This window comes from Grampus griseus (assembly GCF_964374135.1).
Source record: "Grampus griseus genome assembly, chromosome: 17".
NCBI classification, from domain to species: Eukaryota; Metazoa; Chordata; class Mammalia; order Artiodactyla; family Delphinidae; genus Grampus; species Grampus griseus.
In genome coordinates, this window is record NC_139011.1 from 42,168,336 (window position 1) to 42,240,424 (window position 72,089).

Below are 72,089 nucleotides of genomic sequence, written 5' to 3' on the forward strand. Positions count from 1 at the left end.
TTGCGGAGCACAGGCTCCGGACGCTCAGGCTCAGCGGCCATGGCTCACGGGCCCAGCCGCTCCGCGGCATGTGGGATCCTCCCGGACCGGGGCGCGAACCCCTGTCCCCTGCATCGGCAGGCGGACTCCCAACCACTGCGCCACCAGGGAAGCCCTCTGTGTTTTTAATTATGTTGAGTGTCGTTCTTGCTAGTGGAATGAATAAATTGGTAAATTTGGTTCAAAAAAGCACATCAGTATGGCTCTTGAAACTAGTAAGCTTACAAGCAGCTAGGAAAATGACAATAAGAAGAAATGATATTTTTAACTGCTCAGAGATTATTTAGATAATTTATTGGAGGAGATATGGGAAGACTTAAAAATGCTTCTTAAATATGTATCAGTAAAAGCTAAGATGAAGCTTAAAGTGCAGTATCACTTAATATTGAACTGCTTCTCAATCTAGGCTGGGATGGTCGTGGTAGATAAGAGGCTATCACAATAGTAAACACAGGCTTTGTATTTCGATTGTAAAATTAATGGATTGATAATGAATAGTTAATTTACTCCGTAATCTTCGGTTTAATATATTTTTTAACTTTAAAAAGTTTATTACAGAAAGCTGGCTTCTACTTCTTGGGAGCCATTTTTGCATATCTGTTCCCAACTCTGCCTTCAGTGACATGTTGATAACTTAAATTGGCCGTGGTAGGAGTATTCACACCATGGAAATTGGTAAATGCAGAAAATCAGGGCATTTTCCATCCCAGAGAGCCAACTACCAGCACACCACCAATTTCAAACAGGTAAGAGAATAGTGTACTAAATCCTCATACACCCATCACCCAGCTCCAGTAATTACCTCATAGCCAGTTTTGTTTCCTCTCCTAGATGTATCAGGTACAGTGGCATACTGGTTCTCTAGTTTAATACCCAGTGGCATTTTAATTATCTTAAAGCCAAACATTTTTGACTCGAGGTATTCTGAAAAATATAGATCATGCCTAGAAAGTAAACTTAATCCCAAGAGATAGGTAAGAATCATTGTGTTAGGAGCACACACTTACCACTTACTGAAAATACTGTCAAGAGCATTGGCTCTTGGTCCATATATCACCTATTAAGCAGTGACCCTATCACCTCCATCTTTGTATTAAATGTAAGCTAATATTTACTGAGCTGTAATAGATACTGTGTATTTATGATCTTTAATTACATGTGAATTAACTATATCATTTAGTTCCAATAACCCTAATAAACCTATTTTGGAGATAAGAAATGGAAGCCTATAGCCTGTCTTTTTATAAGGAAGCTAAAAGAGGCTTTTACATTTTTAAATAGGGTTACATAAGTACCTATGTAATAGCCTTGATTTTGTCTCTCAGCTCACAAATTGTAAAAATCTTTACTGTGTAACCCTTTAAGGAGTTTGCCAACCTATGTCTGGTCTAAAATTTAATTTTACATCGAAAGTATTTTGTATATTCCTTTTGTCCTTAGAATATTTTTTTTGAAGTATCCAAAGCATACATTTTATATCAGAATTATTTGCTGATTGCTTTATATATCAGGCACTATTTTAACTTTATAAATAGGGCAACTGATGCTCAAGAGAAGTGAATTGCTATCATAAGCAGCAAGAGCAATACTAGAACTGTGTTTTTTTTCTCCCAGCTACAAATACCAAGATTAAATACTGAGAAAATAAAAATGCAATGATATCCTCAGTTTTTTAAGAATATCAAATTATTTAGGATTTTAAAATGTTTTGAATATTTTACTTAAAAACTAAGTAAATTTATCACTTAGGGCTATTTTCATGAAGCAGTGCTTTGTTAAGAACAGAACCATGAATAACAAAGTCAAAAAAGCTTTCTGGAAAGTTTTATTTTTCTGTTATCCTTTTGTGGTAATCCCAAATGATCATTTCCTAATTTTTATATGCCTGACTGGGATCTATGAAATAACAAGTACAATTCCCCATCCAAAGAAGAAAAGCATCAGACATACTGAAAGGCTCTGATTAAATTGTTTTATATTTTCAGGAACAAGAGTGACTGTACATTCTTTTATTGATTAGATGGTAATTTGGTAAAAGTTTTACAGAATTTTTACTGATTTATGGTTTTCCATGATGTTTTTTAGGGCAACATTCCACCAAATCATAGCTTTGCAAAAGATGTAGTGCCATATATAGCACTTTAGTATGACAGTGGCTTCGTTTTAAAACCAGAATCAAGCTGAATGTAGCTTTCTAAAGCTAAAATTTATGCTTTATGTATAGTTGTAAAACACCAATATCCTAGTGTCCTATTATTGTTAAGAGTGACTATAATACTCTCGTTGAAAAGTAAATTTATATATTGAATGATGAAACTTCAGGTTGTAGTAGAAGTGAAAAAAAAGTAAAAAAAGAAAACTTGGCTTTTTGATTAAAGCTTTATGGAACAGAATTTGTATTTCATCAGAATGACAACCTAGGACCCTTTTCTGGTATTGAAAGCATGGTGTCTTAACCTAAAGGAAGCAAGTGGAATTGTTAGATTTTTTTGTTGTTGTTGTTATCTATTTAACTAGTGTAACCTCAACTAGGTATAATGCATTAATATGAAATACTTCTGAAATACATAATCTTTTTTAAAAAATGGAACTTATACAAAAAGATCACATGCTGCTAGACAGAATGTTGAAATGACTGGTGTGTAATATTTTTTAAAACTTTATTTTTGGTCAGCATAAATTTCCTTTAATAATTTCTCCATTTCCAGTAGGATTTCATTTCATTTCAAGCCAGTATAAAGTTTTACAGTTTTAGTCATTCTGGATTCCAAGTCATTTAAGATGAAAATGGAAATGCAAAGTTTACTTAAGAAATTTAATTTTCTTCTTCTGTAACATCTAAGTCTTCATCCTCTTCATCATCTTCTATTTGTTGATCCTTTCTTAGTCGACAGGTGGATACCTGTTAAAAGTTAAAACATTTTAAATAATACTAACTAAAAACTATTTTTACATGCTTGGTATCTTTTTTTTTTTTTTTTTTTTTTTGCGGTACGCGGGCCTCTCACTGTTGAGGCCTCTCCCGTTGCAGAGCACAGGCTCCGGACGCGCAGGCTCAGCGGCCATGGCTCACGGGCCCAGCCGTTCCGCGGCATGTGAGATCTTCCCGGACCGGGGCACATACCTGTGTCCCCTGCATCGGCAGGCGGACTCTCAACCACTGCGCCACCAGGGAAGCCCTTGGTATCTTTTTAATACGCCCTGATAGAGAAGTACACGTAGAACAAATATTTCAGAAAAATGTCCATAAGTAGTAATTTTTAGTAATGAAAATTCCCTATGAATTATTGTATCTTAAGGTTTGAAAACAGACGCAAAATTTTTTCATTCATATTATTTTTTGAAGAAAAATGTGAAATTAGCCATTTGATTCCAGTTGGGTACCAGTACTTCAATAACCGACTTTCAGAGAAAAGTATAGTCTCTGTATATTATAAATGTCAAAAAATATTTTAAGTTAAACAGTTCTTAGGTCACAAAAACAGGTATCTGAATGAAACTCATTAAAGGGATGGCAAAAACACAAGGATATTTCAACTAGGCAACTGAAATATTAAACTTTAAAAATAGTGTGATTTAAATGTAACGAGTTGAGAATCTGAATTCACTACTTCGCTTTAAGTCCTGACTGTTGCCACTTGGATCATCCTGCTTCAAACTTTTCTGAGGGTGATTATACCCAGGGGACATCTGGCAATGTCTGGAGACACTGTTGATTGTCAAAACTGGGGTGTGTGTTGGTGTGTTACTGGCATCTTGTGGGTAGAGGCTAGGGATGCTGCTCAACATCTGTACAATGCACAGGACAGTACCCTTGCCTCCCTCCCCCCCCTCCAAATTATCTGGCTCAAAGTTAATAGTGCTGAGGTTGAGAAACCCTGGGATTATGTATTCTAAAGTGCTACACAGATCTTGGCTAACTTAGGTGATATTATTAGCTCTAAAAGGTCAAAACTCTGCATACTATAATACTATAGTACTATAATACTAATACTATAATACTAGATTTATGGAATTTATGTGCAAGGCACTTAGTACTGGAATAATAAAAATATAATTTGATTAAGGGGAGAGATGCATAAATAAAAAGCAGTAAATAAATGCTTAGAGGAGAATCAAATGTAAACAGAAGGTACTGGGTCACACTTACCTGAAAGTTATATTTTGAAAATATTTTGCTAAATTTTGAATTCTGAAGGCTAGATATGAAAAAGGCCATAGCTTTCTAAATCAGGAGTTGGCAAGCTATAGCCCAGTTTGTGGCGTTTCTGTAAATAAAGTTTTATTACAACTACTGATTTGTTCATGTATTGTTTATGGCTGCTCTTGGTTGGGGCAGAGACCATATGGCCCACAAAACCTGCTATTTTCTGTGTGGCCCTTTAGAGAAAAAGGTGGTTGACCCCTCCCTGTTCTAGATACCAGGTACTTCAGGCTTTCTGGATATAGAAGAAAAGAAAATTGATTCTTTACCCTAAAGATATGTGCTTCTGGATCTATGATAATGTTCAACAAAAGCCCTTTTTAGGTATCATTTCCAGTAAGCTGTGATAGTGGGATTTAAATCCTAAATAGTTTGATTTCAGAATCTGTGCTCTTCCTGCTATACCAGAGAACAAATGTAGATCAGCATTTTCCTGTCCCTTCCACCTCTGCTCCCAAGTGTTCTGCTTCAGAGAGTAATATCTTACAGATGATAAAAGAATTAAGAGCCGAACCTAGTGCAGTCTTATGTTATTTTACATAAGAGGGTAAGAGAGGGTAAGTTATTCGAAGTCCTGTGACTTAAGGGAAACATTTTTAGTACTGAACAATTCCAAAGGCAGTAGCTCACATTCCTTTAAATTATGGTTTCTAGCTCACCTGTCCTGTTCCAGATACGCACTTAGCTGACAGTGATCTCTGAAGAGGTGACTTTGAATTTGCTCTTACGATATCTAAACGGGATGAATAATCTGGTGGATACAGAGAATTTCGGAAAACCTGTTGCAATGATAAAACATTATAAAGTGATACTAAACAATGGAAATCTAGAAAATCATGTTAAGTTCCCTTTAGTTTATCATGTTAAGTTCCCCCTTAGCTTAGAATTTTTTTAAGCAACTCCCCTCCCCACACTGGGGACAAAGTTTATTTATTGTAAATTTAAAACAAAAATCAAAAAAATAAAATAAATATTTTAAGTTGGAAAGATGTAAGCTAAAAAATTCTATTGAACCACCTAAGATGATGACGGGCCCTGAAACAATCACTTAAGAGCTTTTGCTGGTGAAACATGGGAAGTTCCTACATTCAAAGAGTATGCAAGCCAGTGGGAAGACTAAGTCACAACTTTGATTCTTTCTGTTCTGCTTATCCTCAACTCTTTATCAGTTTAAATTCACTGATGGCTTTCATAGTACATCACAGAAGAGTAAATGGAGCCACTCTAATTTATGGATTCCAATCTCACTAGGATCTGGAATGCCATTGCTTGGCAGTAGTTCCAAATCTTACTGTGGTCTTAAGCTTCCCTACCTGTAGCTTTTCCACCATTTCTGTAACAAAGAAGGCAAGTCTGTCAGATGGGAATTTCTTCATATTCCCTCTTTTTTTCCTCAACTCTTCACCCTATCCTTTTCCTTTTTTTTTTTTTTTTTTGTGGTACACGGGCCTCTCACTGTTGTGGCCTCTCCCGTTGCGGAGCACAGGCTCTGGATGCGCAGGCTCAGCGGCCATTGCTCACGGGCCCAGCCGCTCCGCAGCATGTGGGATCTTCCCGGACCAGGGCATGGACCCGCGTCCCCTGCATTGGCAGGTGAACTCTCAACCACTGCGCCACCAGGGAAGCCCCCTTTTCCTTTTTTAAAGCAAATGTCATTCTGATTCTCTCCAAGGTGCATTTTCCCCTTAGCGAAACTTCAACAAACAAAAGCTCTCTTTCTCCAGTTTTCCTCCCCCACAAACGAGATCCGTTAAAAAAAAAATTACTTCAAGGTATAACTTTACTTTTTAAAAATCTTCTCAAACATTCTACTTCATTTGTCAACAAACTACAGTTAGGCTTTCCCCTTCCACTGAAATTGGTCTTGCTGTCAGTTACCAAAGTTGTCTTTTTGTCTTCAGCTGACCTTGTCCTGAAACTTCTTTTCCATGCATGCCATCACGAAACTCTGCATGTGCTAGCTGCTCTATTTCTTCACATCCCTTTTTCTACTGCATATACCTGAAATATTTTTAAAGGGTTTCCCTTAGCCCACGTTACCTTTTTTGACAACTTTCTCTGACTAGAAAACTTTGGCTCCTGACTACTGAGAGTCTAAATGCCTTAGGTGACATTCAAGGCTTACAATCACCCACACCTACCCATTATACTTCACTTTTAGCATATATACCTATATGCAGAACATGTAATACTACTGTGACTTTGCAGTGCTGGTTCCTCAGCCTGGAATTTCAGCGCACTTACTCATCCTTCAGGAGCCAAGTCAAATGCCATCTTTTTTCTGCTCTCCCCTGTTCTCTAGTCAGTAGCTCCTATTGTTTATACCCTCAGTACAGCTTTTATCTCACTGTTTTGTAATTACATGTCTGTTTCCACAACTAGTTTTAAGTTCCTCTAGAGCAAGAAGCCTTGTTTTATCTTTGCAGTTCCTTCCAGCTTAAGACAGTAGCCTGGTAAATGAATGATGTTAACATGAACTTAATCTGGGTGTTTTGAGAAAAAACGACCCAAACTAGGGGATGTCTCTACACATTTCTTTAAACCTTAAAGAAGTGCAGGACACAAAAGGAATCAAGGGATGAAACAACGCAAGAGGTATGACTTGGTTTAAGGGCAATTCAGGCATGCTAATAATTAGGTTATTGAACAGTTTACTGAGGACCCAATTATATTTTGGTGCCAGACATGGAACCTGGCATCCTGGTATGATATCAAAACTGGACGACTCAATCCACTGGTATTTGGAAGAAATATATTTTTGTTAGAACGACATTCCTTTTTAAGCTTTTCTAGCAAAGATAAAAGTGGGAAGTGGAAGATAATTTACAACCCTTGGGGTAAAAGTCTAAACCAGTTGAATATTAGTCTCCTACTGCAAAACAACAGATTTACAGGAATATTAATTTATTGGCAATAATGCATTTTCCAATATGGTCCAAGATCTCTTCTAGGAGTGAGTCTCAAGATCTGAAATATGCTCTGAACTGAATGTACAGAGGTGATCTTTTGAAGGGGAATATGGGCCTGACAATACTTTTTATGTGAAGAACAAATCAGGTAAGATGGTTTCTGATAACTAGATTCAAATAATTAGCTGCTGCCTGAGTAAGTCAGGACTGCTATCTAAGAAGAACAGCAAATTATTTCTCTGTTCCTCTCTGCATATTTTCTCTACTTGTTTCCAAGAAACTTGTATTTAAAGGGTCCTTCCTCATCTTGGTAGCTGTTTGATGTAATTTTACTTCAACTTGTCCCACACAACTTTCCCCAGACTGCTCTCTTCTCCTTTCCACAGTTTCTGTATGGCATTGTAGTGATAGCTTAGGCCTATAGTTCATGACATCTCAGGACCTTTGTATGCCTATCTGAGCTCTCTGCCTGAAAGCTGTTGCCACGTATCCTACTTATCCCTCAAACTTCTGATTAAGAAATCATTCTTTCTCTAGACTATTTAGAATCCTCCATCACATACACTTAAAGCACACTATATTTTTTCTTTGTATATTTTTTTCTTCTTCACATTATAAAACGTAAATAGTTACACAGTATATTTTTTAAATGTCTGAACTCCTTTTAAGTTTCTGCTTTTTTGACAACTTGGACCAATTCGTATAATGCTAAATCCTTGGCACTTAGAATGGTGTCTGGCATATAACAGGTGCTCAATAAACAGTTGATGAATGTACTTTTTATGAGGTAAGCACTATAAGTATCTCCATTTTACAGATGAGGAAGCTGAAGCATGAAAAAGTTAACTTGCTCAATACTGCCCCAATAGAAAAAATGGGGAAGTTCATACTCAAAAACACATCTACCACACAGCCCTGAGATCTTGAATTTTTTTTAATGAATCCTACAACCTAGCTAGCTAGCTGATGAAGAACAGTGGTAAGAGAAGTGGTAAAGGAAGTGGTGTGACAAAAAAGATATCTAGGACCTCTGGAATGAGAAGGAAAATCTTGGGGTCCAAAGGGCTTGAAGGAACTTTTAGTGACTTTAGTGACAAGTGTATTGGGTCAAGCGTATTAGAAAAAGGAGAATGAAAATACTTGTAAAGGAAACTTAAGTCTTGTAGGAAAAGCGAGGGATCAATTTTGAACCTGCCACTCAATATAGTGTTGTTTCTTGTAGGAAATGGTTCATGTCACTCATCAAGAACCACGCTTCTGGCAGTATAGATAGGATAAAAACACAATGTCTATAGTCAAACTTCTGGGTTTGGTTCCCAGCTTTGTTACTTACTAGCTATGGGATCCTCTGGGAGGTTCCTTAACCTCACCATGCCTCAGTTTTCTCATCCACAGAAGTAAAGATAATACTTTTATTAAAGTTGATGGTAGCGTTAAAATAATACAATGAAAATGCATAGATCAGTAGCTGGTTCAAAGTAATCACTATATAAACATTTGCTACTTTTACAAATTACAGATAAAAGCTTGATCTATTTTTTAAAAAAATAGGATATAAAAAGGAGTAAGAATTTAGAAACCTTAGCTTTAGTATTTGGAGGGAATAGACACTTAAGAAGCCATCTATTAACAAACAGTAATAGAAATATGATCATGTATGCTTAACTGAGGTAAAACTGAGAGCAGATTTTGGCACTGGAAAATGTATATACACATACTAAAACACGTACTTTTCTTCATTTTGGCCAAGCTATAATCTGGTTTTACTGAATTCAAGTTTCTTGGAACCAGCAGAGTAGTGGAAAGTGAAGGCCCAGGGGATCTCTTTATAGATACTTCAGTTAAAAAAAAAATGGAATCTTCAAAATTATGAAATGACAGACACTCTCAAATTCTATCACTTATTAATACAAAATTCTGGTTATATCTTGAGAGTACGTGGCCTTTTTCACTTCTACTGTAGACAGAGTATATCTCGAATATTTTATCTATTTCAGCAAAAATACTTTGCCTTTTTTTCCCCTTTTGGAAGGTAAGATTGTAGGACATTAACTCTACAGGTGAGCTGGTTGAAACCAGGCTTTGATATTTAATTGCTCTAATGTTAGCTGGCCAGTAAGATTTATTTGCATTTAACTTATCAGTACAAAGCAAACCTACATTTATTTCATAGCTTACTGATTAAGTCCCACAAAACTAGTTAGAAGCCAGATTCTGCTATTTACTAGCTAAGTGGCCAAGGGCAAGTTAAGTTACTTAAAACCTCTACACCTGTTTCTTTAGTTGTAAAACGAGAATGATAGCAGTACCTACATCAAAGGAGTGAGTGAGAAAATGCCTGTAAAGCTTTGGGTGTTGTGGCATAAACACTCAAATGTTAGCTCAAATCAATAAATGCTATTTTTAGCACATGTAAGTGACATATCACTAGTCAAAATGATACATTATTTCATGTAATGGCTTTATTTCTATGTTTTACTAGATATTAATCCTTGGAACTCTACCATGGTTAATTTGAACAGTTAAAAAATAAATAGAGATAAATAGAAAGTCATACAGGTTCAGCTATTTGGAACTGCATACAATAACATCTAAACCATGTAGTGTTCTAATTTAAGATATTTTTACCCAAACTAATGCTTTCTTTTAAACATTTCCATATCAATAGAAGAACTGAGCTTAGATGGACGTAGTCTTACCTCTAAATCTTCTTCTTCATCAATCTTTTGTATATTTTGGTAGGCAGCAGTGTAGACCTCTAAAGCTTTGCCATGAAATAACATTTCGATAGTGATAAATTCTGAAAATATAGTCTAAAAACACAAGGATTTGAATTTAAACAATCATATAAACTGCTTCATGAATTTAGTAAATTTATTCCTTACTATATAGTCTTGGCATTTTATGAGATACAGAGGTGTCTGTTTTTCCACAGGGCAGATGAAGTACAAAAGATAACTGGAATAAAAATAGTTGCAAAGCCCTTCTGCAGCAAAACTTTCAAATTACACAAAATATTTCCTATCTTATTATTTACTTCCCTTTTTTAGTCAGTTCTTCTATTAGATATTTATGATTTTAAAAAAGATTTGACTAAAATGTATGTCATTATGTACTCTGTTGCTCAGTGCCTATAAGTATTAGCTAAAGCAGTTTAGTACTGAAGCTGTTTTTTGTTAGCAACTCCAACTGATGTTTAAAAGAATGTTTTTTAGGCAAGAATTCTATCCCATCATATTTATATGATACTTGTATTCTCTAACCACAAAGGGATTACTTGGTAATAATGATATTCCTACTACTGATAATAGCACCGTACATTTGCATAGAGCTTTCCAGTTTACAAATATATGACTTGTCCAGTGTTGCTCACAGCTATAATGTTAAGACTTAGATCTGACTCTTCAAAGTTATAGCTCTTACTCATTGTACTGTGCTGTTCTCGCTGGAATCAATCATTTCCTTTAAAAATAAACTACAGGTAAACTCTATGAGCATGATGATGACAACTTACAGTAGGGAAGGTCATGAGCAAAGAGAAATGAATAAAGATGTGCATGTTGATCTAAGCAGAGGTGAGATAATCGGTGGGTAGGGAAAGTATACAAGCCAGACAAGTTTTCAATAAAATAGGATCTATCCTTTTGTTATCTTATCCCTTATCAAAATAAAAAATCAGAGCATTAATGTAAAGAGAAGTGGGCAGAATAAGAATAGGATAGAAAATACTCAAGCATTGTCCTTTCAGGGGCAATATAGATGAGATGGGTTAGGCTAGAAGGCAATAGTCAAATACTCATTTTCCTTCATTTCTGTTCTCCTGTGTTAACCACCCAGATAGGAGTGGTCCTGCACCTTGCGAAGTAGCCATACAGATATCCCTTAGTGTCCTGTGATTTTTTTTTTCCCCCTCTCCATCTCCATTCTTAAGGATTAGAAAAATATTTAAGGGAGAACTAACAGGCTTCTGATTGCTACTCAGTGGAAATAGATCTGTAGTTGAAAGTAACCCTTCTGAGCTGCCAAGCACATATGTAGGGCTAAATACAAAGATTGGGCTCTGGGATAAATGACTTATAACTATAACTGACAATGACCTTTACTGTCACTTCATATAGGTCACAAAGTGCTCTGGTATACTGGACTGGCAACTGACTAATAAACAGCATTATGCCAAGGTGCAACTTTGGATTCCACACCAAGAATCTCCAGATAGGAATACCTTAGAGGTAGAATGGCTTTTGACTAGGGCTGGTACTTCTCTTGTCAGTCTTCCTAAGATAGTTGACTAGCTAGAAAGTAAGGGGTTAAGCTTAAATCGCTCAAGTAAATTGGGTATTACTCCTATTTTTAAATAGTTCTACAAATGAACATTCTAAATCTTTAAGAGACTGGCACACTATTTAATAACTAATGAAATCCAAACATTTACAGCCTTATTACACCTAAATCTGTAGGTTTAGGCTTAATTCAAGTCTATTCCACTGTGGTAACTGAGGAATATGGAAAAAATTCAAAATAATTTAAAATATTTTTTGAATATTTGAATATAGTTATTAAATCCCTGATGCCAAAATCTCTGAATGTGATGTCATCTCTGAACTAACAATTTCTTAATAATAGCATTTTATAGGAGTTATATTCCCCTTAGCTCATAAGTAAGCCCTGAAAATATGTTGATATGTCTGTCACTGAAGAATGATACATTATTTTGGTTTATCCATATCCTCTGATAAAAGAATCTATTACACTCTCATTTGAAAAGACAGAGCTCAACATTGAGTCTGTTAGTATTCTGCAGTCTCAAAATTTAATTTCACTTAGTGATAGAAAACATTTTAAGAAGTAGCTTTAATTAGTAAATGGCTATTATTTACTACTTGGAACAATGAGTGAAAAATCACTCAAGTTTTGTGATACTTTGGTTTAATCCTTTATGGTTTGACCTTTTACTTCTTGACAGAACATATACTATATATCTATTTAAGGTGGGAATGGCCCTGTTAACTCTTCTGTCAAAAACAGTGATGGAGAATCAGTGGCATTGCTAAGGCAGTATTCCAGACTTGGAATTTTTGACCCAAGAACCATGAAGCCTTAAGATTATCAGAGAGGACAGTTATATCCCTGAGTATAGTAAGGAGGAAAAACTACCAGTTATACTTTTTCTTTCTAGCTATTGATAGAATTTCATGAAACATGGGAAAATGGGCAGAAAGGAGGAGGATAATAGCAAGGAAGAATCAGATGACAACTGGTATAAGAAAGAACATAAAAACACTGTGTTTTTAAAATAAAATAATTTCAGTGAGTCACCAGAAAGGTGGTGGAACTTTGAAAGATCCATTCATATTTAGAAAAAATTTTCCTCAAATAAACATAGCTTTCAATGATCTCATGTAATCTGCTAATCTGGAATGGGTCAGTATGGTCAGGGACAGAGGCATTCACACATTACTTTTTTTTCCTCATTTTCAATTTTATTTTGTGTGACTAGAAGGCCATTTGGGTACGTACTTAATTTTTATTGGTGGGGGTGGTGGGGGAGCTAATATGAAATTCTCTACCCATTGGCAAGTATTCTGCAAAGCAGGTAGCCTAGTAGTTTAAAATAGGGGCTCTGGATTAAGATAAACCTGGGTTCAAATCAAGATGGAAACAAATCAGCTGTGTAATATTAAACACTTTGTTCTTTTCTCCTTAATTTCAACATCTTAGGTTTTGCCTTAAGGATTAAATGTAATCCAGGAAAAGGTACAGTATGGTAACTGGCTTAGAGTAAGTGCTCAGCACAAGTGTGCTGTTTTTATTGTCCAAGGAGTAAACCAGCTAAATTAGAAAATGTTCCTTATCATAACATTAAAGCCTCCATCTGGTTTAATTAGAAAGCAGGATATTTAACAAAGAAGTCATAAAAGGTCTTGTTAATAATTTTGGCAAATGGGAAATGACAGCTCTCCGGAGTAGAGGCTATTTAATAAATGATGTCAGGAGAATTTTCTATCCATTTGAGAATAATAAAGTTAGACATCTACCTCATACCATAGGCAAAATACAACTGCATAAAATAAAATATTTAAAATATTAAAAAATCATACAAATACTAGAAAATATGAGCAAATAATTATATAATCTTGGGGATGAAAACTCCTTTCTAAGCATGACACCAAGGCAGAAATCAAAAAGGAGAAGATCAATAGATCTGGCAGCAAAAATAAGACTTTAAGGTGGTAAAAACATACCATAAGCAACAAAATGGGAAAATATATTTGCAACAGATCTTCTCTTTAATATAATGGGTTAATATTCTCAATATAAAGAATTTTTACAAATTAATAAGAAAAATGCCAACACTCAATAAAAATATAGGCTAAGGTCAAATGTGAGTAATTTACTAAAGAAAAATGTGTCATTAAATATATGAAAAAATACTCTGCCTCAACAGTAGTAACTGTAGCAAATTAAGATGATACTGATTTTTCACCTATTAGATTATTTTATTATTAAAAATACTACTACTCGTCATTGTTACATTGGTGTGCTCATGTAAGGTTCTGCAGAAATGTTAACTAGTTAAAGCTTTGTGGACAGAAGTTAAAAACAGCTATCCAAATTGAAAGTGTGTATGCTCTTTTGAATGAGAATGCCACTTCTAGTAATTTATCCCAAGAGAATAACTGGACCAGAAAAAAGGCTGATGTTTAATGATGCAATGAGATCTGTAATTGCAAAAATAATCTAGATGTCCATCAATGAGGGCTGTTTAAATAAACTGATATATCCATATAGCAAAATACCATATGATGGTGCCATTATGGACAATATGGATCTTTGTTTCCTCAGCACAAATATATCCATGATATATTAAATTTTAAAAAGATGCTACATATAGTGTGGCCCCATTTAAATAAAACTGTATAGTGGTAATAATATTACCTTTCTCATAGGACACTGTGAGGAGGAAATGAGTTAATCCATATAAAATGCTTAGAATGTGTGACATAGTTAATGTCTAAGAAATATTTGTTGTTATTATTCTTATTAGTATATTTCTTGAGTATATTTCATAGAAAGAAAGTCTGGAAGGATATAAACCGAAACGGCTTATTTCTGAGCAGTGGAATTATTACATTTTTCTCAATTTTATGAAAAAAAGTCATGGTGATTTCATATTTATTTATAAGAAAAATAAAGTTACTAAAAATTAAGTTTTGAAGCTATTTCTTGCTCACGTCAGCGACTTTACCAGTACTGAATTCCTGTCCCTATCTGTTCCAGGAGTGACCCCTGGTCAAGATCGTTTTCATAGGTCAGAAATTCCCTTGACACCATATAACTGATGACTTTTTCCATTACGTGGGAAACAAATAGGATTGTGACTTTTCTTCCACATTCTATACAACTAAGTTCATACCAGCTTTTCCCAGAAAGACAGATCCTTTGCAAGGTTCCTATCAAAAGTCTTTTCCTAAAAATTGTGCTACCTTACTAATTAACACTGCTGCTAAAATTCAGATGGACTTGTCAATTAAACCCCACCTCAAACACAGTTAATACAGTTATGAGCAGTGCTCACTACTGCCAATCATTTCTACCCCCAGGGAGGTTAAAGAAAGACCCAGAAGCTCTGCCTCCATCTGAAGCAGTAGCCTGATAACAGGTACAATAAGAATGTTCTTTAAAAAAAAAAATGTTTTGTGTCTGATTCTCCCAAAACATGAGCGGGATCAACAGTTTTGACTTTTCCAAGAATTTATCTCACAAACAGAGGTGTTTGTCAGACATGGTAAAATCAACATGGCAATATCTGAATATTGTTTTTGTTAGAAATAAGGGGGTGGTAAAGTAACCCTTCTGATTGATTTTCGAGGCTTTTGGGTACAGGATCTGTGCATCCCTCTTTATCATAAAACATCTCAAATGAGGGCTAACTTGGAAAAGGAACAATTTGACAGTAAGGAGGAAAGACATACAGAACAGAGATTCATAACCTTAACAGACTCTGGTATTAATCTCTGGAACTCATATTTCTGGGAGTTTGCTAGAGTCACGGGGGCCTGTATTAAAAGTGTACACTTTCACAGATGACATGATCTTGTACGTAGAAAATCTTGAGGAATCTGCAAAAAACTATCAGACCTAATAAATGAGTTTTGCAAGGTTGCAAGATATAAGATCAATGCACAAAAATCAACGGTATTTCTGTGCACTTGCAATGAACTGAAATGAAATCAAGTAAACAAAATTCCATTTACAGTAGCATCAATAATCATAAAATACTTTGGAAAAAGTTAAAGAAAAGTACAAAACCTACACTTTGAAACTTATAAACATTGTTAAAAGAAATTAAGGATGATTCAAATAAATGGAAAACCAGCCCACGTTCATGGATTGGAAGAATTAATCTTAAGATGGCAGTACTCCTCAAATTGACCTACAGATTTGATGCAATCCCTGTCAGCATCCCAGATGACTTATAGAAACTGACAAGCTGATTCAAAAAGTCATACCGAATTACAACAGATCCAGAATAGCGAAAACAATCTTAAAAAGGAACAAAATAGAACTCACACACCCTGATTTTAAAAGTTACTACAAAGCACTGTTAATTAATCAGGACAGTGTGCTACTGGCATAAGGATAGACATAGATCAATAAGAATGGGAGTTCAGAAACAAAACCACATCAACTGATTTTCAACAAGAGTGCCTAGACTTCAATGAGAAAAGAACAGTCTCTTCAATAAATGGTGCTGGAACAACTGGATAGTCAGTCACATGCAAAAGAATGGGGTTTAACACCTTCAGTTCACATGATACACAAAAATTAAATGCATAAAAGACTTAACAATGAAAACTATAAACGTGTTAGAAGAAAACATAGGGATAAATCTTTATAATCTCAGATTTGGCGATGGATCCTTAGATATGACACTAAAAGCACAAGCAACAAAAGAAAAAGATAAACTGGACTTCATCAAAATTAAAAAGCTTTGTGCTTCAAGGGACACCATCAAGATAGTGAAAAGAACTCACAGAATGGAAGAAAATAACTGCAAAACATATCTGATAAGGGATCTGTATCCAGAATATATAAAGAACTCTTAAAATGCAATAAAAAGAGATAACCCAATTAAAAGATCTGAATAGACACTTTTTTCAAAAAAGATACACAAATGGCCATAAGCATCAGCAGGAAAATGCAAATCAAAACCACAATAAGGTACCACTCTACACCCACTAGGACAGCTATAATGAAAAAGTCTGATGAACAACAAGTATTGGTGAGGATGCAGAGAAATTGGAACCCTCATATACTACTGGTGGGAAAATACAATGGCACAGCCACTTTGGAAAACAGTCCGGCAGTTTCTCACATAATTAAAGACAGAGTTACCATATGAACCAGCCATTCAACAGGTTATATGGTTGAACTGAACTGAAATGTCCAAGAGAAATGAAAATATGTCTATACAAAAACTTGTCCATGAATGTTTATATCATTAATCATAATAGCCAAAAGGTAGAAACAATCCGAAAGTCCATCAACTGATGAAAAGATAAACATAATGTGCTTAATATCCATACAATGGAATATTATTCCACCATAAAAAGGAATGAGATACTGATACATACTACACTATGGCTAAACCCTGAAAGCATGCTAAGTGAAAGAAGCCAGTTACAAAAGCCATGTATTTTATGATTCCATTCATATGAAATGTATGTTCAGAATAGCCAAATCCGAAGAGACATGAGATTAGTGATGGTTGCTTAGGCTGGGGGTGAGGGCTGGGGGAGCAGGAAGGTAAAAGTTAAAGTGTACTAGGCCTCACTTTGAGATGATAAAAATGTTCTAAAATTGAGTGATGATGGTTGTACATATCTATACACACTAAAAACCACTGAGCTGTACATTTTAAATAGGAGAATTGTACGGTATATGAATTCTCTCTCCATTTTTAAAAAAGTAGGTTTTTTCCTGTCTTCTTTTTTTGTGACCACCACAAGACTTCCCTCTTCCAGGGTCATGATGTAGCAGGCCAAGAGAGAAGCTTGGAAGCCCTTTTCTTCTCTGTGCACCATCCACTGTGCAGTCCCTTACTCCATGTCCTACTGCTTCAGGAAATCCCAGGTCGTAGGAATTGTAATTGGGAATTCTGCACTCACTGTCTCTGCCCGTTTTGTAACTGGTGATGCTCATGGGATTAAAATCACCTGTAGAGTTGGCCAGCATGCAGATGGAACACTGAAGTGAGCCTAAAGATCAGAGACGCAGATTGCCATGTGTAAAAGAGAAGTTTTTAGGCATGAAGAACAGTGGTAAAGTGAGGAATCAGGCTCCCAAGTCACTAAAGAAGCCCTTACTTAGGTGGCAATGAATCAGACATACCTCACAAGTCTCCAATCTCATTTTTCAGATTAAAGCCAATTATTTTAATCGTCCTTCCCTTCTCCCTCAATTTGAGAGAGGATGTCAGCAGTTGTAAAATGTAATGCCCTGCCCACACTCTTCTATGTCGGTAAAAGGGTTTGTCTCAGGGCAGCTCCTGAGGTGCTCTTCCTGAGTAGCAATCTACACAGCAGAGTGCAGAGTGAATGGAAAGGCTTAATTTTTTTTTTTTTTTTTTTTAATCTTCAGGACCAAAGTAGAGACGTTTGAGCCTGGCTATCAGAAAAATCAAAGTTCTGAAATCCTATGAAACTATGATAGGAAATTTAAAAAAAATAAAAGGGCAAATGAATGTTGTTTCATGGACTGGAGAGAGAAATGATACAATTAAGTGGCAGATAATGCCTATTTTATTGATAAGAACGTAACTTTTGAAGGCAGGATATTTTCTTTGTTAATAAGTTATTAAAATGACAAAAAATACTCTTCTTTAAAAGCTGTTCCAGGAAAATTTGCAGTGAGCCAAAAGGCATCCTTAGATGACTTGTTTTAAAGGCCATAACGTGATCATAAGTAATCCTCCGAATCTTTCCAAGATGCCTATGAGAAAGTCACTGAAGACCTTCTCAAGTCCATGATCCTGAATGTCTACTGATGTGTTATAATAAGTCAATTCTTGTGACACCATACCATGGTGGATGCAAGTTTATGTGGTTAGCTACTCTTAATTATTTGATAATACGTAGGTATTAGAAACCTATAAGCTATAAAAATTAGTGATAGTGTATCATAATGGAAAGCACAGATTTTTAAAATACATAATTGGTTTATGGTTCAGACTTTTGGCTATGATACTTCAGAAAGGTTACTTTATATCTCTGCTTAATTTTTTTTTTTTTACATAATATATGATAACACCACCTCACTTTCATGGGGTTGCTGTAAAGATTAAAAGATAATTTATGTAAAGTGCCTGGAGCCGTACCTGATACATAAAAACATAATAAATGTCATTTTTCTGTGATTAACACTATTTGTAATAACATTTGAATATCTGGCCTTTGGTTGGGAATGGAGCCCCTTTAAATACCATTGTTTCCATAAGAAAATAATATTTGATATGTTTCTGTTTACATCTTTTTCACCCAGACTATTTATGGACTAAAAAAATCAGTACTTTAAATTTGTCATAAATTTAAATAAAAAATAAGGTTAGAAAACATATTTTGAACCTTAACAGTTACTTTGTTACCTTTATATCCTTTATCTTCTGCTTTTCAAAGCTGTCAATAGTCTCCTCCAGATGGCGAGTTGTTCGAGCAGCATCCATTGTGGCCCTTTGTAATTCAGTTTCTGCCTACAAAAGTGTCCCCGCCAAAGTACAGGAAAAACTCACGTCAGAATCCATTCGACTGAGTCTTTTTGTAAACGCTACCACTATGGTACTGGCTTTTTGCCATAACAGCGTCAATCATTCAAAGTATATTTTACCACATAAAGTAAAACGATCTATACGATAAGCACATGCAGAGTAAAGAACTTTAAATCTTTCAGGTGACATGATTCATGATCTCAAACAAAAGAAAACAAAAATTCCTTCCCTTTCTGCATACAAAATCATTTTATTTCTATATCACCCTTGGATGATTTACTGTAGAACAATTTTCTATATTTTCTACTGCTTTCACATATTTCACTGTCTCTGCCATTTATCATACTCTCCTTTTCTCCTCACTATCTCTCTCCCCTTTAACCCTTTCTCCCCCCAAATACGTAAGTATTTTCAATCTTCTAGTTCTCCAAATGCATGAAATGTTTCTACTTCTGTAATATCCTAATCAGGTAGAGTAGGATATACACTACAAATATTTATTTCAGCATGGATTTTCTATTTGTATATTCTTCTTATAAGCTAACAATATTACACTATTACTTAGTTAATGCTTATTACAAAAAATATATACCAGCAACTAATAAATTAGATGGAAAATCTAATACTTTCCTTCAAAGTACTCATACTATCTAGATCCATGTTGTACAATCAATACGGTGGCCACTAGCAACATGTAGCTATTTACATTTAAATTAATTAAAATCAAATGTAAATTAAAAAACTGGTTTCTCTAGTTGCCATTTCAAGAGCTCAATAGCCATACATATAGCTAGTGGCTACAGTGCTGTAAAGTGCAGAACATTTCCAATCTAATCATGTATTTCTCTTTAAAAAAATCATCTCTTCCTTTAAGGACAACAGTTTGCCCCAAAATATTTAAAATTTTTTGTTAAACAATAACATATTTTTAAAAACATGGCCCAATTTTCTGATTAAACTCTTTCTAATAATGTTGTTTCCTATGTTAGTATTATGTTTACTCAAAAGTATCACATATCATCATCTTAATATTTACTCCATAGGAAAAATTTGCAGTTGTGAATCAAAGTTTTGTGAAACATAATATTATGACATTTAAGCCTTTGCTTTCTTTTTCAAGAAAATGTATAAATTGAAATAAGTAAAAAGGTTTACTATAGGGGTCCATCTCTTCACACATCACTTTATTACCCACCTGTGACTGAAATTTTTCATAAAGGAAAAAAATACATTTCAAATAGAACAATTTCTTCCAATAAATTAAAATCATATGCTATTATAGAATTATATCTTCTTGCAATTAGATTATACATTAATCATAACTTTATATTGATTATATACTTACAACTAGGTTAATTCAGATATACAATTTCAAGAAACTAAGCATTTAAAACTTATTTATATATATCTCTGTGTGTGTATATTTGCTATATAGGGTATAAAGTTTTCTTTAAATCCATGCAAACTTTTATGCTTTTAATCATAACCTGTAATCAAAAACAATTCTCTTTATTACTGATTTTCAGATTTTTAAAAATATAACTATCACAGGATTTATTACGAAAAAATTTCTAACAGTTATGATGCATGTTAACCTTTTACTAATGAGAATATTCAAGCAGACTATTTTTCTAATACTGTTCAGTACATGTGACTTGTGAAATTCTTTACCGTGACTACTTACTTTTGACTTAACGTCTTTTCCCTCCCCGTTTATTGACAGTTTCATTTTAAAATCTGGAAGGGTAGGTAGAGTTGGCTAAATTAGCAAAGAGCAGGGAAGCAGAAGCCACCTTCCACCACACTCCAGCAACTATGATTCATTTCCTAGTCTCAAATCCTTTTACTCGGGCATAGCCACGTGCCCAAATTCGCACAGCTATTTTTAGCAAAGTGGATACAGATTTCTGTTTCTTCCTTTTGTTGAAAATTCTTCAAAATCCTATAACATACCAATTTGGGTAGGGGATACTTTTGATTAAAATACTGTGATACAACTTTATGAATAAGGATATCAGTATATTTAATGAAATTAGTCATGAGTGCAAAATGGCTTATAAAAGAGTGAGCCAGATTGGTGTTTTTCTGTTGCAAGAAGCTTTTTCAGAAGCCACCAGGGGCCTTAGGGGGCCCAGGCAGAACACTGGGATTCTTCTTTACCCCATCCTCTTATACCAGAACTACTCTTTTATTTTATATACTGAACTTTAGAGTACTTCTTTTGAAGATCAGATGAATTTTAAGGGTCTATCCTGGTAAATATTCTACGATGCTATGATAGAATATCTGTGTATTTATAGTGGATGCATTTACATGTAGACTGTCCTTTATTTTCTGGTTTCAGGTTGTCAAAATCCACTGGAGTCCTACACCTTTCCCACTGAGTGTGGCAATTCATCTACAGCCATAATCTATTCAGTTGCTGCTTTATCTCCCCCTGTGTGAACTCCTGACCTGCTCTGTCTATGGTATAAGACAGCCTCCTCCACAGCAGTGTTTACAGCAAAGTACCAAAGTCAGAGGCGTCTGTCTTAGGAAGACATTTATTTCCACATCGAGTGTCCACAGCAATACCCCTGAATCAATCTTAACCACCTCCTCAAGATTCCAGATGTGACATTTTTTCTGCCCTTATGTACTCTCCCCTCCTCCGAACAAAGCAGCAAAATTTTGACCTCTGGCTTGATTCTTAAAAACTGGTGATATTCCCTAGTCTCTGCCTTAGTCCATAGTTGTCAGTCAGATTTTCCAGCATACTGTAGTTTGTCTGACTTGCTTGAAACCCAGACTCTATAATCTCCAGTTTGTAGATCCCAGACATGTGGCTGCCCATTTTTATTACAAGGTTGGGCGTATGTATCTTTGGTCCAAAGGAAGGAGGACCAGGCTGTTGGTGCAGTCCAAAATCACTAATCAAGGGATTCCCCTCAGAAATGGAGGTGTTCTGGAACCTCAAATGTCCCCAAAGAGTCAATCCTCATGTGGTTTCTGGCAAAGGTGGGCTGTAAAAAACCTTAAGGAAGTAGGGAGGAGACACAAGGAATGGGAAAAAGAGGCAGCGGGATAAGTTAGTACTTTATATACAACTGCACCTATCCCAGTTGCTGGCAATTAGCCAGATGCTATTTTCTTTATTTAGTTAATTTATTTATCTATTTATTTATTTATTTATGGCTGCATTGGGTCTTCGTTGCTGCATGTGGGCTTTCTCTAGTTACGGTGAGCAGGGGCTACTCTTCCTTGTGGTGCACCAGCTTCTCATTGCAGTGGCTTCTCTTGTTGCAGAACATGGGCTCTAGGTGCGCGGGCTTCAGTAGTTGTGGCTCATGGGCTCTATAGCGCAGGCTCAGTAGTTGTGGTGCACGGGCTTAGTTGCTCCGCAGCATGTGGGATCTTCCCTCACCAGGGATCGAACCCGTGTCCCATGCACTGGCAGGCGGATTCTTAACCACTGCACCACCAGGGAAGTCCCTGTTTAGTTTTGAACAAGGCACATTCTAGTTTAACAAATAATCATTCTGAACAGAAGAACCTTGTTACAGTAGACACTCCTATTTAGATCTGTGTCCAGCTGTGGACCTCAATTATACTCTTGAATCTCCTGAGGGTCTTTGGCTGGAAGTCATATTGTTTCACATAGCTGTTGTTTTTTAAGATGAAGGGAATTTTACCAGGAAAAAAATTATTGTTCCTTCCTTTTCTCAAATGCAGGCCTGAGAAGGCATTGATATATTAAGATTAATGATAGATCTTTAAGTTTATAATTAATATTTAGTCATCATTTATGTAAAAAAATCTTAGAATTTTGTATTCTTCATAAAAACATCTACACTTATGAGTGTTTTATATTTTGAATATCTTGTGGAAAACAACATAAGACTGAATTAAGTTGTGTATTCTCTTTAAAATTAGCTAATTTCCATAGTGAGAATTTGTAAATGCATGTGTTTCTTTTCAAACTTTACATTCATATTCTTTGCACATTTAAAGTAGAAATGCATAATTTCCATATATATTTACTTCTGTACTGCATACCTTACAAAATATCTTTTTAAAGACCCAAATTCAAAGGATACAATAACATGTCGATCAGATGGGTTTCTCTGACGTGTTCTTTCTAACTGAGTTAACTGTTTAGCTTCTCGATTCCTTGCTGTTAATGTTGCTTTGAGGTCATCCTGCAAACAGGCATTTTTTTTTTTGTTAATAAAAATCTCTTATTTAAGTAGTAAAATATACACTTCTCTGTTTTAAGAAGGGAAGAACACTCCCTATTTGATCCAGGCATCACTACCACAGGAATTATTACTATTGCATAATCAGTGTGTGTCTTTTTGTGTGAGACTGTGTGCATGTGTGTAGTTTAATATCCTCTCAAATAATGACACAATTTCAATGCAAAACTATATATATATTTATATATATGTATATACACACACATAAAATTTTGATTGTGGTGGTAGTTACAGATGTATACACACTTATTAAAACTCAGTGTACATTTAAAACAAGAGCATTTTACTGCATGTAAATTATACCTCAATAAAGTTGATTTAAAAAATAGAACTTTGGGAATGTAATGTATACCCTGGTGACTAGAATTAATAATACTGTACTGCATTTTGAAAGTTGCTAGGAGACTAGATCTTAAAAGTTCTCATCACAAGAAAAAAAAATTTGTAACTATGTATCATGACAGATGTTAACTAAACTTACTGTGGCCATTTCATATTATACACAAACATCAAATCGTTATGTTGTACACTTGAAACTAATATATGTCAATTATACCTCAAAAAAATTTAAAAAAAACTCTGTCACATTCATTTTTAGTTTACATGTTATCGCCTGCTTTAAAACAAAAATATAAACAAATTCATTTAGTAAAATAATTTCTGTCCACATGTTCTTCATGAATATAAATATTAAATATTTTAAAGTTTCCATAATAAACAAAACTGCTACAGTAGTATATAAAAATACTTCCTTATTCTCAAAGTTCTAAGAATGCTTCAGAGTGTGTAAAAAGAATGACTAAACACTACTCTGTACCTTTTATTAAAAGGACAGTTATTGGAAACCTCATATGTTTTGCCAGAATACCTAATAATAGTAGAAAAAATGAATTTACTTACTCGTTTCATTTTTACAATGGTTCCATAAGCTTTCAAAGGTTCAACTACTTTGGCTTCAAGTCTTTCAACCTATTGAAAATTATTATAAAATATAACTGAAAAGAAACATAGACATATCAAAATTTAAATTCTGAAATAAAACGTGTGCTGTCAAACCTGAACATAATTACTACACCGATTAATATTTGAAATTTTAAAAATTAAAATGTCAGTTACCTTTATAAATAAAAGAATAACCACCAGAAATTGATAAGACTCAGAACCTAAACTCAAATACATTAAAAACTGTTAAGCTGTGCAGTAGCAATAAAAGCTTTTGGTACGTTTTAAGACACCTCAAGTTTTATTGCAGCTACCACTTTCAGTGTGTTTAATACTTGGATGGATACTTTACATACATTATATCCGAAATGTAAAAGCCCAACCTTCCAGATAAGAAAATCAAAGCTGAAAAATATAGCATATTGGAAACATTTAAAACAACACAATCCCCAAAAGCAAAAAAGCCTACAGACCACTTAGAGAACAAGATAGTGTTTCTGAGCTGTTATACTGTATGGTGGATCTCTCTTTTATTTAAAATTAAACAGTTTTTCTTAAACATTACAATATTTATCAGATTTTGAGTAATTTCTCCTTTTACTAATAGCACTAGTGGAAGGCACTAAAGAAACAGATTTTTTTTTAAGGCAAGTATATAACTATAGCATAAGAAAAATAACTCCTGGACATTAAAATTTTCTTTTTCAGGATAGCTAATACAAGATGACATGTGTTTAATTGTTTAAAATGAACATGTATTACTTTTGTAGCAGGAAAAAGGCTTTTTTTTTGATGATACAGGTTTATATAATCAGTGAGTGTATATCACTTCATATTCATTTTTGTTTAGTTTCTATAAACAGAATGTATATGAATGTTTCACTTAAAAAATTTTAGGAAAATGGAGAAGATCAAGTTCTCATTGAGCATTTAAATATTAGGAATCCTAAAATCAAATCCATGAATACTCAGGATTATTTATTCCATTTCAAATAATCCATACACTGATTATTCAGTGTAAAGATTAGCCAAGTCTTTTTTTCTGTTCTCCTTTTTGTAGCCTACCTTTTGTTCATTGTTCTTTAGCACCTCCACCATTTGGTAAGCAAGTGAAATAAAAAAAACAAATGTAAATCAATTCAGTTTGCTATTTGGTAAATAGCATAAAGGTTGTCTAGAAAGTGGCACTGAAATTATTGGCTAACGTAGGGTTCTAGTATTATCTGTGAGTATAAACTACTTTTGAAACATTAAGTTCCCAGTTACACATAACTGAGAGTTGCTTATTACAGAATAAATATCATATGACAAGAACGAAACATTTTCCCCCAAAGTAGCCCCAAAAGTAATTACTACTCAAATTTCTGTATGATTAGCAGTTATAGGTTCAAAGATCATTATCTTCTTTTTGATTCTGAGGTTTTTTTGATAATTGAAATTTCTGTTTTAGGCTTTTAAAAAGGAAGAAAAGCACTGATGAGAAAAGTACGAAAGAAGCAATGCAGCTCTAATTGGGCAACTTCTGACAAGTTAAAAGTTAAAGTGAAAATTTCTGACCTGTATCTTGAATCCTGAAGTAAATATAAGTGAAAGTACTGATGAGGTATTAAAGTAAATGGGCTTTAACAATTTAAACAATTACAACACCACCTTCTTCCCTCCCCCCACCCCAAAGCAAAAAAACCCAAACAAACCCACAAAAAAAACAAAAAACTCCACAAAATTTCACTACCGGTTTGTATGCATAATACCATGGTGACTAGAATTAATAATACTGTACTCCCCCTCCGCCCCCCCCACCGCCTTTCAATGAAACATTGGTCAACTTTCCAGAGCATGGAAGCAGCAACAAAAATCTTTTGTTCATTTACTACTTATTCACTCACATTACCACTTCCAACATCTTCCATCTCCATATATACTTTAAAATATACCTACCTGCACACAAGACACAAATCATGCTCCTTTTCTTGCCCTGGGGTACTATGTTTACTACGCCCTGCAAATAGCCACCCCATGGCCAAAAGTTGGCAAGTAATTTGGGGAAATTCAGTACTTCAAGACACCCTAGAGTTTAGTTTGAAAACGGTAAAATCACAGGAAGCGTCCCTTTAATAGACTTACACAATGTTACCGACATGAAAAGGTACGTATATCATCAAGAGTGTGTTCGCCACTGCAGTTAGGTAGATTACAAGTCTTCAGGGCTCCTCCGTCCACTATGTCAGGGCTCATTCATAACATCACGGTGTGACTTCACTCCATACCTCTGCTTGTCGATAATCCTGAAGTTTGGCAAACTCATCAGCAAAGGTTTTCAGGCCCTGCTTTAACTTCGGGGTCTCTGTAGAGGCATACACGTTGATTTCATTCACCAGGAGGTCTGCTTTGTCTCGCAGTCTGGCAGTTTTCCGCACATAAGCAGCAAAGATTTGGCACAGCTCTCCAAAGTGCTTCTCCACGTTTGTGACAGCATCTTGCAGTTGTCTGGTTTGAGCATCCCTAGAGAAAAAGGTGACACAAAAAGCAAATCATTCTCCTTTGAGATGAGATGGCTTCATCTTCACGTTAATTTGATTATGCCAACATTTCCGGGGTATTCTGCAGCTTCGACGGCGCAAACCTTCAAAGATCCCACCATCTCCCAAGGCCGATCCTCCTCTAGGTCCCCATTCGGGGCCTGGCCTCCACATCCCACAGTGCAGGCGCACGAAGAGGCCTGGCTCCGGCCGGCGGCGCCACTGCGGGGTGGCGGCTGCCGGGGCAGCTCCGCGCCATGCTGCCCGGGCGCCCGGCTGCCACCCGGCGTCTGCACCGCCCACGGCAGTGCCGGGGCCGGCGCCTGGGGAGCGTGAGGGCCGGCCACCGGGGAGGTAGGCCCCAGAGCGCGGCGGCTACTGTCCAGCCCCCGGCCCCGCGCCGGAGGTCGGCGCGGAGGCCCACGGAGGAAGGCTCCACTACCCCACCCGAGCCCTCGCGTGTGGCGGCCCTGGGCAGCTGCGGCCCCGGGGCTGTTACCGGTTTTCCAAGCTGCGCCTCAACATCTTGCCTCGCGCACGGTCGGAGACCCGGGGCTGCGGCCCAAACACAGGGGTTCCGAAACGCCCGGGCGTGCGCGGGGTCGCGAGAGCCCGAGAGCCCGCCCCACGCGCCGCCGCGGCGGCCCCGGCGTTTCCACGGCAACGCGGCGCGCGCCCGCGCGGTCGGCGCCGGCGTCCCGGGGCGCGGAAGCGAGAGAGGGGGCGCGGAAGCGAGAGAGGTGCCCCGGCACCCACCCGCGCCCAGCGGCCGGCGCGTCCACCTGCGCGCTCCTGCCCGCGCGAGCGTCTGGAACGCGGCGGAAGGCTGGGGGCTGCCGGGCCTCTCCGCGTCCTGCGGCAATCCGCCGCCAAACTCCCGCCTCCGTCCCTACATGCTGGACTGTGAGCAAAGTTTGCAGGAGAAAAGCGGGTCAAATGGTAACGAGGAGGGAGGGAAAACTGGAGGCCAGTGGGGCCAGTCTCTGCTTATGCGACGCTGAGTCTTAGAAACTGTGCTCATCTTGTCCACTTCTCTGTGTTGAAGCCGAACTTGTGGGCTCTTGGAAGGAGCAGTGCTTTCCGCCTTATTCATTTATTCAGCTTTTCACTTATTCAGCAAATATTTAGTGAGTTCCCATTTTGTGGAAAAAGTAATGTTCGACACTGGGAATAATACAAAGATAAGAATCCTCTCTCCGCCCGTAACCTTCCCCGCCCTGAAGGGCCTTAGAGTTTGATGAGGAGACACTTAAACCTTTGCGATATAACCCGAGATAAATAACAAACAAAACCCCCTATCCTTGGCCTTCGCTTCTGCTGCTCTTCCAAGTAAACACCATCAGGACTAAATCTAGGCTTTATTTCTTTCAAGAACCCTACCGTGACAACTTGCACTCTTCCCTCTTCCAGACAGCATTAGGGCCCCCTTCCAAAGTCGTGTATTCTGTTGATTTTGTACTGTGTCCCGTAGTCTAGACTTCTGAGCTCTTGGAGGCAGAGGCAATGTAATCTTGGCCTTGTATTCCTCAGCACTTGGTGCTGATAAAACTTTGTTTTGGACAAACGGATGTCCCCAGTCCTATGTTACCTCTCTTACAGAACTTTTATTCTCTCATGTTACAGTGTATGCCTCTCTTCTCCCCTTGCATTCATTCAGAAAGTTATCCATTGACTGCCTGGTGTGTTCCAGATGTTATACCGAGCTCTGAGCATGGAGTGGTAACTTAAAACCAGAATAGTCTTTACTCTTGCAGAGCCCACTTGGAGGGATAGACACTAATCAAACAAATATTGATACATGTAAGATTGTAACTGAGTTGTGTGCTATTGTATCAGTTTTTGCTGTGTAGCAAACCACCACAAAACCTAGTGGCTTACAGCAATGCTTTAGCTAACTCGGGATTCCGTGAGTGAGCTGGGTGGTTTTTCTACTTTGGGTCTGCTCAGCTGGGCTCTTTCATACATTCCTGGTCAGCTGGCGGGTCTGCTGGTGGCTGGATGATCTAGGATGGTCTCGCTACCAAGTCTTCTGGTGGGAAGGCTGTCAGCAGGGGCAAAAAAGGCAACATGTTAGTAACCACTTCTGCAATGTGACACAAGTACTAAGAAAAATAGATGACACCAAGAGAGCATATACTGAATATAAACGTTTGTTTTGAACTATTTGGGGAAAGGACTAAAGTGATGTTTGAGCTGAGATCCAAAAATTGGGAAGGGGGTAACTAGGTGAAGAGGGAAGGAAAAACAGTCCAAAGAGAGGGATAATACAGGCAAATTGCCCTCCCCCCTCCACCCCGTTCCCATCTATACCTCAACTTCATGTTTCAGAAAATGGTACCAACCTCCAGCTGATTGTTCTAGTCAGAAACCTAGCAGTCATCCTTTCTTTTCCCCAGGCATGCTGGCAGTTCTCACCTGTTCTACCTCCAAAACATATCCTGAACCATTCCTTCTTCATTTCTACATCACCGTAATCCAAACTACTGGCATCATTCACCTTTACTGCAAACCCTTCTTACCGGTCTCTTCATGTCCGTAGTTACACACTGAAATGCAAAATAAAAGATGTGGGTCAGATCATGCCAACCTTTCAGAGCCTCTGCTGGATGCGTCTGAATGTTTGTGTCTCCCCAAAATTCATATGTTGAAATCCTACCCACTAAGGTGATGGTATTAGGATGTGGGGCCTTTGGAAGGTGCTTAGGGCATGAGGGCAGAGACCTCGTGAATGGGATTAAGTGCTCTTATACAAGAGACTCCGGAGAGCTCCCTAGCTCCTTCTGACATCGTGTACTGAGCAGACGGTCTCAGCAGGCACTGAATTGGCCAGTGCCATGATCTTGGATCATGAATTGTGAGAAGTAAATTTCTGGGGTTTTTTTCTATGCTACCCAGTTTGTGGCATTTTTGCTATAGCAGCTCAATGGACTAAGACACACTCCCAGTGTATTTAAAATAAAATTTTAAATTCTTACTCTGGCTATTAAGGCTGTATCTCACTCTTGCCTACCTTCTCTCACTGCCCCAGTGTGCTATAGCTGCAATATCTTTCTTTCTGTCTCTAGCATATATCTAGCTCATTTCAGAGTCAGTTTTGTGTTTGTTTTCTCTGCCTAGAACACTCCGTTCTCATATCTCCACATGCCTGGCCCCTTTTCATCATATAGAATTCTACTTAAAAGAGATCTAGAGAGTGAGGCTTTCTCTGATCACCTAGCTATTACCATATCACCCTTTTTTGTTTCCTTTGAAGCACATGCTACTCTCCATTTGTTTATATGTTGTTTGCCTCCCCTGACTAGAATATATTCTCCATGAAACCAAGCACTTTGCTGTCATGTTCACGTTAGATTTCCCATACCACCACAGTCCTTGACTCATAGTAGGAACTCAGTAATTAGCTGAGTTTGCCAGTGAATGAGTAAGTGAAAACCCCATGACAGAGGGAGCATGGTGTGTGTGAGGAAATGGAAGAAAACCAGTGAGGCTGGAGTAGGGGAAGTGGGCATGATGATATGTGTTGCAGTGGGAGGGTAGGTAGGGCCAGGTCTTGTAGGGCATCTCGGCCATGCTAAGGAGTTTGGTCCTTGTATTAGTCAGGGTTCTCCAGAGAGAACCATATATATGGTTTTCTTATAAAGAATTGGCTCCTATAATTATGGAGGCCAATTCCCAAGATTTGTAGTCAGCAAGCTGGAAACCCAGGAGAGCTAATGGCATGAATTCCAGTATGAAAGCTATTAGGCTCAAGACCCAAGAAGAGCTGATGTTTCTGGCTGGGTCTGAAGACTGGAAAAAACCAAAATCTCAGCTCACACAGTCAGGCAGGAGGAAATCCCTCTTCCTCAGCCTTTTTGTTCTTGTCAGGTCTTAAATTGGTTGGATGAGGCCCACCCACATTAGGGAGGGCAATCCCTTTTACTCGGTCTACCAATTCAAATGTTGAGCCCATCCAGAAACACCCTTACAAACACACCCAGAGTAATGTTTAGCCAAATGTCTGGGCATCCTGTGGCCTAGTCAAGGTGACACAGATTAACCATCAAAGTCCTTATCTTGGTATCTATGTGAAGATATTGATGTGCTATAGCAAGGACTATCTTATTCATCATGTAACTCATATCTTTTAGCAGATGCCTCATATATAGTATAGTAATTGTTGAATAAATATATATTGAAGTGCACTCTTTCAGTCTCCACCCAACGAATGGGCTGAATGTGTTCTAGGAACCCTTCTCCTGACATTTAGTCTCTTTGATCTTATTCTCCTGTCAACAGACATTTCAAAACAGGCATCATTACAATTGTTCTCCAGTGTTTGCACTGCTTGGAGAAACTTTCTTTCTTATAGACTATACTTTCTCCTAGGACACCTCTCATAGAAGAGGAGCTGGGGGCCTGGGGAGGCCAAGTGCCATGGCCAAGGTCACATGATGAGATAGTAGGGGAGCTGGAATTAAATCCTTTGTCTTCCCTCTCTCTCCAGTGCTCTTTCCACTGTACCAGGATCCACTCCCCCCCATTATGCTTTTTTCCAAAGTTATTAAACAAATATAAACATAAAATACTAAGTAGTCAATGAATGTCATTTCATGTTTGGAATAAGGAGAGGGTGTGCCCATCATTGGTTGTAGCATTCCAAAATCTCTCGGGATTATTGTTCCAGGTTACAAGCAGTGTAACCTGACTTTTCTTAAACTACAACTGCCTTTTCATAAACCACTATATGATATTTGTATATTTATTGTGAAAAACAGCACAATCTTATTTTGTATAAAATTGAATAAATTCCAGTGCGGGATGGCTTAAGAAAGGTCCAGTGGAGACAGAGAGTTACATTAACTTCATTCACTCATTTATTCAGCCCTACTTACTGAGAACTCATCATGTACCAGATGCTGGATTTACCATGTGCTCTGAATAACGTGGAAAGAGACAGCTATACACATAACTGGATCATTAAAAATTTTTTTCTATTCTTTCTTTAGAACTTTAGAGATGATGTTTAAATTAGATTATTTTACTTAAATTATGTTATTATTTTGTTAATATTTCTCCTCCCCTACCCTTTTGTCCCATTTTATTTTTAAAAAAATATTTATTTATTTTCCTTATGTTTTTCTTTTGGCTGCGTTGGGTCTTAGCTGTGGCACACGGGATCTTTGTTGAGGCCTGCAGGATCTTTTCTTTACGCACTCTCTGCTCGGGTTTTCTCTCTAGGTACGGCATATGGGCTTCTTTCTAGCTGAGGCGTCTCGTTGAAGTGTGCGAGCTCAATAGTTGTGGCACGTGGGCTTAGTTGCCCCACAGCATGTGGGATCTTAGTTCCCTGACCAGGGATGGAACCTGCATCCCCTGCATTGGAAGGCGGATTCTTTACCACTGGACCACCAGGGAAGTCCCTGTCCCATTTTAGAAATGAAGAAAGATGTTAAATGACCAACCATGATATATTGTATTTATTTGCTAGTGTTTATGCCTAAACAATATAACTTCAGATGCAGCTGTCCCATGTTAAGAAGCTTAAGCAAATTGTTTTAATGCTGATGCACAGAAATAAAACCTCTCTCCAGTAAAATTTTAGGCTTTTTTTGGTTTGTATGATTTTATTTTTTGCTTTAAAGATTCAATACTTGAGGGGATATAGGGGCTCCTTCTAGTGGTGAATTTAGTATTTAAAATTACTTGGTCAAGCACTAGAAGCAAAGAGTATAGAATGAAACTACCCCAGAATCCTATCTCATTTAACACCAGTTTTTAAGTAGAGATCACCTATAGCCGGTTTTCTTTTTAGTAGTTAAGGGGTGGAGTATTATTAAGTGATAAAGCACATGGGCTTTGATGGACTCTGAGGTCTCATACCTGGAATTAAATTCTGGCTCCATCATTTTCTCAACTGTTAGCATGCCTCAGAACCACCTGGAGGGCATGTTAAAACACAACCTTCTAAGCCCCACCCCAGAGTTTCTGATTTGGCAGGTCTGGAGTGAGAGCCAAGAATATGCATTTATAACAAATTCTCAGGTGATACTGATGCTGCTGGTCCAGGGACCACACTTTGAGAAGCACCATCCTTGACTCCTAGAGTGATGAAACTAAACCTTATATTCCTCAAGGTTTAGCCATAGGGTTATTGTGAGGGTTAAATGGAACAGTAGATGTTAAGCACTTAGCATGGCACCCGACATAGTAAGTGCTCCACAGAGGTTAACTCCTAGTAATAGAGCTATCAGTGTTTTCCAATGTGAAAAATTCAAAAAATAACGTAGAACTTTTTAATAATATTGTTGTTGAGCTACTATTGTTAGCTAAGTTATATCAGTAATTTTACTTATGATTGAGTGTGCGTGACAGTGTACTAAGCATTATTAATATATCTATTAGCATCTCTCTCATTAATACATTGATCTTTATGCATATTGCTTTGAAAAATTGATATAAAACAAAACAAAAACAACACACTGAGGGTGCTATGTCAAAGAGACAGAGGGGCCAGTTGAAAGGGATCCCAATGACCAAAGTTGGGACAATTTGAGCAATAAAATAAAGTGGTAATTGATTATAACCCACATTAAAAAGTAAATATCCCTGAGTTCATGCTGAGATAAATAAATGATTGAAGGAAGGAAGGAATAAACAAACAAATAAATGGAGAAGAAGAGACAAATCTCCCGTGTTAGTAATTCCAAATATTCTCTGTAGACGCTATGCCCTCAAAGACGTGGGGGATAGCTACCCACTCCTTAAGTGTGAGCAGCACATGGTGACTTCCTCGCGAAGAGGGAAAAAAGAGTAGCTTTACAGCAGAGAAACATGACACACACCACCTCAGCCAGGTGATTAAGGTCAATATCAACGGTGGTAAGTCATGTTACTAGTATGTACCCTTTATATGATGTACCTTAAACTTACGGTCTTCTTCCTGATAACCCATAACCCCAGTGTAACCATGAGAAACACATCAGATAAATCCCAGTTCAGGGATACTTTACAATATACCTGACCATTACTCCTAAAATTTGTCAAGGTCACTAAAAATAAGGAAAGTCTGAGAAACTGTCACAGCCAAGAAGACCTTAAAGAGACATGACAACTAAATGTAATGTGATATACTGGATGGGGTGGGTCCTGGAACAGGAAATGTACATTAGGTAAAAACCAAGGAAATATGAATAAGGTATGGAAAAATATAAAGCAAAACTCTTTGACTTTTAGAAAAAAAAGACATATTTGTTATTAGAAGTAGCATCAAAACTTGAAAAGCATAGTAAAGAAAATAAATGCCAATGCTATATGATGTTATGTTAATATTAGGTGAACATTTTTCTAGATTGATCTATCTACCTATCTAATAAATAGAGGTAGAGCATATATACACATACATATATATATACACACACATATATAAACACATAGGCATGAAGACAAGCAATCTTATAAAAATAAGATCTTTATATGTGTTTTAAAATTTTATTTGGGGCATTATTTGATTTTTTTTTTACATTATGAAATATATCAAACATACAGAAAATAATTAACTGACCCCTATAGTAGTATATTTACTGGGCGGATTTTACCATATTTGCTTCAGTTTTTTTAAATAAGCAAAAGTTCTAGATGAGTTAAAGCCCTACCCCTTCATCTTATTCCCTCTGTCCCTTTTGTCTCATAATATTGCTATCTTCAAGGTGGTGTGTATTCTTTCCATGCTTGTTTGTATATTTCTACTTTATGTATATGTGTTTATTAATGATGTACTATTTTTATGTTTTTGAACTTTACATAACTGGTATAATATTTTATATACCTTTTTGAAATTTACTTTTTAACACAGCATTATGTTTTAGAGATTTATCCATGTTGTTACATTTCGTACTGTATAGATTTCTTTTGTATGAATAAATGACGGTGTTTTCGTTCTTCTGGTAAATATTGGTTGTTTTTTTTCCTATTTACAAAATATGCTGCAATGTATATGTACTTTATTTTCTCTAGAGTATCTGTATAGAAATGGTTTGTCTTTTCATGTTGTTTGTAATCACTTTTGCAGAGCAGAAGTTTTTAATATTAGGTCTTTAATCTAGTTGAAATTTATTTTTGTATATATTCAGAGGTTAAGATCTAATTTTATCTTTTTCTATATGGATAACCACTTGTGCCAAATTAATGTATTGAAGTTTTGGTTCAACACCCCCCCATCCTAACTGATTTTTTCTTTCTTTTTTTTTTTTTTTTTTTTTTACTACTTCTGTCATATACCAATTTCCCATACATAGTTTTGCCTGTTTCTAGGCATTCTATTCTACTGGCCTATTTGTTTATAGCTGGACCAATTCTAAACCATTTATATTAGAGATATTCTGAATGGATTTAATTACTCGAAACAAGAGAAACTTGTTTGTTGATTTTTAAGATAAATCAAATTGGCCTTAACGTGAAAAAAATTTTTAATGGCTGTAACCACAATTTATTTTCCTAATCCACTTTTTGGGGACAGCTTTATTGTGATATAATTTATACACCATACAATTTGCCTATTTAAAGTGTACAATTCCATCTTTTTTAGTACATTTACAGACTTGTACAATCTATTACCACAATCAATTTTAGAACATTTTTATCACCCCCGAAAGAAACTCTGCACACATTAGTGGTCACTCTCTATTTCTCCTCAATCCTCCCAGCCCCAGGCAATCAATAATCTACTTTCAATCTCTATAGATTTACCTCTTTGGGACATATATAAATGAAATCATACAATATGCGGTCTTTTGTGACTGACCTTTTTCACTTAAGATAATGTTTTCAAGGGTCCATTCATCTTATAATATGTATCAGAACTTTGTTCTTTTTATTGCTGAGTAATATTCCATTGTATGGATATACCAATTTGACTTATCCATTCATCTGTTGATAGACATTTGGGTTATTTCCACTTTTTGGCTATTACAAATCATGCTGCTATGAACATGTGCCTTCAAGGTTTTGTGTGGACACATGTTTCCATTTCTCATGGTTATATACCTAGGAGTGGAATTACTGGATCCTTTGATAATACTATGTTTAACTTTTTGAGGAACTTCCAGACAATTTTGCAAAGTGGCTGCACCATTTTACATTCCCACTAGCAGTGTGTGAGAGCTCCAATTTCTCCACATCCTCACCAACACTTGGTATTATCTGACTTTATTGATTCTAGCCATCCAAGTGAGTATGAAGTGGTATCTCAAAATGGTTTTGATTTCCATTTCCCTGATGGCTAGTAACGTTGAGCATCTTTTCATGTTCTTATTGGCCATTTGTAAATCTGTTTTGGAGAAGTAACTATTTGTATCTTTTGTCTATTTTTAAACTGGGTTGTTTGTCTTTTTATTACTGACTTATAAATGTTCTTTATATATTCTAGATATAAGTCCTTATCAGATATATAGATTTGCAAATATTTTCTCCTATATATGGATTGTCTTTTCACTCTCTTCCTTTTTTTTTTTTTTGTTTGCGGTATGTGGGCCTCTTACTGTTGTGGCCTCTCCCGTTGCGGAGCACAGGCTCTGGACGCGCAGGCTTAGCGGCCATGGCTCACGGGCCCAGCCGCTCCACAGCATGTGGGATCTTCCCGGACTGGGGCACGAACCCATGTCCCCTGCATCGGCAGGTGGACTCTCAACCACTGTGCCACCAGGGAAGCCCTCTTTTCACTTTCTTGATAGTATCTTTTGAAGCACAAAAGTTTTTAATTTTGATGAAATTCAGTTTATCTAATTTTTCTTTTGTACCTAGTGCTTTTGGTGCTTAGTTTAGGCAAAGCCTTCTTTTCCTACCTAAGGTCACGAAGAATCACTCCTATATTTTCTTTTAAGAATTTTATAGTTTGGGCACTTACATTTATGTCTATGGTCTAGTTTGAGCTAAATTTTGTGTATGGTGTGAGGAGGGGTCAAAGTTCATTCTTTTGCATGTAATTATTCAGTTGTCCCAGAACATTCATGGAAGAGACAATTTTTTCCCCACTGAGTGTCTTGGTACCCTTGTTGAAAATAATTGATCATTAATATAAGGGTTAATTTCTGGATCTCAACTTCTTGCCATTGATTTTTATGTTGACCCTTGTGCCAGTACTATACAGTCTTATAATTTTGTAGTTGTTTTGAAATTGGGGTAAAGATAGGATATTTTTAAAGACGTTGTTTTTAATTAAAATGTTAACTTTAATTTTATTGAATTTAATAACAGAGAAAAAAGAAATAAAGTACAATATAAGGAGGTCTTGAAATTTAGAAAATAATATTCCTGTTCCACAAGATATTAGTTCCTAAAAGATCTAAGATTTAAAAAAGGGAAGTCATTAAGAATAGAAGTTTTCACATTTTGTAAACATGTGCTTAAATTTCAGGTTCTGTGTTTAACTCTCCTATGAAAAATAAGGAAATTAGCATCTTCATAATTCCTACCTCTTCCCTTTCCTCACATTTTGTTTTTATTAATAATATTTTCATGGTACATTATCAATGTTACTAACAATATATTTGAAACTACAACCCATACAGTGGCTTAGTCTTGGTTATACATTAACATCAACTCAATGCTCCCTACCAGTCCATGTTATCTAAGTTGTTGACTAGAAGCTCAAAGTTGTCTGTAATATTATCTTTTTTTATTGAGTTATGGTTGATGTACACTATTATATAAGTTGCAGGTGTACAATATAGTGATTCACAATTTGTAAAGCTTATACTCCATATGTAGTTATCACAAGATATTGGCTATATTCCATGTGTTGTACAGTTTATCTTTGTAGCTTATACATAATACTATGTACCTCTTAATCCCCAAATCCTATATTGCCCCTCTCCCCAGTGGTAATCAGTAGTTTTTTCTCTATATCTGTAAGTCTGCTTTTTTGTTATATTCAAAATAGTTTGTTATATTTTTTAGATTCCACATATAAGTGATGTCATGCAGTATCTGTCTTTCTCTGTCTGACTTATTTCACTTAGCGTAATACCCTCCAAGTCCATCCATGTTGTTGCACATGGCAATATTTTCTTTTTTGATGGCTGAGTAGCCTTCCATTGTGTATGTATAACACATCTTCTTTATCCATTCATATGTTGATGGGCACATGAGTTGCTTCCATATCTTGGCTATTGTAAATAATGCTACTGTGAACATTGGAGTGCATGTATCTTTTTGAATTAGTGTTTTTGGGGTTTTTGGGGGATATATACCCAGGAGTGGAATTGCTGGGTCATTTGCCAGCTCTATTTTTAGTTTTTTGAGAAATCTCCATACAATTTTTCAGTGTGGCTGCACTAATTAACGTTCCCACCAACAGTGTACAGGGGTTCCCTTTTCTCCACATTCTCACCAACATTTGTAATTTGTGTTCTTTTTGATGATAGCCATTCTGACAGGCATGAAGTGAAATCTTATCATGGTTTTGATTTGCATTTTCCTGATGATTAGCAATGTTGAGCATCTTTTCATGTGCCTGTTGGCCATCTGCATTTTCTCTTTGGAAAAATGTCTATTCAGTTCTTCTGACCAGTTTTTAATTGGGTGGTTTGTTTTTTTGATGTTGAGTTGTATGAGCTGTTTATATATGTTGGATATTAATCCCTTATTGGTCATATCATTTGCAAATATCTTCTCTCATTCGGTAGGTTTTCTTTTCATTTTGTCAGTGGTTTCCTTTGCTGTATAAAAGCTTTTAAGTTTAATTAGGCCCATTTGTTTATTTTTTTCTCTTGTTTCCTTTGCTTTAGGAGACAGATCCAAAAAAAATATTGCTGTGTCAGAGTGTTCTGCTTATGTTTTTTTTCCCCTAGGAGTTTTATAATATCAATTTAGGTATTTAATTCATTTTGAGTTTATTTTTGTATATAGTGTTAAAGAATGTTCTAATTTCATTCTTTTACATGTAGCTGTCCAGTTTCCCCAGCACCACTTTTTGAAGAGACTGTCTTTTCTCCATTGTATATTCTTGCCTCCTTTGTGATAGATTAATTGACCATGAGTGTGTCGGTTTATTTATGGGCTCTCTATTCTGTTCTATTGATCTATGTGTCTGTTTTTGTGCCAGTACTACACTGTTTTGATTACTGTAGCTTTGTAGAATAGTATGAAGTCAGGGAACATAATTCCTTCAGCTCTGTTCTTCTTTCTTAAAATTGTTTTGGCTACTAGGAGTCTTTTGTTTTTCCATACAAATTTTAAAATTATTTTTTCTATTTCTGTGAAAAAATGCTATTGGTATTTTGATAGGGATTGCACTGAATTTGTAGATTGCCTTGGGTATTATGGTCATTTTAACAATATTAATTCTACCAATCCATAAGTATGGTATATCTTTCCATCTTTTGTGTCCTCTTCAATTTCTTTCATCAGTGTCTTATAGTTTTCCAAGTACAGGTCTTTTACTTACTTAAGTAGGTTTATTCCTAGGTATTTTATTCTTTATATTGCAATGGTAAACAGGATTGTTTCCCTATTTTCTCTTTCTGATAGTTCATTGTTAATGTATAGAAATGCAACAGATTTCTATATATTAATTTTGTATCCTGCAACTTTACTGAATTCATTGATGAGCTGTAGTAGTTTTCTGGTGGCTTCTTTAGGATTTTCTAAGTATAGTATCATGTCATCTGCAAACAGTGACAGTTTTACTTCTTCCTTTCCAATTTGGATTACTTTTATTTCTTTTTCTTTTCTGATTGCTGTGGCTAGGACTTCCAGAACTATGTTGAAGGAAAGTGGTGAGAGTGAGTATTCTCTTCTTTTTCCTGATCTTAGAGAAAAAATTTTCAGCTTTTCACCATAGAGTATGATGTTAGATGTGGGTTTGTCATATATGGCCTTTATTATGTTGAGGTATTTTCCCTCTATGCCCACTCTCTGGAGATTTTTTTATCATAAATGGATGTTTACCAGAAGCTTTTTCTGCATCTATTGAGATGATCATATATGTCATCTAAGTCTTCTTTTGAAAAAAGTCAGCTCAGGTATTCTGCCCATTTTTAAAATTGGATTATTCATTTTTTAATATTGATTTTTATGAGCTCTTTATATATTGTGGATATTAACCCGTTATCAGACATGCCACTTTCAAATATCTTCTCCCATTCAGGAGGTGGCCTTTCTGTTTTGTTGATGATTTACTTCACTGTGGAAAAGCTTTTAAGTTTAATTAGGTTCCATTTGTTTAGTTTTGCTTTTGTATCCCTTGATTGAGGAGGCAGACCCCCCTGCCAATAATATCACTAAGACTTATGTCAAAGGGTGTACTGCCTAGGTTATCTTCTCGAGTTTTATTATTTTCAGACTTACATTTCAGTCGTTAATCAATTTTATTTTTGTATATGGTATGAGGAAATGTTCTAAGTTTATTCTTTTAGATGTAGCTCTCCAGTTTTCCCATCACCACTTATTGAAAAGACTATATTTTACCCATTGTATGACTTTGCCTCCTTTGTCATAGCTTAATTCACCATATGTGCATGGGTTTATTTCTGGGCTCTCTATTCTGTTCCATTGATCTATGTGTCTGTTTTTGTGCTCATACCATACTGTTTTGATTCCTGTAGCTTTGCAGTGTATTCTGAAGTCAGGGGCAGGGCACTTCCAACTTTGTTCATTTTTGTTTTGAAGATTGTTTGGCTATTTGTGGGTTTTTTTGTGGTTCTATACAAATTTTAGGATTATTTGTTCTTGTTCTATGAAATATGTTATGGGTATTTTGATAGGGATTTCACTGAATCTATAGATGGCTTTGCATAGTATGGACATTTTAATGATATTAATTCTTTCCATGAACATGGGATATCTTTATATTTATTTGTATCATCTTCAATTTCCTTCATCAGTGTTTTATATTTTTCAGAGTATAGGTCTTTCACTTCCCTAGTTATATTTATTCCTAGGTATTTAATTCTTTTTGATGTGACTGTAAATGGGATTGTTTTCTTAGGGGAATTACCTGGCAGTCCACTGGTTAGGATATGGCACTTTCACTGCTGGGGCCTGGGTTTGATCTCTGGTCGGGTAACTAAGATCCTGCAAGACGTGCAGTGCAGCCAAATTAAAAAAAAAAAAGCAACAGATTTCTGTATATTAATCTTATACCTGCAGCTTTACTGAATTCATTTATTGGGCTCTAATAGTTTTCTGGCAGAGACTTTAGGGTTTCCTATATGCAGTATCATGTCATTTGCAAATAGTGACAGTTTTACTTCTTCCCTTCCAGTTTGGATGCCTTTTGTTTCTTTTTCTTGACTGATTGCTGTGGCTAGGAGTTTCAATACTATGTTGAATAAAAGTGGCAAGAGTGGGCATCCTTGTCTTATTCCTGAACTTTAAGGAAATTCTTTCCAATTTTCTACATTGAGTATGATGTTAGCTGTGGTCTTGTCATATATGGCCTTTATTATGTTGAGATATATTCCCTCTATACCTACTTTGTTGAGCATTTTTATCATAAATGGGTGTTGAGTTTTGTCAGATGCTTTTTCTGCCACCTATTGAGAAGATCGTGTGATTCTTATCTTTCCTTTTGCTAATGTGGTATATCACATTGATTGATTTGCAGACATTGAACCATTCTTATATCCGTGGAAGAAATCAAACTTGGGACTTCCCTGGTGGTCCATTGGTTAAGACTCTGCACTTCTACTGCAGGGGCTGCGGGTTTGATCCCTGATTGGGGAGCAAAGATCCCACATGCTGTGTGGCATGGCCAAGAAGAAAAAAAAAAATAAAACATTTTTTAAAAGAAAGAAATCAAACTTGATCATGGTCTATGAACCTATTTATATGTTGATTTGATTTGCTAAATTATTTTTGAGGATTTTTGCATCTGTATTCATCAGGGATTTTGGCCTGTAATTTTCTTTCTTTTCTTTACTTTCTTTCTTCTTCTTTTTTTTTTTTTTTGTAGTATCTTTGGCTGGTTTTGGTATTAGAGTAAAAGTGGCATTGTAGAATAAATTTGGGAATTTTCTCTCCTCTTCATTTTTGGGAATAGTTTGAGAAGTATAGTTATTAACTGTTCTTTTTATGTTTAGTAGAATTCCCCTGTCTGATCCTGGACTTGTATTTGTTGGGAGTTTTTTGATCACTGCTTCAATTTCAATACTAATAATTGATATTTTCAGATTATTTATTTCTTCCTGATTCAGTCTCAGAAGATTGTATGTTTCTAGGAATTTATCCATTTCTTCTAGGTTGTCCAGTTTGTTGGCATATAACTGTTCATAGAATTCTCTTATGATTATTTGTATTTCTGTGATACTGATTGTAACTTGTTTTTCATTTCTTATTTTGTTCATTTTGGTCCTTTCCCCATTTTTTAATGAGACTCTCTAATGGCTTATCTATTTTGTTTATCTTTTCCAAAACCAAGTTCTTGGTTTTATTGATCTTTTCTACATCATTTTCTTGTCTCTATTTAATTTGTTTCCTCTCTGATCTTTATTATTTCCTTCCTTCTTCTGACTTTGGTGTTTGTTTGTTCTTTTTCTAATTCCTTTAGGTGATAGGTTAGGTAGTTTATCTGACATTTTTCTTGTTTCATGAGGTAGGCCTCTATCAGTATAAACTTCTCTAGTTTTGTTGCATTCCATAGATTTTTGGAAGGTTATGGCTTTATTCTAATTGGTTGCAAGGTATTTTCTGATTTCCTCTTTGATTTCTTCATTGACCCATTGTTTTTTTTATTAACATATTGTTTAGTCTTCATGTGATTGTGTTTTTCCCATTTTTCTTCCTGTAATTGATTTCTAATTTCACACCATTGTGGAAAAAATGCTCGATATAATTTCTATCCTTTTAAGTTTGTTGAGACTTGTTTTGTGGCCTAGTATGTGGTCTCTCCTAGAAATATTCCATGTGCACTTGAAAAGAATATGTATTCTACTGGTATTGGATGGAATGTCCTGTAGATATCTACTAAGTCCAACTGGTCTAATGTGTCATTTAGGGCAGTGGTCCCCAACCTTTTTGGCCCAAGGGACCGGCTTTGTGAAAGACAATTTTTCCATGGACCGGGGGGCAGGGGGGATGGTTCAGGCAGTAATGCCAACGATTGCCAGTGATTGGGAGCGAGTGGTAGATGAAGTTTCACTCACTCGCCCACTACTTACCTCTTACTGTGTGGCCCAGTTCCTAACAGGCTGCGGACTGGTACTGGTCTGCGGCCTGGGGGTTGGGGACCCTGATCTAAGGCCAGTGTTTCCTTATTGATTTTTTTTCTGGATGATCTGTCCATTGATGTAAGTGGGGTGTTAAAGTCCCCTATTATTATTGTATTATTGTTAATTTCTCCCTTCATGTCTGTTAATATTTGTATATATGTTGATGAACATTATATCTGCTTCTTGTATTGTTCTCTTTATCATTATATAATGCCCTTCTTTGTTTTTTATTATAGACTTTGTTTTAAAGTCTATTTTTTTTCTGATATGAATATTGCTACCCAGCTTTCTCTTTGTTTCCATTTGCGTTTTTCCATCCCCTCACTTTCAGTCTGTGTGTCTTTAGCTCAGAAGTGAGTATCTTTTAGGCAGCATATAGATGGGTCTTATTTTTTCATCCAGTTAGCCACTCTTTGTCTTTTGATTGGGCATTTAATCCATCGACATTTAAAGTGATTATTGATAGGCATGCACTTATTGCCATTTTTTTTTTTTTCTGTGTTCTGGTTGTTTTGTAGTTCTCTGTTCTTTTTTTCTTCTTTCAGTCTCTTGTTTTGTGGTTTGATGATTTTCTTTAGTGTTATATTTGTGTTCCTTTCTCTCTAGTTTTGTATATCTATTGTAGGTTTTTTGATTTGTATTTACATGTTGATCTATAACCATTTCTACTTATTAAAAACTGGTAGTCATTTAAGTTCAAACACATTCTAAAAGCTCTACATTTCAGCTGCCCCACCACGTTTTGTGTGTGGTTTTTTTTTTTTTTTTTTTTTTTTTTTTTTTTTGCGGTACGTGGGCCTCTCACTGTTGTGGCCTCTCCCGTTGTGGAGCACAGGCTCCAGACGCTCAGGCTTAGCAGCCATGGCTCACGGGCCTAGCCGCTCTGTGGCATGTGGAATCTTCCCGGACCGGGGCATGAACCCATGTCCCCTGCATCAGCACGTGGACTCTCAACCACTGTGCCACCAGGGAAGCCCTGTTTTGTGTTTTTGATGTCATATTTTACATCTTGATGTCTATCCCTTAACTGTTTATTGTTGTTATAGTTGACTTCACAATCTTTGTCTTTTAACCTTTGTACTAGCTAATTTAAGTGGTTGATCCATAGCCTTTACCAGCAGGATTTTTCCCTTTCTATAATTTCTTATTTCTTGTTGTAGCCTTTTTTTTCCACTTAGTAAGAAGACCCTTTAACACTTCTTGTAAGACTGGTTTATTATTGATGAACTCTTTTAGTTTTTGCTTCTCTGAGAAGTTCTTTGTCTCCTCTTCAATTCTGAATGATAACCTTGCTGGGTAGAGTATCCTAGGTTGTAGATTTTGTCCTTTCAGCACTTTAAATATATCTTGCCATTACCTACTGGCCTGCAAAGGTTCTGCTGAAAAATCAGCTGATAGCCTTATGGGGTTCCCTTGTATATAACTCATTTTTCTCTTCCTGTCTTTAGAATTATTTTTTATCTTTAACTTTTGCCATTTTAATTATGATATGTCTTGGTGTGCTTCTCTTTTTGTTCATCTTGTTTGGGACTCTCTGTGCTTCATGGACCTGGGTATCTGTTTTCTTCTTCAGGTTCGGGAAGTTTTCAGCCATAATTTCATCAAATACCTTTTCACCCTTTTCTCTCTCTTCTTCTTCTGGGCCTCCTATAATGCAAATGTTAGTATGCTTGATGTTTTCTCAGAGGTCCCTTAAACTATTCTCATTTTTTTAAATGTGTTTTTCTTTTTGCTGCTGTGATTGGATGATTTCCATTATTCGATCTTTCAGATTGTTTATGTGTTCTTCTCTATCACCTAATATGCTGTTAATTCCCTCTAGTGTGTTTTTCATTTCAGTTATTGTATTCTTTGGTTCTGACGGATTCTTTTTTAAAAAAAATATTTTCTAGTTCTTTGTTAAAATTCTCACTGTGTTCATATATTCTTTTCCCCAGTTCAGCTTATTATTGCTTTGAGCTCTTTTTTTTTTTCCATAAATTATTTCTTTCTGTTTCATCAGGTTTTTTGTTCAGGGTTTTTCTTTTTCTTTCATTTTAAACATATTCCTCTGTCTTTTCATTTTGTTCAACTTTGTCTCTATGAAATTAGGTGACTTGGTTTTGAAGTCGTGTCCTTGTGTGAGAGCATCCCTTTTCAGTCTGTGTGTGCCCAGTGTCTTTGGTCAGAGAACTGGATCTGAAGTAGGCAGGGATCATGTCTTCCCCAGGGTGTGCTGGCAGCACCACTTTGGTGGTGGGTGGGTCTGGAGGCGGAGTGACTAGAGCAAGAGCCAGGTGCAAGTTGGGGTTTTTCCGTGATCAGTGGCTGTTACTGCCCTATCAGGGGCTAGGGCAGAGCCCGTGGGGCTGGAGCAGGAACTTTGAGGAAGCTAGATTTCTCCCAGGTGTGATGGTAGTCTTTGCCTTGGTTTGGGATGGGGCCTGAGCCTGAGGCTTGGGGCTGTACTTCTGTGTTGGTTTCATTTTTCCTCTGGGGTAAGCGCCTTGGTTAGAGCCTGTGTTTGGGCTGGAGGGGTTGGTGTCACACCACTGAGCTAGCCTTATCCTGTCCCAAGTATACACAGGGATGCATGCTATGACGATGGTGGTCTCTGCTCTGGAGTTAGCCTCATTCCCTTGCAGTTGCGTGCAATCAGAAGGCATGTGCTGGCAATGGCTGCCTCCATGCTGGTCAGAGGCAGGGCCAGAGTCCAAGCTGGCTCCATTCCTTCCAAGTTTGTGCACTCTTGTTGGCAATGGCGGACTCCCTCTTAGTGGGGAGCAGCGTTGGAGCAAGAGGGGCTGGAGCAGGAGCCCAGTGCGGGCTGGAGGAGTGCTCTGGGGCAGCCCTGGCATGCTGGGGAGTGCTGCCTCAGCGCTATGACTGGGAGTGAGCCAGGCTCTGTGCATGCTCTTTAAGAGTGGAGTCTCAGTTTCTTACAGCCTTCTGATAAGCCCCAGTGGGTTTTAGACCAGCTAAGGTGCTTCATCTTCATGGTGTCACACCCCAGGGCTGGCATGTCTAATATGTAGCTCGGACCCCTTACTCCGCAGGGAGGATCCCCGAGCTTGTAATGTCCTCTCCTCTCTGTTTCCCCCACTAGGGGTGCAGGTCCCGACCAAATTGCTTCTCCTCACTTCCTTCCAGACTCTGTGTGGGTCTTTCTTTATAACCTTAGTTGTAGAAGAGCTGTTCTGCTAGTCCCCAGGTCAATTTCAGCAAGAGTCATTCTATATGTCATTATAGTTTTGATGTGTTCATGAGGGAAGGTGAACCCAGCATCCTCCTACTCTGCCAGCTTGATCTGTCTCTTTTGGTAAATATTTCTTTTCTATTGACTAGGGTTTTAGATGGTACATATACTTATATATATGGTATGGTAACTATTTTATATAAAACTCCAGCCAATAAAAAGAAACGTGTGTGTGTATATATATATATATATATTTCTATTAATATAAAACATACAATGACACAAGTTAAGTTTTTATGGAATTGTAAATACTATGTAGGCTATTTTGTAAATTGTTTAAAATATATTGATAATGTACTTGGAAATTTTTGTATAGCAAAATATACGTCTATCTCATTCTATTTAGTGGCTATGTAGTACTCCATGGTATGAATGTTTCATTATGCATTAACTATTAACCTATTGTTGGATATGTAGGTTATCTACCATTTTTTGCTATTACAAACAATACTGAAGTGATCACTTTATACCTTATCAATGTGCACAAGGTGTGTGCAATCTTTAAGAAAAATTCCTAGAAGTTGAACTTTTGGGTTTAAAAGGTTAATGGTTTAAAGTTTAAATTTCTGGGCTAAAAGATTTAAGTGCCAAATTATTCTCTAAAAAGACTTATAAATTTCTGTTCCTTTCAACAGTGTGTGAGAAAAGTATTACTTTCTCTACACCCTTGCGTTTACTGAATATTATCTATTCTTTAAAATTTTGCCAATAGTGAATAATGCTTTCTCCTTGTTTTAATTTGCATTTCTGTGAATAGCAGTGAAGTTGAGCATCATATGTGTGTATATATATATATATATATATATATACACACACACACATATATGTATATATATTTGTCCTTTTAAAAACATTTCATTTGGAAATAATTTCAAAACTGCAAATATAAAAACAGTACAAGGAACATATGCACACACTATTTACCCAGGTTCATCTATTGCTAACATTTGACCACATTTGCTTTATCATTTGTTCTCTGTGCATATGTTTGCATGTGTGTGTGTGTGTGTGTGTGTGCAGAATTTTTTGCTGACCTATTTGAAGGTTACATATATTATAATCCTTTAAAGTATCTTCATGTATATTTCCTAAAAATAGGAATACTTTTTTACATAACCATAATGAAGGTATCAAATTCATAAGTTAATATTGATACAATACCTTAGTCTATCATTCATAGTCCAGTTTTGTCCATTGACCTAATAATATCCCTGATAGCAGTTTTTCCATTCTAGTAAAAGATCCAGTCTAGGATAAGGTATCACATTTAATTGTCACGTTTCTTTAGCTTTCTTTAATATAGAACATTTCTATAACCTTTTTGTCTTTTGTGACATTAATATTTTGTAACACTGTAATCCTTTGTGCCCCGCTTTCTTAGTAGAATGTTTATCATTTTGTGCTTGTCAGATGTTTCCTAATAACAGACTGAGGTTATGCGTTCTTGGCAAAAAATACTGCATAGTTGATGGTGTGTTCTTCTCAGGGTGTCACATATGGAGCACACAGGTTGTCCATCTCTTCCTTATTGATTATGGTAATAGTCACATGTCAGTTGTTCAACATGCATCCCTTATATGTTAAGTACTGGGTTCAAAGATGAATAAGATAATCCCTTTGCCAAGGAGATTATGGTCTAGGGAGGAAGCAGAAATATAAACAGAAAAAGTATGTTGAATGTTGTAATAGAGGCATGGACAATGGAATAACTAATTCTACCTTTAGGAGTAACTCTGGCCAGGGAAGTTGGGGAAGCTTTACAGAGATAAGTTATTTGAGAACAGGGACTATCATTATGAATGTTTGTTTCCTGTATAGCATCTGGCCTTATACTCATTAAATGTGTTAAATAAATAAATGAAAAAAAATCTATGTATCTCAAAATAAAACCGTCAGAATATGGTACAAAATATGATTTTGTCTCTCTTTTTAGCTCACTATTGATTACAGAATTGAATGTTTTACACACTAAAGAAATATAGTTACATGCTGAGAGAAAATGTTCTTAGTAAATTATGTGCAAAACTGTGGTTTATAAATTTATGATGTAAGCTTTTCTAATACAGTTTTATATCCAGTTAGAGACCTTGATTACAAAATTGAAATATGTACAGAATCATAGATCTTGATGCAGAAAAGGATTTCAAGAGTGCATTCATTCCAATCTCTTCTCTTCAGGCAAGGCCAATTTTACATGCAAATCCATGGGACTCAGAGAAGTTTAATGGTTTGACAAGGTCAAAGTTATACAGTTATCAAGGAGTCTATAGTCCTGATCAAATACCAGGCGTGTTCCTGGCAATAATTGGTGCTAAATTCATATTTGCAGAATGAATAATGTTCCTTCTTCCTATTGTATTGTGTTATCTACTATTCACACTGAACTTTTAGGAATCCCTATGATTGCAGTTCCTATTTGTGGTCTCCAAGAGTCACAGCTAATCCTTCAAGTCATATCCTAAAGTTACAAGTTCTATTGCTGTGAACTAATACCACTGTCTAATAAAAATATAAAATGAGCCATGTTTGTAATTATAAATCTTGTGGTGGCTACATTAAAAAAATAAAAAGAAAGAATAAAGTTAATTTTCATATTTTATTTAATGAATATATTCAAAGTTTTAGCATTTTAGTATGTAAACAATATAAAAATTATTGAGATATTTTACATTCTTTTTTCATAATTTCTTAGAAATGCAGTGTGTATTTTGCATCCCAATCTTATTTTGGACTATCTACATTTCAAGTGCTCTATAGCCACGTGTAGCTACTGGTTACCATATAGTCCAATACTAACAATATGGAGTGTGTGTAGGACAGTGCAGATCTAGCGTGACCTTTGGTAATCTACCCTTATGCTTTGCATTGTTCAGTGCCAGCTGCCAAAGGACAGATGTCCCAATGAAAGGTCTCTTCTCCCACCAGACCTGACTGTCACATAGTCTCAGGGTTGTGAGTACAGATCTTTATATTGTTCTTTCATAGAATTGTGGAATTTTAGAAAGGAATGAGAAAATATAGTGGTACTTTAATAAAAACATACACACACACAACTGCTTGCTTCTCATGTTTATGGTATCAACAGCTAGTTGTGATGTTTTCAGAATTAGACCATGGGTAATGTGTTCATCTAAACTGATCTCCATGTTCCTTTTATAGATTGATACATCATAGCATCAAGATAAAATTGCTTACTCCTAGATTTGAGGGGAGGAAGAGAAGATAGCTTTGATGAAAATTTGACATTCAGATTTTAAATACTTTATTTTATATGTTGATAGTGAACATTTTTCTTCGCTATTATTAAAGATGGAAACCTTTGTAAAAGATAACGTTTCAAATTAGTAGGTAAAGATAATGGACTTACTACATGATCCTGGGAAAACTGAGCATACCTCTGTAGAACTGTAAAATAATAAAGCTGGATCCGAACTTTATTTCTATATCAATATGGTGCCGTATGAGACATTCTGTTTCATGTATTGTTGGTGGAGTGGAAAATTGGAGGGCAATTTGGCAATGTCAATTTAAATTGTATGTTTCTACCTCTAGGAACATATCCAAGATATATGTTCATACATGTACAAAGAGAAGTATGTAAAATGTAATTTACTTTATCAATTATTTATAATAACAAAAAATTAGAAAACAACCAAAATGTGTATCAGTATAGGATTGGCTAAATAAATTTTGATACATCCATACAGTAGCTTTTCATATACTTCTTTAAAAACGAGATCTCGCTAATATTCTGATATAAAATTCACTCTAAGACATATACAGAAAACAAGATACAGAAATGTATATAGATCGGGGTCAGCAAACAATCCAACTTACTGCCTGTTATTGTAAATAAAGTTTTATTGGAACACAGATTCTCCCATTTGTTTATGTTTTGTCTATGGCTGCTTTTGTGCCACAATATGAGTACTTTTTATTTTTTTTTAACATTTTTGTTGGAGTATAATTGCTTTACAAAGGTGTGTTAGTTTCTGCTTTATAACAAAGTGAATCAGCTATACATATACATATATCCCCATATCTCCTCCCTCTTGCATCTCCCTCCCACCCTCCCTATCACACCGCTCTAGGTGGTCACAAAGCACCGAGCTGATCTCCCTGTGCTATGTGGCTGCTTCCCACTAGCTATCTATTTACATTTGGTAGTATATATAACTCCATGCACTCTCTCACTTCATCCCAGCCTACCCTTCCCTCTCCCCTTGTCCTCAAGTCCATTCTCTACATCTGCATCTTTATTCCTGTCCTGCCCCTAGGTTCTTCATAACCATTTTGTTTTAGATTCCATATATATGTGTTAGCATATGGTATTTGTTTTTCTCTTTCTGACTTACTTCACTCTGTATGACAGACTCTAGGCCCATTCACTTCACTGCACATAACTCAATTTCATTTCTTTTTATGGCTGATTAATATTTCATTGTATATATGTGCCACATCTTCTTTATCCATTCATCTGTTGATGGACACTTAGGTTGCTTCCATGTCCAGACTGTTGTAAATAGAGCTGCAATGAACATTGTGCTACATGACTCTTTAGAATTATGGTTTTCTCGGGGTATATGCCCAGTAGTGGGATTGCTGGGCCGTATGGTAGCTATACTTTTAGTATTTTATGGACCTCTATACTGTTCTCCATAGTGGCTGTATCAGTTTACATTCCCACCAACAGTGTAACAGGGTTCTCTTTTCTCCACACGCTCTACAGCATTTATTGTTTGTAGATTTTTTGCTGATGGCCATTGTGACTGGTGTCAGGTGATACATCATTGTAGTTTTGAGTTGCATTTCTCTAATGATTAGTGATGTTGAGCATCCTTTCATGTTTTTGTTGGCAATCTGTATATCTTCTTTGGAGAAATGTCTATTTAGGTCTTCTGCCCATTTTTGGATTGGGTTGTTTCTTTTTTTGATACTGAGCTGCATGAGCTGCTTGTAAATTTTGGAGATTAATCCTTTGTCAGTTGCTTCATTTCGAAATATTTTCTCCCATTCTGAGGGTTGTCTTTTCATCTTGTTTATGGTTTCCTGTGCTGTGCAAAAGCTTTTAAGTTTCATTAGGTCCCATTTGTTTATTTTTGTTTTTATTTCCATTTCTCTAGGGGTGGGGCAAAAAGGATCTTGCTGTGATTTATGTCATAGAGTGTTCTGCCTATGTTTTCTTGTAAGAGTTTTATAGAGTCTGGCCTTACATTTAAGTCTTTAACTCATTTTGAGTTTATTTTTATGTATGGTGTTAGGGAGTGTTCTAATTTCATTCTTTTACATGTAGCTGTCCAGTTTTCCCAGCACCACTTATTGAAGAGGCTGTCTTTTCTCCATTGTATATTCTTGACTCTTTTATGAAAAATAAGGTGACCATATGTGCATGGGTCTATCTTTGGGCTTTCTATTCTGTTCCATTGATCTATATTTCTGTTTTTGTGCCAGTACCATACTGTCTTGATTACTGTAGCGTTATAGTATAGTCTGAAGTCTGGGAGCCTGATTCCTCCAGCTCCATTTTTCTTTCTCAAGATTGCTTTGGCTGTTTGGTGTCTTTTGTGTTTCCATACAAATTGTGCAATTTTTTGTTCTAGTTCTGTGAAAAATGCCATTGGTAGTTTGATAGGGATTGCATTGAATTGAATCTGTAGATTGCTTTGCATAGTATAATCATTTTCACAATGTTGATTCTTCCAGTCCAAGAACATGGTATATCTCTCCATCTGTTTGTATTGTGTTTAATGTCTTTCATCAGTGTCTTATAGTTTTCTGCATACAGGTCTTTTATCTCCTTAGGTAGGTTTATTCCTAGGTATTTTATTGTTTTTGTTGCAGTGATAAATGGGAGTATTTCCTTAATTTCTCTTTCAGATTTTTCATCATTAATGTATAGGAGTGCAAGTGATTTCTGTGCATTAATTTTGTATCCTGCTACTTTACCAAATTCATTGATTAGCTCTAGTAGTTTTCTGGTAGCATCTTTAGGATTCTCTATGTATAGTATCATGTCATCTGCAAACAGTGACAGCTTTACTTCTTCTTTTCCAATTTGGATTCCTTTTATTTCTTTTTCTTCTCTGATTGCTGTGGCTAAAACTTCCAAAACTATGTTGAATAATAGTAGTGAGAGTGGACAACCTTGTCTTGTTCCTGATCTTAGAGGATATGGTATCAGTTTTTCACCTTTGAGAGCGATGTTGGCTATGGGTTTGTCATACATGGCCTTTATTATGTTGAGGTACGTTCCCTCTATGCCTACTTTCTGGAGGGTTTTTTTTTTTTATCATAAATGGGTATTGATTTTTTTCTGAAGCTTTTTATTCATCTACTGAGATGATCATATGGTTTTTCTTCCTGAGTTTGTTAATATGGTGTATCACATTGATTGATTTGCATATATTGAAGAATCATTGCATTCCTGGCATAAACCCCACTTGATCCTGGTGTATGACCCTTTTAATGTGCTGTTGGATTCTGTTTGCTAGTATTTTGTTGAGGATTTTTGCATCTATGTTCATCAGTGATATTTGCCTGTAGTTTTCTTTCTTTGTGGCATCTTTGTCTGATTTTCATATGACTGTGATTGTAGCCTCGTAGAATGAGTTTGGGAGTGTTCCTCCCTCTGCTATATTTTGGAAGAGTTTGAGCAAGATAGGTGTTAGCTGTTCTCTAAATGTTTGATAGAATTTGCCTGTGAAGCCATCTGGTCCTGGGCTTTGTTTGTTGGAAGATTTTTAATCACGGTCTCAATTTCAGTGCTTGTGATTGGTCTGTTTATATTTTCTATTTCTTCCTGGTTCAGTCTCGGAAGGTTGTGCTTTTCTAAGAACTTGTCCATTTCTTCCAGGTTGTCCATTGTATTGGCATATAGTTGGTTGTAGTAATCTCTCATGTTCCTTTGTATTTCTGCAGTGTCAGTTGTTACTTCTCCTGTTTCATTTCTAATTCTATTGGTTTGAGTCTTCTCCCTTTTTTTTTTTTTTGATGAGTCTGGCTAATGGTTTAGCAATTTTGTTTATATTCTCAAATAACCAACTTTTAGTTTTATTGATCTTTGCTATTGTTTTCTTCATGTCTTTTTCATTTATTTCTGACCTGATCTTTATGGTTTCTTTCCTTCTGCTAACTTTGGGGGGTTTTTTGTTCTTCTTTCTCTAGTTGCTTTAGGTGTAAGGTTAGATTGTTTATTTGAGATGTTTGTTGTTTCTTGAGGTAGGATTGTATTGCTATAAACTTCCCGCTTAGAAATGCTTTTGCTGCATCCCATAGGTTTTGCGTCATCATGTTTTCATTGTCATTTGTTTCTAGGTATTTTTTTGATCTCCTCTTTGATTTCTTTGGTGGTTTCTTGGTTAATTAGTAGTGTATTGTTTAGCTTCCATGTGTTCGTATATTTTATAGATTTTTTTCTGTAGTCTCATAGTGTTGTGGTTGGCAAAGATACTTGATATGATTTCAGTTTTCTTAAATTTACCAAGGCTTTATCTGTGACCCAAGATATGATCTCTCCTGGAGAATGTGCCATGAGTATTTGGGAAGAAAGTCTATTGTGTTGTTTTTGGATGGAATGTCCTATAAATACCAATTAAGTCCATCTTGTTTAATGTATCATTTAAAGCTTGTGTTTCCTTATTTATTTTCATTTTGGATGACCTGTCCATTGGTGGAAGTGGGGTGTTAAAGTTTCCTACTGTGATTGTGTTACTGTTGATTTCCCCTTTTATGGCTGTTACCATTTGCCTTATGTATTGAGGTGCTCCTATGTTGGGTGCATAAATATTTACAATTGTTATATCTTCTTCTTGGATTGATCCCTTGATCATTATGTAGTGTCCCTTTTTGTCTCTTGTAATAGTCTTTATTTTAAAGTCTATTTTGTCTGATATGAGAATTGCTACTCCAGCTTTCTTTTGATTTCCTTTTGCATGGAATATCTTTTTCCATACCCTCAGTTTCAGGATGTATGTGTCTCTAGGTCTGAAGTGGGTCTCTTGTAGAGAGCATATATATGGGTCTTGTTTTTGTATCCATTCAGCCAATCTGTGTCTTTTGTTGGGAGCATTTAGTCCATTTACATTTAAGTTAGTTATCGTTATGTATGTACCTATTACCATTTTCTTAATTGTTTTGTGTTTGTTATTGTAGGTCTTTTCCTTCTCTTGTGTTTCCTGCGTAGATAAATTCCTTTAGAATTTGATGTAAAGCTGGTTTGGTGGTGCTGAACTCTCTCTGCTCTTGCTTGTCTGTAAGGTTTTAATTTCTCCGTCAAATCTGGATGAGATCCTTGCTGGGTAGAGTAATCTTGGTTGTAGGTCTTTCCCTTTCATCACGTTCATTATGTCTTGTCACTCCCTTCTGGTTTGCAGAGTTTCTGCTGAAAGATCAGCTGTTAACCTTATGGGGATTCCCTTGTATGTTATTTGTTGTTTTTCCCTTGCTGCTTTTAATACTTTTTATTTGTATTTAATTTTTGATAGTTTGGTTAATATGTGTCTTGGCTTTTTTCTCCTTGGATTTATCCTGTATGGGACCCTTTGCACTTCCTGGATTTGATTAACTGTTTCCTTTCTCATATTAGGGAAGTTTTCAACTATAATATCTTCAAATATTTTCTCAGTCCCTTTCTTTTTCTCTTCTTCTTCTGGGACCCAAATAATTCAATTGTTGGTGCATTTAATGTTGTCCCAGAGGTCTCTGAGACTGTCCTCAATTCTTTTCATTCTTTTTTCTTTATTCTGCTCTGCAGTAGTTATTTCCACTATTTTATCTTCCAGGTTACTTATCCGTTTGTCTGTCTCCATTATTCTGCTGTTGATTCCTTCTAAAGAATTTTTAATTTTATTTATTGTGTTGTTCACCATTGTGTGTTTGCTCTTTACTTCTTCTAGGTCCTGTTTCTGTATTTTCTCCATTCTCTTTCCAAGATTTTGGATCATCTTAACTATCATTACTCTGAATTCTTTTTCAGGTAGACTGCCTATTTCCTCTTCATTTGTTTGGTCTGGTGGGTTTTTACCTTGCTCCTTCATCTGCTGTGTGTTTCTCTGTCTTCTCATTTTGCTTAACTTACTGTGCTCGGGGTCTCCTTTTTGCAGAGTGCAGGTTCGTAGTTCCTGTTGTGTTTGGTGTCTACCCCCAGTGGCTAATGTTGGTTCATTGGGTTGTGTAGGCTTCCTGGTGGACGGGACTGGTGCCTGTTTCTGGTGGATGAGGCTGGATCTTGTCTTTCTGGTGGGCTGGTCCACGTCCGGTGGTGTGTTTTGGGGCATCTGTGACCTTAATATGATTTTAGGCGGCCTCTCTGCTAATGGGTAGGGTTGTGTTCCTGTGTTGCTAGTTGTTTGGCATAGGGAGTCCAGCACCGTAGCTTGCTGGTAGTTGAATGGAGCTGTGTCTTAGCATTGAGATGGACATATCTGGGAGAGCTTTTATCATTTGAATTAGGTGGAGCCATGTCTTATCGTTGAGATGGAGATCTCTGGGAGAGCTTGCATAGTTTGAATTACATGGAGTTGGGAGGTCTCTAGTGGACCAATGTCCTGAACTTGGCTCCCCCACCTCAGAGGCACAGGCCTGACACCGGTCTGGAGAACCAAGACTCTGTCAGCCACACGGCTCAGAAAAAAGGGAGAAATAAAGAAAGAAGGAAAGAAAAAAATAGAATAAAATAAAGTTATTAAAACAAAAAATAATTATTAAAATTAAAAAAATTAAAAAGTAATGAAAAAAATAAAAAGAAAGAGGAGAGCAACCAAACCAAAAAACAAATCCACCAATGATAACAAACTCTAAAAACTATACTAAAGAAAAATAGAAAAAAACAAAAACCAAAAAAAAAAAAGCAACAAAACGGACAGACAGAATCCTAGGACAAATGGTAAAAGCAAAACTATACAGACAAAATCACACAGAGAAGCATACACATACACACTCATAAAAAGAGGAAAAGAAAAAATTATATATTGTTGCTCCCAAAGTCTACCATCTCAATTTTTGGATGATTCGTTGTCTATTCAGTATTCCACAGATGCAGGGTACATCAAGTTGATTGTGGAGAATTAATCTGCTGCCCCCGAGGCTGCTGGGAGAGATTTCCCTTTCTCTTCATTGTTTGCACATCTCCTGCGGTTCAGCTTTGGATTCGGCCGTGACTCTGCATGTAGGTCGCCTGAGGGCATCTGTTCTTCACTCAGACAGGACAGGGTTAAAGTAGCAACTGATTAGGGGGCTCTGGCTCACTCAGGCCGGGTGGAGGGAAGGGTTCGGAATGCAGGGCGAGCCTGCGGCAGCAGAGGCCAGCCTGACGTTGCAACAGCCTGAGGTGCTCTGTGTTCTCCCGGGGAAGTTGTCCTTGGATCACGGGACCCTGGCAGTGGCGGGCTGCACAGGCTCCTGGGAGGGGAGGTGTGGATAGTGACCTGTGCTTGCACACAGGCTTCTTGGTGGCTGCAGCAGCAGCCTTAGTGTCTCATGCCCATGTCTGGTGTCCGTGCTGATAGCTGCGGCTCACGCCCGTTTCTGGAGCTCATTTAGGGGGTGCTCTGAATCCCCTCTCCTCGTGCACCCCAAAACAATTGTCGTGCACCCCAAAACAATTGTCTCTTGTCTCTTGTCTCTTGCAGTTCCACATTTTTTCCCGGACTCCCTCCTGGCTAGCTGTGGCGCACTAGCCCCCTTCAGGCTGTGTTCATGCAGCCAACCCCAGTCCTCTCCCTGGGATCTGACCTCCGAAGCTAGAGCCTCAGCTCTCAGCCCCCACCTGCCCTATGCGTGAGCAGACAAGGATCTCAGGCTGGTGAGTGCTGATCGTCACCGATATTCTGTGTGGGAATCTCACTACTTTGCCCTCCGCACCTCCATTGCTGTGCTCTCCTCCGTGGCTCCGAAGCTTCCCCCCTCCACCACCCGCAGTCTCTGCCCCCGAAGAGTCTTCCTAGTGTGTGGAAACCTTTCTTCCTTTATAGCTCCCTCCCACTGGTGTAGGTCCCGTCCCTATCCTTTTGTCTCTGTTTATTCTTTTTTCTTTTGCCCTACCCAGGTTCGTGGGGAGTTTCTTGCCTTTTGGGAGGTCTGAGGTCTTCTGCCAGCGTTCAGGTGGTGTTCTGTAGGAGTTGTTCCACATGTAGATGTGTTTCTGATGTATTTGTGGGGAGGAAGGTGATCTCCACGTCTTACTCTTCTGCCATCTTGAAGGTCTCCCACGAGTAGTTGTAACAGAGACCATGTGGACTGAAAAGCAGAAAATATTTACTATTTGCCCTTTAGAAAAAATCTTTCTGAGGCCTGTATGCTAATATCTGTGTTATATAACTTTGACTAGTTAAAAAATAATATAAAATAATTGGAGATTATCCCATCTCCAACATAGATATCATTTCACAATTGTAAATCTGAAAAATTCTCAATGGCATGTCATTGAAATTTCCTGCCTTTAAAGAGGTTTCAGTAAAAATCGTCAAGGAAACATTTTTATGTGGTTTTTAATATGATCAATCCATGGAAGGAAATTACATTTCCCTATGACAGGATCTGCATTGTGTCAGAAGAGCAATTGAAAAGGTGGAAAAATTTAATCAATCAATTCATCATTTTGTGTACAAAGTAAGTAGTTTGAAGGTTGTTTTTCCTTGCCTGAACTCACTGTAGCAACTGCCTGGCCACCAGGCAAGTTGGCAGAGTAGTGAGAGTTACCAGCTAGCCGGGTAACTAATACCAGGAGCTCTCAGAGTGAGAGGACTGGACATAATGATTTTTTTTTGGGTGCGGGGGGTGAGGTATAGTTGCTTTACAATGTTATGTTAGTTTCTGCTTTATAATGAAGTGAATCAGCTATTTGTATACATATATCCGTCCCTCTTGTACCTCCCTCTGCCCCCCCGCCCACCATCCCACCCATCTAGGTCACCACAGAGCACCAAGCTGAGCTCCCTGTGCTATACAGCAGGTTCCCACTAGCTATCTGTTTTACACATGGTAATGTATATATGTCAATCCCAATCTCCCAGTTCATCCCAATCCTCCTCCCCCCACCATGTCCATATGTCCGTTCTCTGCATCTACATCTCTATTCCTGCCCTGCAAATAGGTTCATCTGTACCATTTTCCTACATTCCACATATATGAGTTAATATACGATATTTGTCTTTTTCTTTCTGACTTACTTCACTCTGTATGACAGACTCTAGGTCCATCCGCCTCTCTACAAATGACCCGATTTCATTCTTTTTATGGCTAATATTCCATTTTATATATGTACCATATCTTCTTTATCCATTCATCTGTTGATGGACATTGAGGTTGCTTCCATGTCCTGGCTATTGTAAATAGTTCTGCAATGAACATTGGAGTGTATGTGTCTCTTTGAATTATGGTTTTCTCAGGGTATATGCCCGGTAGTGGGATTGCTGGATCATATGATAGTTCTATTTTTAGTTTTTTAAGGAACCTCCATACTATTCTCCATAGTGGCTGTATCAATTTACATTCCCACCAACAATGCAAGACAGTTCCCTTTTCTCCACACCCTCTTGAGCATTTATTGTTTGTAGATATTTTAATGATGGCCATTCTGACCGGTGTGAGGTGATACCTCATTGCAGTTTTGATCTGCATTTCTCTAATAATTAGTGATGCTGAGCATTTTTTCATGTGCCTCTTGGCCATCTGTATGTCTTTTTTGGAGAAATGTCTATTTAGGTCTTCTGCCCATTTTTTGATTGGGTTGTTTGTTTTTTTGGTATTGAGCTGCATGACTTGTTTTGGAGATTAGTCCCTTGTCCATTGCTTTGTTTGCAAATATTTTCTCCCATTCTGAGTGTTGTCTTTCCATCTCATTTATGATGTTCTTTGTTGTGCAAAAGCTTTTAAGTTCCATTAGGTCCCATTTGTTTATTTATGTTTTTATTTTCATTAGGAGGTGGGTCAGAAAAGATCTTGCTGTGATTTATGTCAAAGTGTGTTTTGCCTATGTTTTCCTCTAAGAGTTTTATAGTGTCTGGTATTACGTTTAGGTCTTTAATCCATTTTAAGTTTATTTTTGTATATGGTGTTAGGAAGTGTTCCAATTTCATTCTTTTACATGTAGATGTCCAGTTTTCCCAGCACCACTTATTAAAGGGACAGTCTTTTCTCCATTGTATATTCTTGCCTCCTTTCTCATAGATTAGGTGACCATAGGTGCATGGGTTTATCTCTGGGCTTTCTGTCCTGTTCCATTGATCTATATTTCTGTTTTTGTGCCAGTACCATACTGTCTTGATTATTGTAGCTTTGTAGTATAGTCTGAAGTCAGGGAGGCTGATTCTTCCAGCCCTGTTTTTCTTTCTCAAGATTGCTTTGGCTTTTCAGGGTCTTTTGTGTTTCCATGTAAATTGTAAAATATTTTGTCCTAATTCTGTGCAAAATGCCATTGGTAATTTGATAGGGATTGCATTGAATCTATAGATTGCTTTGGGTAGTGTAGTCATTTTCACAATATTAATTCTTCCAATCCAGGAACATGGTATGTCTCTCCATCTGTTTGTGTCATCTTTAATTTCTTTCATCAGTGTCTTTTAGTTTTCTGCATACAGGTCTTTGATTTCTTTCAACAGTCTCTTATAGTTTTCTTAGTACCGGTCTTTTACCTCCTCAGTTAGGTTTATTCCTAGGTATTTTATTCTTGTTGCAATGGTAAATGGGATTGTTTCCTGAATTTTTCATTCTGATCTTTCGTTGTTAGTGTATAGGAATGCAAGATATTTCTGTGCATTAATTTTGTATCCTGCAACTTTACCAAATTCATGGATTAGCTCTAGTAGTTTTCTGGTGGCATCTTTAGGATTTTCTATGTATAGTATCATGTCATCTGCAAACAGTGACAGTTTTACTTCTTCCTTTCCAATTTATATTCCTTTTATTTCTTTTTCTTTTTAGATTGCTGTGGCTAGGACTTCCAAACTATGTTGAATAATAGTGGCGAGAGTGGACATCCTTGTCTTGTTCCTGATCTTAGAGGAAATGCTTTCAATTTTTCACCATTGAGAATGATGTTAGATGTGGGTTTGTTGTATATGGCCTTTATTATGTTGAGGTATGTTCCCTCTATGCCCACTTTCTGGAGAGTTTTTATCATAAATGGTATTGAATTTTGTCAAAAGCTTTTTCTGCATCTATTGAGATGATGATATGGTTTTTATTCTTTAATTTGTTGATATGGTGTATCACATTGATTGATTTGCATATATTGAAAAATCCTTGCATCCCTGGGATAAATCCCACTTGATCATGTTGTATGACCCTTTTAATGTGTTGTTGGATTCTGTTTGCTAGTATTTTGTTGAGTATTTTTGTGTCTATGTTTGTCAGTGATATTGGTCTGTAATTTTCTTTTTATGTTATATCTTTGTCTGGTTTTGGTATCAGGGTGATGATGGCCTTGTAGAATGAACTTGGGAGTGTTCCTTCCTCTGCAATTTTTTGGAAGAGTTTTAGAAGCATGGGTGTTAGTTCTTTGCTCAGTGTTTGATAGAATTCACCTATGAAGCCATCTGGTCCTGGACTTTTGTTTGTTGGAAGATTTTTAATTGAAGTTTCAATTTCATTACTTGTGACTGGTTTCTTTATATATTCTATTTCTTCCTGGTTAAGTCTTGGAAAGTTGTACCTTTCTATGAATTTGTCCATTTTTTCCATGTTGTCCATTTTGTTGGCCTGTAGTTGCTTGTAGTACTCTCTTATGATCCTTTGCATTTCTGCAGTGTCAGTTGTAATTTCTCCTTTTTCATTTCTAATTTTATTGATTTGAATCCTCTCCTTTTTTTTCTTGACAAGTCTGGCTAAAGATTTATCAATTTTGTTTATCTTCTCAAAGAAGTAGCTTTTCTTTTCTTTGATTTTAGCTATTGTTTTCTTCATTTCTATTTTATTTATTCTGCTCTGATTTCTATGATTTCTTTCCTTCTACTAACTTTGGGTTTTGTTTGTTCTTCTTTCTCTAGTTGCTTTAGGTGTAAGGTTAGGTTGTTTATTTGAGATTTTTCTTGTTTCTTGAGGTGGGATTGAATTGCTATAAACTTCCCTCTTAGAACTGCTTTTGCTGCATCCCATAGGTTTTGGGTTTTCATGTTTTAATTGTTTGTTTCTATGTAGTTTTAAATTTCCTCTCTGATATTTTTCAGTTATCTCATGGTTATAATAGTGTATTGTTTAGCCTCCATGTGTATGTGCTTTTACAGTTTTTTCCCCCTGTAATTTATTTCTAATCTCATAGTGTTGTGGTTGGACAAGATGCTTGATGTGATTTCAATTTTCTTAAGTTTACCATGGCTTGATTTGTGACCCAAGATGTGATGTATCCTGCAGATTTTTCCATGTGCACTTGAGAAGAGAGTGTATTCTGCTGCTTTCAAGTGGAATGTTCTATAAATATCAATTAAGTCTGTCTGGTCAGTTGTGTTATTTAAAGCTTGTGTGTCCTTATTTATTTCCTGTCTGGATGATTTGTGCATTAGTGAAATTGGGGTGTTGACGTCCCCCACCATATTGTGTTACTGTTGATTTCCCCTTTTATGTTTGCTAGCATTTGCCTTATGCATTTAGGTGGTCCTATGTCGGGTGCATAAATATTTACAATTGTTATGTCCTCTTCTTTGATTGATCCCTTGATCATTATGTAGTGTCCTTCTTTGTCTCTTATAAGAGTCTTTATTTCAAAGTCTGGTGTATCTGATACAGTAGTGCTACTCCAGCTTTCTTTTGATTTCCATTTGCATGTAATATCTTTTTCCATCCCCTTACTTTCAGTCTGTATGTGTCTCTAGGTCTGAAGTGTGTCTCTTGTAGACAGCATATATAAAGGTCTAGGTTTTGTATCCATTCAGCTAATGTGTGCCTTTTGGTTGGAGCCTTTAATCCATTATCGATATGTATATTCCTATTACCATTTTCTTTATTGTTTTGTGTTTGTGTTGGTAGGTTTTTTCTTTTCTTTGTTTCCCACCTAGAGAAGTTCCTTTAGCGTTTGTTTTAAAGCTGGTTTGGTGGTGCTGAATTCTCTTAGCTTTTGCTTGTCTGTAAAGCTTTTGATTTCTCTGTTGAATCTGAATGAGATCCTTGCTGGGTAGAGTAATCTTGGTTGTAGGTTTTTCCCTTTCGTCACTTTAAATATATCCTGCTGCTCCCTTCTGGCCTGCAGAGTTTCTGCTGAAAAGTCAGCTGATAACCTTGTGGGGATTACCTTGTATGTTATTTTTTTGCTTTTTCCTTTGCTGTTTTTAATATTTTTTCTTTGAATTTAATTTTTGTTAGTTTGATTAATATGTGTTTTGGCATGTTTCTCCTTCAGTTTCTCCTGTATGGGACTCTGTGCGTTTACTGGACTTGGGTGCCTATTTTCTTTCTCATGTTAGGGAAGTTTTTGACTGTAATCTCTTCAAATATTTTCTCAGATCCTTTGCCTTTCTCTTCTTCTTTTGGGTGCCTATAATTCTAATGTTGTTGTGTTTAATGTTGTCCCAGAGGCTCTGAGACTGTCCTTAATTCTTTTCTTTCTTTTTTCTTTATTCTGCTCCTCGGCAGTTATTTCCACCCTTCTATCTTCCAGCTCACTTATTGGTTCTTCTGTCTCTGTTATTCTGCTATTGATTCCTTCTAGTGTATTTTTTATTCCTGTTATTGTGTTGTTCATCACTGTTTGTTATTTAGTTCTTCTAGGTCCTTTTAAAACATTTCTTGTATTTTCTCGATCTGTGCCTCCATCCTATTTCTGAGATTTTGGATCATCTTTGCTATCATTACTCTGAATTCTTTTTCAGGTAAGTTGCCTAATTCCTCTTCATTTATTTGGTCTTGTAGGTTTTTACCTTGCTTCTTCATCTGTAACATATTTTTGTTGTCTCATTTTTTTTGATGGGTGGGGCTGTATACCTGTCTTGCTGGTTGTTTGGCCTGAGGCATCCAGCACTAGAGTTTGCAGGCAGTTGGGCAGAGCTGGGTCTTGGTGCCGAGATGAGGACCTCTGAGAGATCTCACACTGATTAATATTCCCTGGGACCTGAAGTTCTCTGTTAGCTCAGTGCGTTGGGCTCAGCACTCCCACCACAGGAATTCAGGCCCGAACCCTGGCCTGGGAACCAAAACCCTGCCAGCTGTGCAGCATGGCAAAAGAAAAAAAAAAAAAAGCAACAAATAGAAAAGAGCAGAATAATAACAAAAAGTAAAAAATAAAATAAAATTAGAAAGAGTAACAATAAAAATGAAATAACAACAACAAAACAAAACAGAACCACAACAGCAAAAAATAAAGAAAAATAATAAAAAAGAATAAAAATAAGGAAAAAATAAAAAAATAAAAAATTCCCTGGTGCCTCCCCTATCAGTGTTCTTGCCCCCACGATGAGCTACAGCCTACCCCTGCCTCCTCCGTAGGCCTCCGAGACCTCTAGGTAGGTCTCTGGACCCACTGTGTCAGCCTCACCTCTGTTTTCCTTTCATCAGTGTCTATTCATGAAGCTGGCCTGGAGCACACATGCCCACACAGGCCAGCTGGGGTGCAGGCCTCCACAGGTGTGCCTGTAGGGCCCGGCACAGCTGGAGGAGACCTTGGAGGGGGGTGGTGCTCCGGCCTGCCTGGACCTGTGCTGCCAGAGGAGGCCCTGTCGGGGCGGCACTCAGTCTACCAGGACCCATGTGGCCAGAGGAGGCTTTGGTGGAGGCGGGGCTTAGGGCTGGGACCCGCACGGCCCTCGGAGGCCTTGTAGGGGGTGGTACTCAGGTCTGCTGGGACCTGCACAGCTGGAGGAGGCCCCAGCTGGGGTGGGGCTCAGGCCTGGGACTCATGTGGCTGGAAGAGGCCTTGGGGGGGGCAGGGCTCAAGCCCCAGGGACCCACGGAGCTGGAGGGGGTCCTGGGGGGTGGGGCAGGCCTGGGATCCATGCAGCTGGGGGGACCCTGGGGGGTGGGGGTTCAGGCCCAGGACCCCAGCAGGCTTGCTGGGGTCCAGGCAGGTGGGGGAGGCACTGGCCGTGTTCACCTCTGATCCCCTGACAGTCCCTCCCTGTCCCCACTGATCCCCTCGCTGTGAGTGGGCCCCTCGGAGTGTGGGAACCTCTCCCCTCTTCAGGCCCTCCTCCGGTAACAGTCTTGTCCTGCCTCCACTCTTCTCCCCCGCCCCTTCCCTCCCATATGGGGAAGGGGATTCCTCCCCGTGTGGGGATTCCTCCCATCCCCTTAGGTGTCCGAGGTCCCCCACCAGCACCTAGTAGATGCCCTAGTTGTGAGGAGGTGTGATCTCCACATCCTCCAAGTATGCCATCTTCTGGACATGATGATTGTTAAAGCCCAGTGCTGGACTAACATGCTATCATCCTGTAAGTTCCAGCTGGCCTTCTTGTATACCATGTCAGCATGCTGGCCTACTGGATGCATTGCCTGAACTTCGAAGGGGATAGCACACCCAGGCAAGGAGAATCTGTTTGGACTGTCCACTAACTAGTGTTCTGTAGCTGATTTGCCCTCTCTGGACACTAGGATGGTGGCTTCAATGCTAGTCAGGGTCACTCAGTTCAGGTTCCCCTTCTTAATATCAGGAGAAAAACTGCATCCACACTGTGGAATGCATTATACTAGGTAACCAGGAAACTTAAATATTAAAACACACACACACACACACACACACACACATGTTTGTGACTCTACCCAGGCATGACAATATGGTGACTCTGGATTAATGTTAAATGATTCCAGTTGTTCTGGAGAGGCCGCTTAGCTAGGTTCTCTTCTGGTCCAAGGCTGGGTACTTTAATTCTTTTGCCATCCCAATTCTGTTCAGCCTCCCTCTATATCTGGTGCTAGTCTTTTTGACACATTGATCCATAAAACTTTTCTTTTTAATTTAACAAAACATTTTTATAATACTTTGGACCCCCATACAGTATAGAGCCATAGTTACCTTCTTGACCTCTTCCCCATGACTTCCTCTGACTCATGTCTTTATATTTCCTAGTTCCTTGTTTGCTCTGACCTTGGATTATCCACCTATAGCATCCTGGCCTCCTGGCCTTTCTTAGCCCGGTCCCTGCCCCTCATCGGTACCGTTTCTCTCAGCTTGTAGCGTTGCCGGCTCAAACCAAACCAAAGCAAAAACTCTGTTGACACCTATAATCACAAACATGGCCCTTGCTCACCTAAGGGCATGTCAGCCAATAATTATCACAACCAATCTCCTTTCCCCATCATCAGCACCCTGTGCTCCTCTATGTCCCCCAGATACTGTGCTCTTTCATGGTTCCATTTTAAGCTGTTCCTCTGCTGGAACACACCCTGTGCCCTTTGCCCGGAGCATGCCTCTCACCTCAGCTCAGTTGTCTCTGACTCCTCTGGAGAGATTTACACTCTCTCATTTTTAATCCTCAATATTTTTTCTTAATGTTACTGTATTGAAATTGTATGGAAATTATTTATTTTTGTGCTTGTTTGCTCCTTGGTTGCAAATTGTGCAGTAGTCGTTTTATAGACCATGCCCCTTGAACAACATTGGTCACAAGTAAGTCTTCAACAAAAGTCTGAGGAATGAATGTGCTGTTCTTGAAAACTCCTTGCAACCTTAAGTCTAAGGTTTTATGAATATAGACAAAATTATGGCCACAAATTCATTCAATAGCAATATTTATTAAGTACCTATTATGTACCAGACTCTGATGTGGTGCGTGATATGCCTCAAAGAGCAAAACAAACATCCCTGTGCCCTTGGAGTTTACTCAGTGGTGAGATGCCAGCAAAGAATAATAGATGTCATAAATAATCCAATTCTACAATATGTTAGACAGTAATAAGTACTACAACAAAAGGAAAAAATGGAGCAGGGTCAGAGAGATTAGCAGTGTTGGTATTAAGGTGGACAATTTCCAGTTACCCACTATTGCTTTTAAATATGGCATCTACTAATACCTAACACCTGTGCAAACAGTTGAAACACTTTATGAGCTTATTTAATTCTCTTACTAATCATAGGAGGTAGACATCACTATTCTCATTAGCTTTATTAATATGGATTAGGAAACTTCAGAGAGAGGTTCAGTAATTTGACTAAGGTCACACAGCTAATACATGGTAGGCAGTCTGATCTAAAAGTTTAGGTTCTTAATCAGTATTAATTAATACCCTGATACCTATGGGAGGTGATACATTTTCTATATTCTCCACTTCACTTTCTCGATATACAGTAATTTTTTCTTTTAAAGACAATAGTTTTATTCGAAGGTAAGGAATCTCTTTACAGCCAGGGGGCAGCAAACGATTGCTTTTGAACTATGTATAGGGCAAGTGAAAAAATGCAGATAGCTTTTTAAACTGCTTAATTGTAGTTAATAAGCCCCCAAATAAGAAAATGCAAGTCTTTCCTGGGCTTTTCTTTATGCTTTTAGAATAAAATTAATTACTTTCATGTTAAAGGAACATTTTAAAATAATTACTTTAAAGTAATAAATTTATATAAAGACTAATCACCATCTTGATCTGAATCTTGATCTGAATATCAGAATCTCTAATATTTTTCCACTTTGATTTTATAATGTTTTTAACTGCCAGAATGTGTATTCATTACAAATATTTTAATTGCTGTTTTCACAAGAGAATGGAATAAAATTAGAAATGGAATTTAAAATTTATGTATAAAGATATATATATATTTTTTTGTGGTACGCGATCCTCTCCCTGTTGTGGCCTCTCCTGTTGCGGAGCAACGCGCAGGCTCAGCGGCCATGGCTCACGGGCCCAGCCGCTCCGCGGCATGTGGGATCTTCCCGGACCGGGTCACGAACCCGTGTCCCCTGCATCGGCAGGCGGACTCTCAACCACTGTGCCACCAGGGAAGCCCTAAAGATATTTTTTAAAGATTCAAAAAGAAAGAAAGTAGTGTGGAAATATGACCACCAACTTAAATATTAATTTAGGTTTTCTGCGTTGTAAAAAGGCACAATTGCTAGATACTGTAAATGAAGATTCGAGGGTGCTTTTAGGGCTTTTTAAAGGGATAATACATAGAATAGCAGAATGCGGCATTTGATAGTAAATAGCAACTCAGTAATTCTTAGATAACCTAATGGGGAAACAGACATCATATTTCTACAAATCAATGGAAAGAAATGGAACTGGGGCAGAGGATTATTAACATTCTGATGGACATGAATTTTAAAACTGAGAGGATTCATATTCATTTATTAACCATCAGACAGATACTAATCCAAAATGAGGAATGCAAGCATTCCCCTTGGAATGACTGTGGTGTGAAAAGAAACAAGACGGGAGACAGGACGGCCAGTGCCAAGCGGGGGTGGGTGAATTTTGCCCCGTAGACTGCTGGTTCTGTGTGAGCTCTTCCTCAGGCTGGGTTACCTGCCCGAGGCCTAGACCCCCAGACTTACCGCTGGGAGGGGCCTCCAAAGACCCCTCTCCAAGAGCCTCCTCTCAGGAGGCCACCACCCGAGGTCGGTTTCTTTTAGTTAGAACAGCCTCTTAAAAATAGTAAGTGTGCTCCGAGGGAAAACACATTATACTACCAGTTATCGTTAACGCTTTTGGATAACTGATTTCCTCAGCTAACTTTCTTCAGAATAGGGAGCAGGTTTTAGCCTTTCTCCCAGGGTTCAGGTCTTGCTTTATTAACCCCTTCCTCCTGGGGCCTTCCCTAACCTCCCCCACGTCGAGGCCACGGACAACGTGTCTTGCTCTCGCTTGAATCCTTCCGACCCTAGCAGAGACCGAGTGGCTGGAAGAAAAGGGGAGTGGTGGGGGGCGTGTTGGGAGAAAGATGTTCCCAGAGAGTGCCGAGCAGACAGGGCTTCGATCCCTGGAAGGAGAAGGCAGAGGACGAGGCCTGCAGGTGGAGGGTAGGGGGCCGTGAAGGAAATGTATTGTATACACTTCAAGATATTGTTAAAAGGTGGTTGTTTGCAGAGGTGAGAGAAAATAATCATCTGGACTTCTCCGGGTTCTAAATTAAAGCTGGATCCCACATCCATTTATAAGGCTTCATATTTGACAAAGAACTGTCCACTTCTTTTTCTCAAATAACAAACATAAGCAGAGGCCCTTTTGATATACACGTTTGAGGATCCCGAGGAAGGTTCTATGCACAGGGAAACATGATATATTTAGTATATGTCCAAACGTGTTTTATATATAATATAAACATTGTGGAATATTTATATTTATAAATTTACATCATATCCATATGCTTATATATCTACATGATATTTATATTTCCCCCGTTATGGTCCTAACTCTAGTTGGCCCCGTGGGTGCTGCTTCACCGGCCCACGTCCTTTGTACAGACTCTTCTCAGATTTGAGCTCCTTTAGGGACTGCCCGCCCCCCACCCCCCCACCCCACCTCCCATAACCCCAACCCAACCTGCCCCTGCCTGCTGAGATTTTCCAACTGTTGCTGTGGAATCTAAACTGCTGTGGAATCATGTGTGTATCTCTCTTCCAACTCTTAAAAAAGTCTATTGGATATTAGTTTTAGTACATTTGTATTGTCAGCTTCCTTACATGATTTTAAGCTCTTTGAGCTTCTTCATCTTCATATCCTCTGCAGTGCTCAGCACTGCATGTGGCAGTGTTCCTGCCTCCGTGCCTTTGCACTTGCTGCCCCCTTTGCCAGGAGTGCCAGATATCTGCTTGGCTAGCTCTTTCACTTCCTTGAGAGCTCGACTCAAATACATCTTGTCAGTGCCTGAAATCCTCCTGCCCCACTACATTTTGTAACTCACTTTCCTACTTTACTTTTTCTCTTTAGTACAAAATACATCTAGTATTCTATATATTTTGCTCATTAATCTGGTTCATTTTCTGTCTAAATTGCATGTTCCATGAGGACAGAGATTTTCGTCTATTTTGTTTAGAACTGTATCCCCAGTGCTTAGCACACAGTAGGTGTCCAATAAGTATTTAGCAAATAAAGGAATAAATAAATAGCAGCATTAAATAAATGCAGTAGAAATGAATCAGAGTATACAGGCATTGGATCTGAGCCTAGAACTGATGTCAAGGGAAATGAGTGATTTTTTTCCAACATGTGTAGAAGGGCATTAGTTAAGTTAATTCACAGTTACCTATATCTGTTAAGTTTATGAAATGCCAACTAATTGTTTCATTAATGTTTCATATATATGTATATATATAAAATTAAAAAAATAAAGAGTGGGTATGTAAAGATTTCCAACCGATTTTTACAGACCAAAGGGAAACATAGGTCTTTGTCTCCTGGATTGTCAGAGAAATGATTATGCTTCTAAGACATCTGTTCATCTCATCATTTTTGTTTCCTCCTGTGGTTTATGCAATTGAGCCCAATGTTACGTATTTGTTTACATAATATGGCATATGGTATTGGTCAGTTCTGACCATAGAAATGTCCTGAAGATTTTCAGTAGCACTGGGCCTCACAATGTATGGTTTTGTCATTGAAAAATTAGATTTTTATTCTGGTAAACAAATGAGTACTGAGCAATTTGACAGGAATTTTGAACAAAGATGTTTAGATTTCTCACCCCACTGTACAATACTGAATTGCAAGATTTAGTGAGCTAATACTAAATAAGTAGTTTTTTCACTCATGAAAGGTAAGCTTGGATCTGGGCCAATTTGGGGAACTTGACATTCCAGAATGAAGCTTGGAAAATACTGGGACTTTTAGAACAATTTGTGAAAATAATTCACTATTCATTTGAATACAGACATTTTCCAGAAAGCATTGCCCTTGAAAAGCTTTGAAATTTTATCTTGGAGAACAGAAAAAAAATTTGAGAAATATGATTACCCTTATGAACATTGTATGATTTTGCTTCTAGGAAAAGAAGACTTTATCTTATAATCCTGATCTGCTTTATTTAGTCAATTTCCCTCAGTTTTAATTAGAATTCTTGATTTTGTCAAATATTTATAAAGTGGACTTAGTAAGGAGAGACTTTATTTGCAAGGATTATTGCAAAGGGGGGAAGGGTCTATTGCAATGTTGTGAGGGGGCTACTGCCGTAGAGAGAACCAGTGACCGTGAGATCTGCAGTGTCTTAAGAGTTAGGCAAAAGGGCTTTTATAAGAGGAGTGGACAAAGCTAGAAAGAGCCTGGTGTGGGGAAGTGGGATGAAAGGATGGCAGACAGGACAGTAGATCAGAGAATGTTTTATCTTGACACCAGCCTCTTCTCCAGGAGGACCCATATATAGGGGCTGTATGCTGTCTCAGGCTGAGAGTAGGCTCAAGTTCAGGGACTGAAAAAGGAGAGGAGCTTAACCAAAGTTTGGTTACCAAACATTTTATTCCCGTTTGTCAGTGGGGACAAGGGATTGAGCTAATCATTTGTGAAGCAAAGGCTGGCCTTGCCACAGGTAAACAAAGGGCATCTGTGAGTCTCAACTAAGTCGAGTCATGTGGGAAGGGTGGTTCTAAGCTGTTTTCCAGGACACAAAAGAGTGGGAGCATTCCTGTAACCTTCGCTGTTTGCCAGGAACACGGGGCTCAGGTTAAATTCAACATCGTCAGCCTGTCTACCTAGAATGATTTTGGACGATAGTCTGGCCTTGTTCTGTTTTCTTTATAAAAAGATTACAGTGAAAATAATCTCCTGGTTACTAATTTGAAATTTCCTCTCCAGGATGTTCCTGGGGGAGAAAGTGTGAATATATAAAATATCTCATTAAAATAAAAAGGCGCTTTTGAAGCTTTTTACTTGCAGATGAAGTATGTATTAAAGGAAGTGATTCTCTGGTTTATATGGCAGCTGACTTGCAAAGGCATTGCATATTTAATTTTTACAATGCGAATTGTAGGATAAAAGAAATCTTCTTTAAAACATTGATTAATCAAAATTAATATTTAAAAACTTTACCATAAAGGTAAATTCCCAGGTCACCCTAAGCTACTTGCTTTACAAAAAAATTAGACTACTTCCTGACCCTCTGGGAAGTTGCATTCTACAATGAATGATAGTGTTATGGCAAAAAGCTGCATACAGATAGAAAGAATTAAAGATAAAAAGCTAAGTGTTTCATTTTGTTGTATTGTGTTAAAAAAGGCCATCAAAACACAAAATTTATATTTAAATCAGTTCATTCTTTTCAGAAACATATTGGATACATCAACTGAGAGAGAACTGCCCATTTTATTTTCTCTTGCAGCTATGTATTTATATTAAATTTTGATTTTCCTCAAAGCAATTCGAAGAAAATGTATAATTTTTTAAGCCTCTGAAATTCCAAACATATGTAAAACAAATAAAAACAGGCTGGAGGTGGGAAAACTTTTGAGGAACATTTTGTAAAAGTGGCCACCTTGCAGGAAAATTTATTCCCACTGGGCCCAGTCCATAAGGAAAGCTTGTATCCAGTCTGAGTTCTGTCACTCACCAGCTGGATGACTCCAAGGTCACCTAAATTTTCCTAGCTTCGGTTTCCTTATCTGAAATGAAGACTAGATGGTGCATAAGGATAAGTGTAGTTTTAAAAGTTTATCGTATTGTCTTAAAGCCAGAAATTCCTTAATTTATGAAGCAATTTAAAAAATCTGTATCATCAACAGATTTCCACCCCTAAAAGGTTTGTAGAAAATGCAATTAGAGAAGAGGGTAAGAAAGAAGGAGAAAAAAGAAAACTATATACAGTAAAAGGCTCAGGAGAGAGATTTTCCCTGAAAAGGGCTGAGTGCTCAGGGAAAAAATAATGTTTGCTGGTAACACTTTCTCCAGGATCCTGCATTCCTCTTCACCTCACCCTGGCCATGTATCTCTACGGGGTCATCACTTATGCCAAAGCAGCTCCCCTCTTTCTGTTTTTCTTCTCTTCTTCCTTCTGTCTCTGCAAAATACTCACCCTCTCAGCAGCCAAGGCTCATCCTGGTTTCCAGAATTAGCTGCACCTATGACAGCCTCATCACTTTTTCCCAGAGCCCTCTACAAACCATGTATAAAATGGCTTTTGTTGCTATTTCCATTTTCAGACAGTAGATGTCTCTGGTTTACTGTTAAAGAGGTCTTCCCAGTTGTCATCAGTGTTCCCAGGTCTCCTATAGCAAG

At 37.3% G+C, this 72,089-nt stretch overlaps 1 protein-coding gene across 1 annotated transcript; it reads right to left on the reverse strand.

The window, feature by feature from the left end:
* Window positions 1–2,002: 2,002 nt before the first annotated feature.
* On the reverse strand, window positions 2,003–27,190 carry CIBAR1 (CBY1 interacting BAR domain containing 1). Its single transcript, XM_082674439.1, is given in 11 exon segments — window positions 2,003–2,941; window positions 4,903–5,022; window positions 9,852–9,965; window positions 18,797–18,901; window positions 22,507–22,541; window positions 22,544–22,573; window positions 22,576–22,607; window positions 22,952–23,094; window positions 24,052–24,120; window positions 26,361–26,595; window positions 27,112–27,190. Coding segments are annotated over 11 exon segments (996 nt in total). The 5' UTR covers window positions 27,138–27,190; the 3' UTR covers window positions 2,003–2,854.
* Window positions 27,191–72,089: the final 44,899 nt, after the last annotated feature.